At 42.6% G+C, this 72,089-nt stretch overlaps 1 protein-coding gene across 1 annotated transcript; it reads right to left on the reverse strand.

Moving 5' to 3' along the window:
• Positions 1–31,794: 31,794 nt before the first annotated feature.
• STK38L (serine/threonine kinase 38 like) lies at positions 31,795–56,349 on the reverse strand (the record flags this gene model as incomplete). Its single annotated transcript, XM_084255716.1, has 13 exons — positions 31,795–32,342; positions 32,447–32,538; positions 34,786–34,881; positions 36,609–36,732; positions 37,144–37,261; positions 39,094–39,155; positions 39,313–39,415; positions 40,045–40,199; positions 41,588–41,711; positions 45,754–45,837; positions 46,076–46,198; positions 51,003–51,054; positions 56,216–56,349. The coding sequence occupies 13 exons, from the start codon at positions 56,347–56,349 to the stop codon at positions 32,215–32,217; spliced, it is 1,395 nt and encodes a 464-aa protein (XP_084111842.1). The 3' UTR covers positions 31,795–32,214.
• Between the last annotated feature and the right edge of the window lie 15,740 nt (positions 56,350–72,089).

Raw genomic sequence — 72,089 nt, forward strand, 5'->3', positions numbered from 1 at the left:
AGAAAACCCTGAGGGGGTGGATTGTAGGGTAAGGTAAAAAAGTATCAGGCTTTTCTGCCCTCCCGCCATTAGGTTTGATGATGGATCCCTGTGGTCCCGAATGCATGTGTGATGGCGGGCACCTGGAGTAGGGTGTGGGCATACATAGGTGGGTACACCTAGGCTGAGAGACTGGGCTTATAAGGGTGATGTCACAGGGATGCAAGCAGAGTGAAGCAGAATGAAGGAGAACGCCAGAGACCCCAGAGAGAATGAAGACTCGCTGGGGGCTAGGAGGCCTATCAGCCTCCTGGCCCCCGGCACCTCTGGTTGCCGTGTACCTGGTAAATCCCAGTAAAAGCCTGCAAAAGTCACTGAGGGCTCCAGGACTCCTCCTTTACCCGTCTGCTCAGATCATAGAGAATCTGCCCTGTGCCCTTTCAGCCCCTACAATTGGTGTAAGTCGGCAAGACAATCCGAAGCAGACGGGTATGGAGCCCTCCGAATACCTCAGGAGGGACTGAGGAGTAGCTGACTGAGCCTGTGACAACGCTGGAGGCGCTGTGGCAACATAGGAGGTGGACAAGGTCCAGGAGCTGCGGGACAAGACCTCGCCTGGAGGATGAGATGGCCTGCGAGGACCAGCCTACGATTTCTGAGGCAGCAGAATCGTCAGGGAAGAAAGGACCACGATTCGGAGCTCGCCAGTGCTGATGCTGGGAGAGGCCAATGGACTGGACTGACGATCCTGCCAGAAGGCGGAGGAACCTTGACAGGTTGTTATGTTTTGGGGAACCTGGGGGTGGATGGTATCGTTTGTAAACCCCAGGAGATGAAAATTAAGGCATGGCCGGTAGGCCTTGGTGGCCAAAAGCATCCTGTGTACTGCCCGGCCCTCCCCCCAACCCTCCTCCACCCCGGCTATTGGGTAGGTGGTTCTCACTAAGACAGGAACTATGGCAGTTATACTTTCAGTAGCTAGGAAGGCTGCATATACCACAGCTAGCTGTTTTACAATTAGGAAATCCTAATCTTAGTCCCCTTCCAGAGTTGGGACCAGAACCCAATAAGCTGTTGTAGCCTCTCTGATTTCTGCCAAGGTCCCCACCCCAACCCTTCCTGAGTAACATGCACATCGAGCTAACAGGGTCAGGCTGAGTTAAAAACCTTGCAAGGCCTGAGCAGTCTTTATAGTCCATTTGGCTGTGGCAAATGCTTTGTCTGCCTCAGCTGACCAATCTCATGTGGCCCCCTTACGTATCAACACATACGGGGGTCGTAGGAGCTGGGCCATGTGCGTTATAAATGCCCTCCAGTAACCCAGCAGGCCCAGAAAGGCTTGCAGCTACTTCACTGTAGTTGGAGTGGGGTAAACTTGTACTTTATTATAGCATCAGGGATAACCTTTGTCTTACCCGACCAAACAACCCCCAAGAACTTAACAGACAGTAGAGGCTCCTGTAGTTTGCTTTTGTTGATTGCCCAGCCACATGTTTTCAGGTGTGTCAATAAGAGAGGGACTGCCCTTTCCAAATCTGCAAGAGTCACTAGTCAATAAAATGTCATCAATGTAATGATACAAACAGACTGAAGATGACCTCTCCCACCGGGCCAGATCTGCTGCCACCAGCTGGTGGCACATTTGTAGGGCTATGCAGGTATCCCTGTGGGAGCACAGTAAATATCTATTGTCGGCCTTCCCAGGTGAAAGCAAATTGGTCCTGAATCTCTGGAGCTATATCAATCAGAAAGAAAGCATCTGCCAGATCGGCTACAAAATGATACATGCCCAGCTCATGGCTTAGACAATCGGTTAAGTCTGCCACTGAAGGCACAGCAGGCATGCGAGGGGGAAACTACTTTATTTAACTCATGATAATCCACTGTCATGTGCCAAGAGCCATCAGGCTTCTTCACTGGTGAATTGTAGGGTCTGGGGGCACTGCACACGATGCCCACTGTTCTGGATTTCCATAGAGCAGAGTACATTCTGCTTCTGTGTCTACCAGAGCTAAAACACTTTGCACTTTAGTTGGGGACCAGTGTAGGGCAAGCTCCATATGTGGCCTACAGTCCCCACCCATCCCCTATGAATGAGTTCCTTGGCCCTCACCCTATTCGAAAGTGATCAGGCCATCACCCGATGACGGGGTAGGCAGCAAGTGGTCTTCCAGGTGCAGAGCGCGTGCCTGACGCCTGAAGCTTCCAGGCTTCCCTTTAGCAGCAGGCCTTCTCATGGGCATGAACCTCTGGTCTTCTTGCAGCTGCTTCCATAATTCTAACAAATGCGAATTGGGCTTCACATGTATTTTAGTGTGATCTACACCTGCTCTTACTAAATCTGTCCACATTTGGTTACGGGTAGCTTTAACAGATTCTATTAAATGCCAAGAGGCTTCCTTGCCCTCCTTGGCATTCCTTTTGACTTTTCAACAACTACCCGTATTCCTTTCTGAGTTTGAGAGTGCCGGCTCTCAACTTCGCCCAAGCTCGCTATCATTGCTGTGTATCTGACATCCCACAGAGGGTGCTAGTACTGCCATGAGAGATCCAAATGAGGATAAAGGGGCACTCTTTAATACCAAGTCTCTCATCCCTGCTATGAAACGCTCGTCGTCAGGACCACGGGTATTCACATTGAACATGGCCTGCCGCATCCCCAATTCCTGAAGTACCTGCACCAGCTCGGGGTACATCTGCCATCTGCTCACTGTCTCCGGCACGTCTCCTGCACCAGCCCATACTGTTCATATAGCAGAATTATCCATTCCAGCAGGGTGTGATCGCCCCGGCCATGCCACCAGCTGTTCTGCAGCCTCTGTCTCAAGGATGGATATAAAGTCACTGAGGCCAGTCTCTCCCTCTCTTGTGACATGCAAATAATCCCATCTGCCCCCAGGTCCCACAAGGGTTCTCTTGGTTTCTGGTGGAACTTGTTGCCCAAGTCCACCAGTTCCACCTGGGTGTATGGTCGGTACGTAGTAAATTCTGTCATTTGTGGTGGTCCAGCAGCCTCACCCCCTGGGGCCATGGGTCGCTGTGGCTTCATTTTCTGAGTCACCACCGGGAGGGCCTGGAGCATGGGACCAGCCTCCTCCTCCTCTCCAGAGGAGTCCGGCATCTCCGGGGTCGCAGGTTGGTTTGCCATCGCCGGTTGGGACTCGGGTAAAGGGCCAGCCTCCCTCTCCTCCTCTCCTGAGGCGGGGTCTGGCATCTGCAGAATGCTGGGCTGGTTTCTCTGAACTTCTTCCTCCAGAATCCTCATACGTTGTTGCAGTTCCCGTGTCTCATCCTGCACTTGCTGGATTCTGGATCGCTCTGTCTGCCTAGCCTCTCGCAGAGCTGTGAGAAACACCCATCCCACAGCCCCTGCCGCCTCGCAGGCACTCTATCTATCCAGGGTCTCTTCTATTTCGTATAGGGCCTGTTCCAACTGCACCGGGGATCCACCTACCTCTGGCCATTCCCGGGGAGGTGCCCACTGGGAGAGAAGCCCGGCCACCTCTCAATCCCTCCCCAGGTTTCAAAGGATTTAATGGTCTGTGTCGAACCGTCCTGCTTTGAACCGTCTTGCCATCTACGCCAAATGTAGCACAACCAACCCATACCGCGTAGGTTCATCGCTGGTTCAAGCAGCCCTGTTGGTGTTTTCATGCTCTCCGCTGGCACCACCACTCTCCCCCTTTCCCCTGTCTGCACAGGACCATGGAAAACCTGCTCTATGCCCATCCCTCCGCTAAATTAAAATTCTGGCATTGGGAGCCCAACTCACAGCCAGTGTCAGTGGATACAGACTCCAGCCAGGGGTCGGTCCAGCCCCTCTCATCTTTCGTGCTTCCCAGTCCTGCCCTGGGTCCCCAAGTGTTGGCAGATTCTAACAAACTTATCTGGGTGGGAAAAGCCTCAACCAGTTGATAATGTCTGTTTATGATGAGGACACAAGTGGGTCCATGAGAACTGCGCATGAGGAGAAACAGGTCATGTCAAAAGGAGCTTGTCAGAGGAGCCATCTGCCCGCAAAGGTGGGAGCAGGGTGCTATGCTGCAGACCTCGGTGCTGTCTCCTACTCTCGGGAAGGGATAAGGGGGTGGAAGCAAGGGCAGAGGGTCTATAGCCTTGAGGAGAATCTGCTTAGCTTGACCAGGTGTGACCCCAGGACAGGATAGGCTGTGGTGCAGTGGCCTCCACAGATTTCTCCCCTGAAGGGAAGAGAGCTGAGCCCTGGCTGAACGCTGTGTCACTGAAAGAGAGACGCAGAGGGAGACAGAAAAAGAGGGGAGGGAAAGGAACCTCCTTGGCCAGTAGGGGCACAGACCTGATAATGCTTTTACAGCCCCACACCACAGCCTTGTTGATGGGGGAGAACAGTGTCTTGCTGGAATCCCAGCAGCGGCTCCAGGTGGGGAGTTAGGAAGATGTAGGTGTGGGGCAACCGCTGGGTGGGGGTGAGTTAGTGACATTCGGGCAGGACTGGTCCAATGTTGCACTAAGCACCTCCTGTGTGGGGGTTGAACTGTGGCCCCCCACATTCCTGTGTGTGGGAGCCCTGTCCATCAGTGAGGGGGTGTTTCCCGTGAGGCCTTTGGGAGGCAATTAGGTTCAGGTGAGCATGTGAGGGTGGAGCCCATGATGGGATGAGTCTTTTTAGGGAGCGTGGTGGCAGCTGGCCCAGTCTCCCTCTCCCACCAGACTGGCTCCTCCAACTCCTTCCACCTTCCAGCTCCAGAACAGTTTAGAAAATCCATTTCTGTTCATGCTGCCTAGTCTCTGGCATTTAATTATGGAAGCCTGTGTAGACTAAGGTACTTCTGGAACAGTAACGAGCTTGTCTTGCTGCCCCAGGCCCTGTGGAATTACTGTTGAACTATTTCATGGGCTTTCAGCTAATACAAGTTGAGCTCAGAGAGCTGGTGTTGCCATTTATCAATTTTGCAGTAATGGCTTCTGTTTCATTTTTAGCATTGTAAGGCCACGACATGACTAACTGAAATGGAAAATCTATAGTTAAGATCGCCAGGTTGAATGAAAGATGCTCATTTAAATCTGAATTTCAGACAAATAGCAAAGAATTGTTTCAGTATAGGCATGTCTCAGTGCATGGGTTTATTTTTACTTACACACAAAAAATTATATTCATTGTTGGAAATTAGAATTTAACTAGGGGTTTTGGATTTTTCTCTGCTAAACTGACATCTTAAACCTGTAAAGAATTGCTGTAGATAGCTGTATATTTATTGAAGTAGTTGCTCCAGTGGATAGAGTGAATCATGATGAATTAAGGGCACCTGGTAGGGTTTTGCCCTGGAAACTGGGTAAATCTGGAACTTTACAGGACTACAAGGGACACTGGAGGAAAATTTGATTGGGTAGGAAGGGCAAAGGGATGAGTTACACTTTGGACATGCCAGATTAACTCTGAAACTGAGGGGTAGTATAACCAGTGGATTGCTGGGACACAGTTCTGGAATTAAGGAGAAGGATCATGTTAGAATAATAGATTAGAGCATTTGGGTGGGAGGGAAGCTCTAGGAGTGGATGAGGTCACAGACAATCAGATGTGTAGATGAAAAGAGGGCCAGGACTGAGCCTGGAGGGACTCCAGAGTTGGATGACTGAGGAGTTGAGAGAAAAGCAGGAGTGAGAAGGCATATTCCAGAGAGTGAGGAAATGGTCTCCGGTGACGAATAGTACCAAGAAGTGTGGACATACCAGGATGTCACTGTGTCCCCTGATGAGCATTTCAGGGGCAGGTGGAAGGGTGTGGGACAGCAAGTGAACTGGAGGTGAGAAGAAGACAGGGACAGTGGGAATGTGGGTGACTAACAGATGTTAATAATCCAGCTGTGGAGGAGAATGGTGGATGAAGACTAGGACTATCAATGATTGTTTTTTTCGTCAGCGTCCATAGAGTGGGTTTAAATGCTGAAGAGATGGAGGGGCTTGTTGAAGATCCAGGAGGAGATGAACTGAGGGCTCTGAGGTGTTGGAGACAAGAGGCAAGTCCCAGATGAGAGATTTGGGGCAAGAAGAGGAGCCTCCTCTGTTCAGCCTGGGAGGACGGGGCATGCGTACTGGGTAGCAGGTCAGCTTGGGGGTGGCCTCTTCCCTAAAGAACACTTTCTTCTTTGTGACAGCTCTTGCCAGTGGTACTGCTTATAGAGCATATTATAAAGTGATGAAAGTTTGATATACAGGGATGATTTCTATGAAAACAAATCTTTGGGGAAAATCTTAAAAAGGGAATTTGCTACTTTGTTTTTTGGTAAAATGATGTGAGCAACACAACTGTAAATGCTTGATTTTAAAGTAGTGTAAAAATGTCTAACCTGGGCCTCCCCAGTGGTGCAACAGTTGAGCGCTGGGCTGCGAATCTGCCCGCAGCCTCTGCAGTGCCAGTTCGATCCCCGGCCGCAAGCAAGGGTCCCACATGGCGCGCAGACCTCTCCTGCCACCCGCTGCTCCCCTCAGCAGTGTGCTTGTCAGTCTGCCTGTTCTGCTCCCTGCTCTGGCTCTGGTGAATTCTCTCACCCTCCCTCGCTTCTGACTGTACCCAGTGCTTGTACAAATAAATACATAAATCTTTAAAAAAAAAAGTCTAACCCTGTTGCATGTGTTTTAATGTAACAGCACTCAGAAAAATTTAAATGGTGTAAAAATCTAATGAGATGTTGTACTCGCGTTGATTGCTTCACTGAAAGAAAGTCAAAGGGGATACCACAAACAACTCACTGGCAGCATTCAAATATTATACTCCATTAATGGACCCACTCAAAAATGCCTTGTCCTAGCTCAGAAGATTAACAATGGGAGCACACAATGACACCTTTTTTCTATTTTTTTTCTAGTGATTGACAAAAATTGCATGTATTTAAGGCATACAATGTGATGTTTTGATGTTTACACATTATGAAGGTAGTAGTATAATTACCATAATCAAACTAATTAACAACCATAACCGCATAGTTACCATTTTTGTGTGTGGTGAGAATACTTGATCTACTATTAAGCAAAGTTCAAATACACAGTACATGATTGCTGATTACAGATCCCCAGCTGTGCTTGAGCCCCCACCCCCCCTAGTCCCTGGTAATGGCCATTCTGCCCCCTGTTATAAGTCTACTTCACAGAATCTGCACTAGGAGAGACCATGTCTTGGTGTGTCTAGCTTATTTCACTCAGTATGAAATCCTCAAGGTCATCCATGCTGTCGCAAGTGGCGGGGTTTCTCTCTGTGGCTGAAACGTATTAGATATACCACCCATTTGCTTGGTGGTGGACAGTGTTGTTCCCTTTCTTGGCATCTGTGAATAATAGTGCAGTGAAGGTGGGGGTGCAGATATAGTTTGAGATGCTGATGTCATTGCCTGTGTGTATATCCCCAGAAGTGGGATTTGCTGGTTCACGTGGACGTTGTGTTTCTCATTTCTTAAGGATCTTCCCTCCTGTTTTCCATAGAGTCTGTACCAATTCATGTCCCCACCAACACATGTCTCTTTTCTTGATGGTAGCCACCCTAGCAAATAGCGGTTGATCTCATTGTGGGTTTGTAATTTTCTGATGATATGTGATGCTGCCCATCTGTGTGTCTTTCTTGGGTGAATGTCCTTTTAAGTGTCTAGCCTATTTTATTTAATTGTATGAATTCCTTATATATTTTGGATATTAACCCCTTATCAGGTATGTAATTTGCAAATATACTCTCACATTCCGTAGGCTCACTTGGTTGATGATTTCTTTGCTTCTATTCCCTTTTTGGTATCAAATTCAAAAAATAATTGCTAAGACTATATCAACAAGCTAACACTGTCTCCTTTTAGAAGTTCTGTGGTCTCAGTTCTTTTATTAAAGTCTTTAACCCATTTAGAGCTGATTATAGTTTTGGTGAAAGATAGTGGCCCAGTTTTATTCTTTCTAATGTGTCCGGTTTTCCCAATATCTTTATTGAAGAGGCTGTCTTTTCCCCACTGGATATTCTTGGCTCCTTTGTCAAAAATGGACCATATGCATAAGATTATTTCTGGGCTCTTGATTCTGTTCTAACAACCTATGTGCTGATTTTTATGCTAGTGTCACATTGTTTCGACTACTGTAGTGTCACAGCATATATTGAAATCAGGAAGTGGGATGCCTCCAGTTGTATTCTTTCTCAAGCTCTTGGCCGGGGGGTGGCGGGGGACGGGGGAATCCTCTTATGGTTCCATGCAATTTTACAATTGTCTTCTATTTCCATGAAAAATGTCAATGCAATTTTCCCTGAAACTTCCACTCCAAGAGCATAGGATACCTTTACATTTATTTCATCAGTGTCTATAGTTTTCCATATACAGACTTTTCACTTTCTTGGTTAAATTTATACTGAAAATTGTAATATTTTCATAGTATTATAATGATTGTTATTTCTCTTTCTGATAGACTGATGGTGTGTAGAAATACTACTGGTTTTTATATATTGATTACCATAGCCTGCAAATTACTGAATTTTTTCTTTTAATCATTTCTGTGGTAGAGTCTCCAGTGTTTTCTGTAGAAGAGCATGTCATCAACAAACAGACAAGTGACTTTGGTGTTTTGAGGTCTTTTCTTTTCCTGCCTAAATTCTCTGTCTGGGATTTCCAATACTATGTTGAATATAAGTGGTAAGATTGGGCATCCTTATATATTCATTTTATATATTTTATATTTTTAAATATAAAAACATTTAATATAAATGTTGTTCACATTGATATTTCTACTGTGTTTTTAGGCCTCTTTTGTTTCTACTCTCATGTTTATTTCCTTCCTCTGACTTTAGGCTTAATTTGTTGTTCTGTTTCAATAGTTTCTTGAGGAGCTATTCTATTTATCTCAAGGTATTTTTTGATTTCTCTTTTGATGTCTTTTTTTGAACTACTGGTTGGTCAGGAGCCTTTTTGGTCTCCACATATTTGTGAATTTTTCCAGTGTTAATTGCAATTCTAACTTCATACCATTGTGAACAGAAAAGATGCTTGATAGGATTTCAGTACTTTAAAATATGGTGAGATTTATTTTGTAGCCTTGCATTTAATCTGTCCTGGAGACTGGTCCGCATGGGTTTAAGAGGAATGTGTATAAGGCTGTCGGATGGACTGTTCTGTAGATGCAGGTTAGGTCCATCTGATCTGACACGTAAAGTCTGTTGCTATATTATTTTCTGTTTGTATGATCATCCACTGCTGAAAGTGACTTTTGTTAGTCCCTTCCTATTGTATTACTGCCTTTTTCTCCTTTCAGAACTGTTCGTGTTTAGGGCCTACCTGGTGGTGATGCTGGTTGAGCTCAAGATGGTGAAGCTGTCCACAGCCTCTGCAGCACGGGTTCAATTCCCAGCGGCCAGGGAGAGTCCCACATGGCGTGGCAGACCTCTCCTGTCTCGCCTGCTGCTCCCATCAGCAGTGTTTTCGGTCGTCTGCCTGTTCAGCTCCCCACTCTGGTAAATCCTGTCACACTCCTGTGCCTCTGGCCTGTACCCCAGCTCTTGTATAAAAAAATAAATCTTAAAAAAAATAAAGTATTATCTTAAAAAAAAAGAACTGTTTATATTTATATTTTGAGTTACTCCTGCATTGGATGTAGAAACAGTAACTAATATCCTCTTGATGAGTTGATCCTTCTGGATTGTCTTTTCTTTTCATGAAAAAATGGAATTTTCACAGGGATTGCATTGAGTCTGTAGATCACTATGGGTAATAGTGATCCCTTAATCCTTATATAATCTTCTTTGTCTCTTGAGACAGACTTTGGCTTAAACTTGTCTGATACAAGCTTAGCTTTCCCTGCTTTCATATGATTGCCAGTGGCATGGACTATCTTCCTCCAGCCTTGCACTTTCAGTGTGTCTGTCCTGAAAGGCAAAATAAATCTCTTACAGGCAGCATAGAATTGAGGCTTAATATTTTTTTTCTATTCACTTTCTTTTTTTGGTGAATTTAGTCCATTTACATTAAGAGTAAATATTAATAGATATGTCCTTCAGCCATTTTATGAATTGGTTTCTGATTGTTTTGTAATTCCTTCCTTCCCCTCTCTCTCTGTCCTTGCTCTCTTCGTTTGTGATTTGTTGGCTTTCTATAGAGGTATGCTTTCGCTCCCTTCTCTTTAGCACTTGTACATCTGCTACACACATTTGCTTTGTGGCTTCCATAAAGTATAAGTCCCTTGCCCTGTAACACCTGAGAGATATGTGAGTGCAGTCCATCACCAGGAGAGGTACTGTCCTACAACCTTGCCTTTAGCTAGATCACCAGGGACATACTTAGGAGTCAGTGGATGGAGCCAAGCTTTTCTCTAGTAGATTTATGTGGCTACTCATGCAGGATGCCTACTAATAACTCATTCTCTCCCTGCCCTCTCCCCCCTACTTTTTTATTTCTTTTCCTCTCATCTTTTGGGAGATCCTTCCTGAGCGTGGCCTTATGGTCGGGGCTGGGGAAAGGACTGTTCATGGCTTCTTCTGGCTGGGTAAAGGTGCATCCATTGGGTTGGTCTCTCCTTATAGCTACATGACCCTCCCTGCCCCACCCCATGTTTTTCATTCTTCGAAGTGCAGAATTAATAAAACAAAATTAAGACAGAGGAAAATAACCTGTTCAATATTGAGCACCTTTCCAAAGTGAGGATGGAAAAGATTGGGGTGGGGGAAGAGAAACAAGAACCTCTTGTTCCCTTTTTACGACTCATTCGTGGGAGACCATGAATTTACATAAACTTAGGATTTTCTCAGTGGAAGTTCTATGCTGTAGGAGAGGGAGTGTCAGAGCTGACTTAATCCAGAGCAGCGTTTTTCTGGAGTTCAGTGAGATTGAAGGACGCTGGGGCCAGGGATTATATATGTCATATAAAGGTGAGCCTGAGAGGAACTGTGGAGGATACACCTGGCATCTGCGGGGTCTTGGCCAGGTATGCTGCTAAGCACTGTACATTGTGCAGGACACCCTCCCTCCACAAAGCATGATCCAGACCAGAATGTCAACAATGACCAGGTAGGGAAGATCTGCTCCAGAGACATACAAGAAAGTGTCCCCCCAAATGGAAGCAATACCCAGGATTTTAAACAATGCCTGACCAGGGAATCCCAGTTTTCCAGCACAGTTTATACTGTTCTACAGTTGAATGCCAAGGTCAGTGAGAGGTAGGTAGACTTCAACTACTCGCAAAGTGGTGGTGGGTCCTGATGTTTCCCTCCTGGCCAGCTGCTGGATGCCACCTATGCCCAAGCCACAGCCTCCTCCACCTCCCGGGTCACAGGATCCATCCCAACTACAAAGATGCCCTTCCATTTGCCTTGCAGGCAGCCTTCCATTCCTTAAGATGTCCTCTGTCTATTCACAGAAGTTGGAATCTTTGTCACAGCTGGGGAATGGTTACAGTATTTTCTCCTTAAGCTGCCAGTGATATTAGTCAACTTCATGGCAGTACTCTTATCCTGTTATTTTTTTCCTTTTATTTGTTATTTATAAACCAGTCATCTAAATCCAGTGACCAAAGAAAGTGGATCTTTTTTAGTTGGTTTATTTTGCTGAAAACACTAGCAAATCTTTGTGTTCTAAAAATACACGACTTCTGTCCTCATTTTTGCTGCAGAGGGAGGGTCACTTCAGATTGCTCATTAGATGTTATGTTTGGAAATGGTCTCTCTGTTCTGCTTTTCAGTCGGGGGGAGAGGGGGTAGAATTCCATTCTTATCCACATCACAGGAATGAGCCTCGACAGAGCAAGCTCTAACTAGAAGGATCATTCTCAAACCTCACTGTACCCCAGAATCACCTGGAGAGCTTGGAGGATGCAGTTTACCGAACCCTCCCCCAGTACCGCTGAATCAGTGGAGGGGGAAGGAAAGTGAGGTGCCCTGCAATTTGCATTTCCCATAAGCTTCCAGACCACCCAGGGTCATGTTAATAACCATTGTGATGGTTACATTTATTCTTGAATAAATTCTGTTTCCATGCTAGGACATGTTTAAGAAATCAGCTCTCCATGTTTCCTGTCATATAGTAAGTTACTCTCCGGAGAACAGACAGGTTACTTCTTCTAATGGGATGCCTGGGAACACACCTACAGGAGAGTGAAAAGCATTAGGTGTTAGATGTTTTCCAAAGTTGACAGCAACTGTCACTATGGTATTTAATGATTCAATTTATTTCCTATCATCCCTTGAAAAGAACAAAAAGTGTACAAAAACAAAAATACATAGTTAAATGACAGTCAGGTTGTAGGTAGTGTGACAGAGAGCCATGCTGCTCATTCATGCAAAAATACCAGGTAGGAATCCAGGGAATAATGACACCTCCCTTTTGTTGTGCATTCTTGATCATTTGTGGTTTAAAATAAACACTGGAGAGTGTTTTTAGAAATTCCTTTCTGAGACTTTGGAAATTTCATCCCCAGTTCGAAGATACAGTAATCTCCTGTTTTAAAACACATGTTCTTGTTATTTAACCATTACAATGTTTGTGGAGACCAAATCCCACAAGACACTTGAATAACATTTTTCAGACCACTGAGAGCAGTATAATAAGTGATCCTTCTATGGGACATACCAGAGACCTGTTACAACATTTCAAATACCTACGTCATCAACATCTAGCTTCATAGTTTATAATAAGAACAGTGTAATAAAAAAAAAAGTGTGGCCACATTGCTGGGGCGAGTGATGGATCAACCCGTGTGTGGGTGTCCTTCTGGGAGGGCTTCTCAGTGGGTTTAGTACCGTGTGCTCATTTGGACTTCGAACCAGGCCTGCTTCAGTGTAGTTGTGGGAGGACTTGTGCTTTGCCACCATGTGTGGGAAGTGTTTTCAAGGACAGCATGACCAGTGGGCTTTGTCTGGTGTGTTGCCTTAGTGTGATGGGTGAGCTCTGTGTTGAGAAGACTGAGAAGCCCAATTGGATTCAACATGAAAAAGGGGGCTATTTCTTTACCCACATCCCAGGCATGTTGGAGAAGGGTGGCCCAAACACCACGGGCTAGCTCTGATATAAAATACATGTGATTTAGAGAATATATATTTACAATGCTGAAATGATTCCTAAGATTTTCAAAATTCATTTCACTATGACTTTTAAAAGCTTTTCATTTCTTTTCATGCCTGAGAACACACACATTGGAGCGTGAAAAGCATTAGGTCCTAAGATGTTTAAGTTGATAGCAACTGTTGCTATGGTTTTCAATGATTTGATTTATTTCCTGTCATCTCTTGAGAAGAATCAAAACTGTATGTCCACAGGCACCAAAACCAAAAATATGCAAGTAAACAATTTTTAAAAAATGGGCAAAGGAATTGACTTTGGTCCACAGGAGATTTACAGATGACCAGGGAGCATGTCAAAGATGCTCAACATCAGCTCGAAACCACAATGTGGGACCATTTCACATGCATTTAGATGGCTGCTGTCAAAACAGAAAGTGGTTTCAGTGCTCGCTTCGGCAGCACATATACTAAAATTGGAATGATACAGAGAAGATGGCCCCTGTGCGAGGATGACACCCAAATTTGTGAAGCATTCCATATTTTTCAGTGAAATAAGCCAAAAAGAAAAAGAAAAATCCCAAATTTAGAAAACCTAAATAAGGGATCAGGAAAAAGACTAATTATGATATAGTAAAAATCAAAATCAACAAGCAACTATAAACCAGAGACACACTACAGGGGGTGGAGAAGGGAGAAGGATCCCCAAATTGTGTGGGGACTATAATCAAGATGAAAATGCATACATTGTACAAAAATGAAAATGATGCAAAAATATATAAAATAAACTTAAAAAAAGTGGTTTGATGCTAAGTATTCACAAGGATTTGGGGATATCAGACCTTGAGTGTGGTCCTTAGGAAAGCACTCAAGGTCGTGCAGACATGAACGAAACCTTGAAAACTTAACTAGAACTCTCAGATGATCCAGAAATTCCATTTCTGGGTATACTGCCAAAGAACAGAAGCAGCCCAAAGTAATCCGTCTGCCAAGAGGCATGTTTTGGGGGTGGCGTGTTCTGCAACCCTACAGAAGGAAAGGTGATCCATACCATGGGGAGATCTGTCTTGAACTCTATTATGTTGAATTAATTTTAAAAAGCATTTATTTTAATTTGGGGGTTTATAGTTTTGCTCTCCCATCTATGCACCTGTCTCCCCAAACTACCCATTCCCACACCCAGATGCCTCCCTCTCCCACCCTCCACCCTCTTCTGCCTGTTCCCTCTAGTAACCATGATATTCTTTCACAGAGTTCAAGATTTATTCCTATTATACTTTGCCAGCATATTTTTTAAATCTATTTTCTACAGATGAGTGGAAACCATCCAATATCTTTCATGTTTTGACTTGTTTCACTCAACATAATCAACTGGAGGTCCATCCATTTTGTCCCAAATGCCATCATTTCACCATTTTTCACAGTTCTGTAGTACTCCAGAGAGTACTACAACATTTCTCTATCCATTCGTCTGTTGAAGGATACTGGATTGGTTCCATGACTTGGCAATTACAAAGAGTGCTGCTATGTACAAAGCATAGATCAATCTTTTTATATTAGAGTTTTCATATTTGGATAAATACCCGATAGAGGTTTTGCTGAATTATATGGAATTACCATTTTTATTTTATTAAGAGATCTCCATACTATTTTCCAAGGGGCTGTACCAACTCGCATTCCCACCAGCAGTGAATGAGAGTTCCTTCTTACCACAATCTTACCAACATCTGTTGATTCCATTCTTTTTTTATATGGGCCCTTCTCACAGGGGTGAGGTGGTTTTTCAGTGTGGTTTTAATTAGCATTTTCCTTACAATAAGTGCTGCTGAACAATTTTTCATGTCTGTAGGTCATCTGAATGTTTTCTTTAGAAAAGTGTCTATTTAGGTCCTTTGCCCATTTTTTAATTGGGATGTTTGTTGTTGGATTGTGTAAGAACTTCGTAAATTATGTAGATTAGCCTCTTACCAGATGTGTGGTGTGCAAATATTTTAACCATTCTGTAGGTTGCCTTTTTGTTTTTGTGATGGTTTCTTTTGAGGTACAAAAGATTTTAAGTTTGATGTAGTCCCACATGTTTATTTCTGCATTTGTTTTCCTTACTGTTGGGGTTGAGTCCCCAAATCTGTCTTTGTGGTAGATGTCCTGTAGTGTGGCCCCATATTTCCTTTCAAGTACTTTATGATTTCAGTTCTTACATCCAGATTTCATCCATTTTGAATTAATTTTTGTGTATGGAGTTAAGTATGGATCTTGTTTCATTATTTTGCAAGTGGCTCCCCATGTTTCCAGGACCATTTATTAAAGAGGCTATCTTGGGGCCTCCCTGGTAGGGCAGGGGTTAAAGACACAGTGCTTTCAAGCTATCAGCAGCCATTGCAGCATGAGTTCAATCCCCAGCCAGTCAGGGAGCTAACCCACATGGCGCGGCAGACCTCTCCTGTCTCGCCCGCTGCTCCCCTCACTGAAAATACAGCAGTGGATTTCAGTAGATCTGTCTGTTCTGCTCTTTCTGGTGGATCCTCTCCCCCCTGCACCTCTGGCCTATACCCTGTGCTTATATGCATAAATAAATCTTTAAAAATAAATAAATAAATAAAGAGGCAATCTTTTCTCCATATGGCCCTAGTTCCTTTGTCAAAGACAAGCTGTCCCAATTTGTGTGGGTTTATCTACATTGAGTTAATTTCATTCAAGAGGTTAGAAGTTCCTCTGTATCACTTCCCCACCTCCTTCCCAAACAGGTCCTAGAATAGAAGAATCTCATAGACAATACAGGTAACGTTTGACTCAGTGGGAAAAGGAAAGAATAATTACTAAATGGTTATGGGCAAGTGGCTAATATTTTGAAAAGAAAAAGCAGACTTCTGTGTCTCATTATAGACAAAAATAAACTTCAGCTAGATCAAAGTCTCTGCCGTAAAATTATGAAGCCTCATGACACCTAAAACAAAATACAAGTGTGTCTGTATTTGATCTTGGGTGGAGAAGTTTTAGCATAAAAGCAAACAGAATGAAGGAGGAAAAGATTGATATAGTTGACCACATAAAAACTAACTTAGGACAGGGAACACTATATACAGCATTCTGTATGGAAATTCAGCAATTTTTAATGTGGAATTACACTTTAAAGAATTCATCCTGGGCCTCCCAGTGGCACAGCGGGTTGAGCGCCATGCTGTGAAGCTGTCCGCAGCCTCTGTAGTGCTGGTTCGATTCCCGGCTGGCCAGTGATATTCCCACATGACGAGGTAGACCTCTCCCGTCTTGCCCGCTGCTTGCTCCCCTCAGCAGTGTACTTCGGTCTTCTGCCTGTTCTGTTCCCCACTCTGTCTCTGGTGAATCCTCTCAGCCTCCCATGACTCTGGCCTGTACCCCAGCTCTTGTATAAATTAAAAAAAAATATTGAAAATGAATTCATCCTACACAAAACAATAAAAATAATTGTGGAGAAGATTAGCTCACATATGCCATTGGGTAGCAGGCCTATGTTTGCCACAGCAGGGTGGAGTGGGTGTTAAATTTATTCTTTTGTCCCACTATCACTTAATGAAGATTGTTTTCTTTTCCCATTGAATTCCCCTGACAAGCTTCTCAGAAACCAATTGAGTATCTATGTAAGGCAAATTTCTGAACTCTCAGTTCTATTCCATTAATTTATGTCTCTCTTCAATTGGTACCACGTTTTTTTTCCATTTTATTTTAAGTTGTGATTGCTGACTAGTTCAATTCAAAGGAAGAAAAATATGAGACAAATGGAAAACATAAAATAATATGAATGAAACCCAATTTTTTTACCAGTTACCTTATACAAAAAGGAATTAAATGCTTCCATTATGGCAGGGGGAAAAAAAGATTAGCTTACATATTACCTACAATAGTGAAAACTTCCCCCAAATCCTAAATGTTCCATAATAGACTAATTACACTGTCAGCTTCCCTTTGTACACCTATTCTGGGCAAGTCAAGAAGTGGCAAAGAGGCTTATTTAGAAATACAACTTTAAATACCATAATTGACTGAAAAAAAAAATGAAGTGGTTGCTCTGGAGAACAAGAATTAGCGATAATTTGAGCTGTTGTAACTTAATGCCTTCCAAATACTGACTTTTAACCAGTATTTGTTACTTTGTGCATAAAATATAGGCAAAATATAGCTATATAAGCAACAGAATTCTAACTTTAAAATAATTTCAATATGAAGACCAAGTTAAAAAATACTTAAGCATTAATTGTGTTGTTTTTAAAACTCGGTGCTAGGAAAATAAGTAACTTTTGTGGGTTTTTTTTTCTTTCTTTTTTAAAGATTTATTTATTTATTTATACAAGCACTGGGTCAGAAGAGCGGGAGGGTAAGAGAATTCACCAGAGCCAGAACGGAGAGCAGAACAGGCAGACTGATGAAGCACACTGCTGAGGGGAGCAGCGGGCGCAGCAGGAGAGGTCTGCTCACCATGTGGGACACTCACCGGTGGCCGGTGATCGAACCAGCGCTACAGAGGCTGCGGGCAGCTTCGCAACCCAGCATTCAACCGCTGCGCCACCAGGGAGGCCCACTTTCATGGGTTTTTTGGAGGCTTTAGTTCTTGAATTTCCAACAAAGAATAAAAAGTTCTTTTATAATCAGGGAGAAAAAACCCAAATCAAAAATATTCTATTTTATTATAAAAATAGAATATTATGCTTTCCACTGTGATTGGGAGTTTGATGATTTTAGAATCTGATACATAGCCAAACCTCTCCTCCCAAGAATGAATATTTTGGGCACTGTAACTTTTCTTGATATTTATTAAATCAAACAGAAAATTAAGGACCCTCGAAAATTTCACCATCAGCTAACTATGTGCTATGGGTCTAGATACCCATTCTGATAGATGGAAGGCCTTTGGGTTATTGCTCACTCAACCCAGTTTTAAAAGGCATTTTTGAGCCTCCCTGGTGGTGCAAGTGGTTAAGATGCAACCTATGAAGCTATCCGCAGCCACTGCAGCACGAGTTGGAGCCCCAGCCAGGGAGCTACCCACATGGCACGGCAGACCTCTCCTGTCTCACCCACTGCTTCCCTCAGCAGTGTATTTCCGTGAATCTGCCTATTCATTTCCCCGCCTATCTCTGGTGAATCTTCTCACCCCCACATCTCTGGCCTGTATTCCCAGTTCTTGTATGCATAAATAAATCCTTTTTAGAAAGGCATTTTCAAGATGTCTAATAGGTACAATTCTACAGAATCCAGGTATCCCATTTTAGTAGCTTTTTAAAAAAAATACATTCTGGCAGCCACTTTGGTATTTCCCACGAAGGTAAAATGCAACAGGTTTCCTCCTGGTCAGGAGTAAATGTGGGAAGCAGTGCCCAATGGTCAGCCAAGTAGGATGACGATGACCTCGGAAATAAAAAAATCCAGGGCCAGGAACACAGCGGGACCAGGGATTGACAAGCACTCATTACTGACTCTCAACACACCTTAAGCAAGGAGCAAACTTTATTTTTTCTCAAGTTCATTTGCTAATCGTTGATATAATTTGGAGAGTACAGCTGCACACCTTGGCTTGTGCCCAAACCTGCCTCACCTTGCACCCCAAAGTTCTGCTCACATCCCCTCCCCCATTTTGCTGTTCCCCCACCCCTGTTAACTGGTATATATTTTTAGCATCTATGAATATTATCGTTATGTCTCCTTCGTCATTCATTTTTTTTAAAGATTTATTTATTTATGCATACAAGAGCTGGGGTATAGGCCAGAGGTGCGGGGGGTGAGAGGATTCACCAGAGACAGAGTGGGGAACAGATCAGGCAGATTGACTGAAATACACTGCTGAGGGGAGCAGCGGGCAAGTCAGGAAAGGTCTGCTGAGCCATGTGGGTTGCTCCCTGACTGGCCAGGGATTGAACTCGTGCTGCAGAGGCTGGGACAGCTTCATAGGTTGAGTCTTAACCTCTTGCGCCACCAGGGAGGCCCTCCTTGGTCATTTATATTCCATGTCTTTTACTCGCCAGCTTATTTCATTTGGTGTCATCACCACTAGCTCCCTTCATCTTGGACAGTCTCCCCAAGTACTAGTAGCTGAGAATTAAACTACACAGAGTGCACAGGTTAAAATCATGAAGCAATGGCTTCTCCTCACCTCCTCTCAAAAATCACCAAAACAAACCACAGTCTTAGGAGATGGCCTACTATGGTGAGTTTCCTGGTTTCCATGGTCTACAGGCAGGAGTCCCCGCACCCCTTTCAAGGAGGCCTTTAAGCCCAGGTATGGGGGAGTGGTGTGCAAAGCTGGACCCCTTTGTAGGTACACCCTGCTGACCCCAGGAAAGTCCCCATGAACCAAATGGATCAGTTGCTCAATCAGTGCACATTTTTTTGGTGTGAATTAGCAGGAAACAGAAGTGCTCTCTGTTGAGGTTGCAGGTGTGACAGCAACATGCGCTTGGAGTTCTGAGTGTCATTATGGGGAACAGCGGCCTTCAGAGGGTGAAGGCAGCTTAGAGGAAAGAAAGCAAAGGTGGGGGATGGGGGCGGGGAGAGGCAGCCAGTGCTAGCGACTTGGGATCGCAGTGTGAGCAGAAGGAAACCTGCACAGGCTTTAGCCACCGAGCCTTTGATATTGTTAGAGCAGTTAGTTACCCTACGCCGGTGAGCACACCACGTCCATTGTCACGTGGCTCAGTGCCCCTCTGTCCAGTGGCTGAGGATGGCATGTTTCACCTGGTCTGTGCACACTTCAGAAAGTACTTAAAGACATGCTTTTGGGGGGAGGAAGTTTAAGATATTAAACCTTCCAAACTAGTAATTGTTGTAAAATATAGTTCAATTTCACTATTTACTACCACAAAGTTTTTTTTTTTTTTAAATACGACTATGTGCGCAAGAGCAAGTAAACTGGAAGAAAGTTAAAAATTATATAAGACAACCAAAACTCAGAAAGGCATGGTGTCTCTCTGCCTCTCTCCCTCTCTTTCTTTCTCTCTCATATCAAATGAGTTCAGAAAGCAATGTTCTTTTTTTTCTAAGGTCAACTTTTCTAGAACCACATCTGGAAACTTCCCTAAACCAAATTTCTATTATGTGGGAACTCTCTTGCCAGACTTGTCTTTAAAAGCATTTCTCAGGAAACAACCCACACAGAGAAGCAGATTTATTCCAGGCACAGACTCATAAAAGCCTCTCCTAGACCCCAGGGGCCTTGAACAATTTTATCTACTGGGAGCAAAGCACTAAAGAAGCAGGAGGGTGACCCCTGGCGGCCACTTGGCGGTCCTGCACGGCTCCTGATGTCCTGGATGGCAACCCTCGCGGTCCCACGAACCACGAGAGGCCACACTGTCTCCAGCCATGATCGGCCTGTGCGGGAGCAACCTCTTCCCCGCTGGAGCCTAGAGAGCACCCCTGCACGGGGTCCCATCAGCACATGCCTGCCGCTTCATGCACCTGTGCCCTGGACGTCACCCAGATGCCTCAACCTCAAACACAAGGGCCAATAAGCACAGACTTTCCTCTGCGGTGCTGAAATGAGATACATCCCTTGATCCCATTTATTTCCCAAAAACCCATTCTGTGTTTTCCTGTGTCTGGTTGGTCAGTGGATTTTCCAAATTTAGTGACCTCTAGGGCACCCACATAACTGCAAATATTACTTATTTTCAGGCTATGGAATAGAAGACCTAATGCTTGCGAGTTTAATGTATTTAAAGAAAGTTTTAAATTTGTCACATGGGCAAAGGCTCACAAGTATTTGATTTGCTCCAACAAGTAATTCAGTTGCAGAATCCAGAGGTAAATATCAGACTTCCCATATGACCTTTGTTCTACATTAGTAATAGCCACTTAACAAACCTCCCAGGGTGGCCCTGTCTGATAGACTTAGAATTCGTACCATGTGTGTATCTAAATTTTTCCAGTAACCACATTAGCAAAGTTTAAAAAGAAAAGTAACAGAGCATTACGTGGACATATCATCAATGTGAGATTGGTACGTGATGTTTTATATAGTGCCAAGACTTTGACATCTGGTATATGTTGCACATGCAGGGAGCATCTCAAGGCCAACAGCCACGCATGGTCAGTGGCCCTCACTCTACACCTCAGAGCTTAGTGTCCCATCTAAGACTTGAGTTCTGTGCGTTAGAACCACAAGATTAGAACGGGAGTAAGCTTGGAACTAAACCTCTTTTTACAAAAGGGAAACGAGGTACAGAGAGTTTAATTTGATTTGCTTGAGGCCACACAGCTAAATGCAGGCGACATGACCCTAGGCCTCCTCCCAGGCCTCCACCCCATTCTTTTAGGTGATTCTCAGCTTGGCAAGAAATTCATTGGTAGAAGAAACTAATCTAGGGCAAGCCCTAAAAATACCTGTCACTCCTAATAACCACAAAATGTAAACATCATGCATTTTGCAGAAAATGCTACAGCATCCTGTGTGCATGTTGAAGTTGCATGCAAGCAAGTTGAAGTCTGCATGCAAGCAAGAGGATTTACATGAGAATGGCAGAGTGAGTTATTAAAAGATCAAATCATTCAGTGGGTGATCTGCCCACAGTTCCTTGGAAGGCCCCCCTCTCCCGCTTGCAAGCAAATAACCTACGATGCAAGACAGCACGGGCTTCTGGAACTGCCTCTCAGATTCCAGCTTACCCACTGGTGTCTGCGGCCATCTGCCCACAAGGCCTCTCCTACCGCTGGCTTAGGTCAACCCTGGAGGTCAAGCCTATCCTGTAGTGGTGTAGACCCCTAAGGGGAGCTATCTGTAGGCGCCAAAGTTCATCTGCCTTCCTAGCAGGGACCCCCCCCCCCCCCATCTCTGCAGGTAGATCAAACAGACAGACTTCAGGGCAGGGGAGGAGGAAGGACATGCCGGGGCAGCCACCCCTGGGGCAACGGTGTGGAATTGGGAAAGTAAACCTGGCAGGAAAGGTGGGTTCTTTACAAAGGGCAGCAAAGTGGAGGCAGTTTGGAGCAGAACCAGTGGAAGATTCTCAGCTCTCCCTGTGAGGTGCCTCGAAGGTAAGGGAAAGTGTATTTCCCAGCTGTTTTGAAAAACGAATGAAAGTGAAGTGTTTTGATTGTCTTGGAGGTAACTGTTATGGCAGCCGCTTTGAACCTCAGTGACCAACATCTAGGAACGGAAGTCAAGTTGCTGATTTCTCCACATTTCCTTCCCCCTCACCCACCTCAGTCCCTTGTGCTCCTCCCTCCCTTGTTTTGGCCCCTCGTCACCCTCCCCCACCACTTGCCTGCCCTCCCGCCCACCCCGGGAGCCTCAGATCCGTGGCCAGCTTGCAGCTTGCCAGCATTGTCTTCCCCTGAGCCTTTGTCCGGTTGCTCTCTATTCCACATAGAAATGAAGCCATCCAGTATTTACCTTTTTCCTTCTGACTTATTTCACTGAGCATAAACCCTTCCAGCTCCATCCATGTTGCTGCAAATGGCATGAGTTTATCTTTTTTGATCTCTGAGTAGTTTCATTGTGTATTTATAACTCATCTCCTTGATCCACTGATCTATTCGGGGGCATTTCCACATCTTGTAACCTGTTATAAACAGTGCTGCAATAAACATAGGAGTGCAGGTCTCCTTTCGAATTAGTGTTTTTGTGTCCTTTGGGTCGATTCCTAGGAGTGGAATCACTGGATCATATGGTAGATCCATTTTTGTGTTTTGAAGAACCTCCGAACAGCTTTCCGTAGTGGCTGGACCAGTTTACATTCCCACCAGTACTCCAAGAGGTTCCTTTTTCTCTACATCCTCACCAGCATTTGTTGTTTCTAGTTTTGTTTTTTTAAAAAATATGGGCTATTCTCATATCACCTCAGTGTGAGGTGGTATGTCATTGTGGTTTTAATTTGCATTTCCCTGATAATTGATGTTGAACATTTCTTCATATGCCTGTTGGCCATTTGCATTTCTTCTTTGGAGAAGTATCTTTGCAGCTCTTCTGCCCATTTTTTGACTGGGTTGTTGGCTTTGTTTTTGTTGAGTCATATGAGCTCTTGCATATCAGCCCCTTATCTGTTGGATGGTATGCAAATACCTTCTCCCATGTAGTGGATGTCTCTTCCTTTTGGTTGCTATTTCTTTTGCTGTACAGAAGCTTTTTAGTTTGATATAGTCCCAGCTGTTTATATTCTACTTTGTTTTCCTTGCTTCTGGAAGATTCCTCAAAGATGTTTTTGAGGTTAATGTCATGGAGTGTTTTGCCTGTTTTTGTCTATGTATTTTAGGGTTTCAGGTCTTCCATCCAAGTCTCTTACTCGTTTTGAGTTGATTTTTGTGTATATGGTGTGAGGTGTTTGACTTTTAACATTTTGAAGACTAGATTTTTTTTTTGCTGGAGTCAAACCTGCATGAGGTGGCTATCCCTCCTTCCCCCACCCTCTCATTTCTGTCTTCTCCTACATCTCCATTCACCCACTCTGTTCCCAAGCATACTTTTTTAAAAAAGATTTTTATTTATTTATGCATATAAGAACTGGGGTACAGGTCAGAGGTGGGGGGCGGTAAGAGGACTCACCAGGGACAGAGTGGGGAACAGAACAGGCAGACTGACTGAAATACACTGCTGAGGGAGCAATGGGTGAGACAGGAAAATCTGCTACGCCATGTGGCTTAGCTCCCTGGCCAAGGATCGAACTCACGCTGCAGTGGCTGGCGATAGCTTGACAGTGCTGAGACTTTAACCCCTGTGCCACCAGGGAGGCATCTGCCCCAGCATACTGTTCTCCCACCTTTCACAGTCCTTCTACTTCCCACCTCCATCTTCTGCCTCACCCCCCAACCTCCTCGACTCCTCCCCATCCTCCCTCCTTTCCTAGCTCCTCCACGCTCCCTCCTCCCCCTGCAACATGTGAAAATAAGTCTAGCCTGTCTTGAATAATAAATTTCAGGCTGCGACTTTTCCTGGGGACCCAGGCCAAGGACGGCAGCTTATGCCAAGCTGGTTGGAACATCACTTGATCTTTGAATCACAAAGATGCATGGAGAATGCACTTTTTAATATCATTGCAGAATGTACCTCAAAAGAGTTGAGTCTGTTAACATCCAGGTGGAAGGGTGGTAAGAAAAGAATAAGTGAGCAGATGTCCAAGGAGGTCAAGACCCCAGACCACCTGTGAAGTCAGTCTTGGAACAGTGCTGCCCCCCCTCTTGCCCCCCACAGCTCCCTCTCCCTAATGCCAGGGATTTGGGAATCCTCTGCCAGGAGCACGTCCTGTCACCAGGCAGCTGGCTTCATCTGGGCGTTTACCATCAGCCAGGCCGAAAAAGCAAACTGAGCAGGCAATTATGGCGGTGCTTCCTTTGGGCGACCATCTGCCAAAGCAGCCCTGGAGTTTCCTCAGCCAGGCCGCCAGACTATGGAGGAGGTGGTTCTCCCACCACCAATGTGTGTTCATCACGAGGGCCTTCCTGTCAAACTGCCTGGGAAAAAGGAATCTGCAGCGATTTACTGTACGGAAACACATCCCAGATTCTGTCATATAGAGACCTGTGTGGTTTTGCCTCCCTCCAGGGAGGGGAGAATGTCTAACAATATTGTTCACACCTTTAGATAAAGAGGTGTCTGGCAGTGAGCACCACCCCGTGAGATGGGAAGGAAAGGGGAGCAGCTTGGGTGGTCCCCAGGGATGAACTCCACTTCTTTTGCTTTCTGGCCGTGAAACTGTGTCAGGGAAGAAGGCCTCAGTTTTCGGACCTCTGCAATGGAGATAACACGGCTTACCCCAGTGTTGCTATGAGCCGAAGGGAGGGTGGTATAATTGCCTGGCACATATTCTGATGCCAGTTAATGCTGGTCCTCGCAGCCTCCCCTGGACTTTGGCCGCTCTTGCCTAAGAAAGTCTCATCTTAATCCTTCCCAACTTCAATCTATGTATTCAGCAATAAAGTATCCAAACACTTGTCCAAGTCAGTGTGCTCAGCTCAGGATAAATATCCTCATTTTGCCCCATTTACTTTAGGCTGTTCATCCATGGGTTTTCCATACGTGTAGAATTAAATGTGTTCTCTTCTCCTACCGTCCGCGTTCATTTGATTGCCCCGGCAGTTTGAGAAGAACCCAGAGAGGGTGGGGGGGAATTTCCCCTTTTGCCTCACAACTAACACTGTCATGTCCCCACTTCACAGATGAAGAAACGAAAGCCAAAGGATTTTATTGTTTTATTCATATATATTTTACATCATTGTTGATTTTTAAGCAATGTCTGCTTCCCCCCTCGGATGCAGTGCCTGCAGGATCGCCACCACCAGGGCACCGGGCACCATCCCCTCAGCCCCTGTGCTCCGCCCTCCCTCCCTCCGACCCTCTCCCGCCTCCTCCCCTGCAGCTTGTCTCTGCTCTGTAATTGTTTTTGTTGTGTTGTATTGTGTTTTGTATTATTCCCCCCACCCCGATGTCTTATTTGGCTCCCCTATAAATCAGAAGGAAAAAGAAAAGTATCGGATGGTTTCACTTACAGGAGGAATAGAGGGGAACCAAATAAAGCTAAAGGATTTTAAATCACTGAACAGGTGACCTGGTCAGGAAAGGACAGAAGCCATCACAGCTGAGCGCACAGGCCGAGCCTCACTGCCCCTCTCGAGCACCGCTTCACTCACCTCTGCCTCCTCCAGAGACTTCACATTTCCAAGTGGCAGGATTTTCCCTGCCCTATTTCAGAAGAGACTAAACTCTGAATTCCAAAAGGAAAGAGATTGAATCAACTGCTTGCCAGGACTCTGCCAGTCTTATTTCTGTGTTTTCCTGCCTCCCATCTGTCTCAGAAAACAAATATTTCACCATCATCCCACTGTTGTCAGTAGGCCCATGGAACAGACCACATGTTGCCAGAGAGGGGAAGAGCACCACTTCTGACTGGACTCAGAAAAATGCCACGAAAATAAAAGTGAATTCCATGGAAGGCTTTCTTGGAGCTCTGATGAGGAGACACGAGCTGCCTCTCTCTGGGCAAGGGATGTCACGGGCCCTGCATTAGTTTCTAGTCATCGATGTGGCCCTGTCCACCCCACGTAACCCCCCAGCTGCCTCCCCACTGGTAACAATGCCCTCTGGCTGGTGCTGTTACAGGGCAGGGAGCAGGGCACCCTAGAACCCCCAAACCTGCCTGCTCTAAATAGGTTCTTGCCATCTGCCACATCCAGACAAAACATGTAAGACCTTTAATGGAAAGGAACTTTAATACTATTACTGTGCAACAAAGAAAAGACAAAAAATATTGTTTCCAAATCCAGCACCCAAAGTTCCCCATCCCCTTGTGGGAAAGTAAATGCCCGGCCAAACAAGGTTGGCCCAAGGCAGAGCCACTGAGGCCTGAAAGCCTGCCGCGAGTCTAAAGCACCTTCAGGCGGGGCCCCACAGAATAATGTCAGAAATAGCCAGACAAGTCTGGAAAGAAAAGAGCAAAATCGAATTCAAGATAAAAGCTGCCATTGCTAACCCCCCCCACGGGGCTCTCCCCACATCTGTTTCAGCCAGTCCAGGGCCAAGAATCAAGCGCAGCTGCTTCACGTCTCTCTGCTCCGTGGGCCTCCTCCAGGTCTCCTTCTGGCTCCCCATCCTGCTTCCTTCCTTCCCCAGGCTCCTCTCCAGCTTCTTCTCCTCCCTGCTCAGCTCCCCCCCTCCCTTGGCCGGGGCAGGGAACCCGGAAACTCCTGTTTTCTTGAGGACAACCCTGTTAATTACAGTGCAGGCTGTAGACTACAAGGGAGCCCCAGAGACTGGCTGAGGAAGGCTGCTCCCCACCCCAGGGTGAAGGGTCCCTTTGCCATATGTGCAGCCAGGGCACGTGGCTCCCCACGCAGGAGTCGGGGAGGACGCCCTGGGGCCTGACACCATTGGAGGCGAGACCACTGAGCAGCGCCGGGCACGCACCTCCTGAGTCTCAGCCCCTGGGAGGTCAGCACATGACCCCTTGGAGGCTTGCAGCCCTGCCGCAGGGTGAGCTGGCTCTGGAGGAGGGAACTTGGGGAGCCAGGAAATGGGGTGCTTCCCTGGAGACCTGCCCATTTCAAGCACGTTTCCACCTCACCTTAAGTATCGAGGTTCTGGAGGTGTGGCATGATCGCAAGCGGGACCTGTGTGTAGAGGCGCCGGAAGGGTGCTAGAGGAGGGCTCTCCTTGCTTAGGGAAGGATGTGGCTGCAGAGATGGGGTGCAGTGGCAGAGAGGGATCACTAAGGATGCAGCCTGGGGTCCGGCTGTGGTTGGGTGATTCCAGAAGCAAGATTCTTGGGGATGGCAGGCATCCTAAGCAGGATCCACTGTTGCCTCCCCACCATCACCTCCCACCATCATTCTATTAGTCAGAACTCATCTCTCATGCAGTTGAGTCGACAGTAGGCGGGCCATGACCCCTGGCGGGATCTCAGATGTTGATGAGGGTCCTGGCTGGATCTCAGACGTTGATGAGGGTCCCTGCTCCTCACCTAATAGCCTTGGGAGAGATGGGCCAATGAGGGGGTGACTAGGAGCTGGGAGGGCTGGTAAAAGCACTAAAAAAGACCAAGCCCTGGTCTCCGTACAGCCTATCCTGTTAGTGTGGTAGCCAGAGGTCAGGAAAGATGAATAAACCTCCTGTTTATACACAGGCAAAGGCAGGACCAGGGCCACCCCTGGGTGCAGGGGCTCCAGCTGCAACACCTGCTGGGAGCTTAAAGGTAGTTAAGGAAAAAAAAGGCAATGTGGCTCTGGTACCAGTGGTCCGTGGGTTTTAGGTGCGCCCCATCCCATCCCAGCGGTGAAAATTGACTCAGTCACCAAACCAGACAGCAAGCCTTGTAGAAACGGATGGATGACATACTCATGGCCAGAAAAAATGTGGGTGTTACTTTGCTGAGAATATTCTGGCAAAGTTTTTTCTTGGTCTTAGAAATGAAGGGTGCACAAGAAATGGTCTTTTTGAAGGCCTCCCCTGTTGCCATGTCCCTGCAGCCCTCTAGCTCCTGGGAAAAGCAGGCCGAGGACAAAGTTAACACTGAGGACCACAAAGAGAAAAATGAAAAGACCTTGTGTGCTTGCCCATGCGCCGGACATGCTGAAGCGACTGCCCTGGCAGCGCTGGGTCTCGTGCCTCAGTGTCGTAAGAGCCCACTTTGCTTGTAGTCAGTTTTACTTGTCTTCTGACGCTCACATTAAAGAGCACCCTGTGGTCCTGTGAGCACACAGGTAACCGCGAGCACACAGGTAACCTGAGCAGGTGCTGTGGTGTGGGGGTGGTAAAGACTGGCCTTGGGCTCAAGAGCATCTCCTGACCTGAGTGTGGGTAAAGTCACACCGACCTCTGGTCATCACTGGTGAAATGATGCGGTCACTGAACAGCAGGAAAAACCAAAATGAACACTGCAGGTGAAAATGTTTTGTAGAAACTCTAAGTTCTTTTGCTCACAAGAAGTTTTTGCAAGTTGAATTCAGAGCCTCTAAGTTTGCTCCACTGTCCACATTTTGACAGTTTGACTGAAACGAGGCCTGCCAGCCAACAGCTCGGAGTTGACCTGGGATGCTCGCGTCCTGACTGGCTCTCTGAGTGCAGCAGCCAGGCTACCGGGACAGGTGGCAGCCTCTTCCTGGGGCAGGACAGTGGGGCCTGGGCATCTGTACGCCCAGTTGCCCTGCTATTTTGAGGAATTGTTCACTTCCCTCCTGGCTAGTTAGCTTTGGCCTAGTGGGTCAGAAACCGTTGTATATGAACTTGTACAACTATCTTGATTATTTACACGACACAATTGAAAGTGTAACCACTTGCTTTGGTCTTACGTATTTTTAAGTGTAAAAGTTGGATACATTTACAAGTGTCTTGAGTTTTGGATAATGCCTATCTCAAAACTTGACAGTAAACCCAAAAAGCCTCACCAATAGAAATATTACAGTTTTTATTCTCATCTTACCTTCGATGAAAAAGGCCTCAGGCCAGCAAAACATTTTTGAAACTCAGTAACTAAACACAGTACTTGATAGCCTGACCATTCTTTTTCTAGACAACTGTTGAATCATTTATATTTTTAAAAAAAATAACTAAAATCTATTTTTATCACTTTATTCCTTTTTAAAGCAGTAATGCCCCTCACATTTTTTTTTCATAAAAATCTAAATTATCTCTGGTAGTCCCCCGTGTCTTGTATTGATATTTGTGCTAAGTGTTTGTGTCACTAAAAATTTTCAGAAATAAGTGCACTTCTAAAGAGGAAATAAATTCAAACAAAGACAAGAGGAAATAATCATGGTTATAGCAAAACAGTTTTTCTGAAGGTTCTGATTCTTTGCAATTCAAAGAGAATGTGTGTAGTAGCCAAGGACCACCCTACTGAGCAAAATCTCAATTCCTGTATTTGTACACCAAGTGGTGTGGTGAGCTGTTTCTCTGACTGACAGAGACTGGCGGATGCATTGTCTTTCTATGGTAAAACACCCAACATAAATTAAAATGTTTTTAAATTTACAGATCAACATGAAGAGATACAAGTGTTTAAACAACAGAAAAGCCATGCTATCATAAATAAATAAAACCTTAGCAACCACGAAAAGTTTTGAATAGTCCGCATTTGTTGTTTTCCATTCAACTACTTGCTTATTAAATCAGTGAAAGATTCCATTCAGAAAACTGACTTATAACAAATTCCTCATTCTCAAACAGCACCATGCTTCAATAAATTTAAAGGTTTAAAGCTGTGCTAATGGAAGTGTAAAAGAAAAATAACATAACTTGTTTTAATACAAAGGTTTTTTAATAAAAAAGTCAGTCTACATTAAATCAGGAAAATTCAATAAATCTGAATTATACAAGCTTTCTATATACTTAGAAAAACCAAAAACACACAGTTTATAATAAAACTCTTTAATTCAAAATAGAGTCTAATTTAAAGAAAATGCCATTATGCCCAGTTGGTTAGTAGGGTTTTTGTCACTGAAATCAAATGGTTGACCTGAAATGTGGGAAATGTGTACGAGGGAAGATTCCATCTCAAGGGTACTTTGCAGATGATCTAGTTAATTTGTATCATGAATCAAATTCTTAGCTTCCAAAGGGCAGACACAGTCTGTACTTGCTTTTAGATAGGCACTTAAGAAATGCTTTTGATGAGGAGAAAACCCCAAAGGTTATGAATCACTCTGTTAAGTCCAGGGGAAAATGAAACTCTAAACCAAGTAAACTTTCCAGACCGGCCCGTCCACTGTCAGGATATCGTAACTATTTCCAAGTCCTTCCTGTTCACAAGATCGGAGGAGACAGAAATTAACACATTCTACTCTTATTCAATTAAAAAATAAACTTAGGTAATTCAGCTCCTTTTTCTCCCATTCCAATTTGAATTAATATTTTCTGTGCTAGAAAAGCTACCATAGCAGAGCTAGAAAATGTTTCAGTTTCCAAATATCTTACCCATTCACTAACACACTAGGAAAACAGTCCTTTAAAAAAACAAAGTGTGAGGTGGAGTGAGAAAATCTCACAAATCTGAGCAGAAGTTAAAGACTTGTTTTAATAAGAGGCAGTTATAATTAGAAAAGTTAGAGTTAACTGAATGGTGATAACCCTAGAATTTAAAAACTTCTCTTTCCAAAATACTCAGCCACACGATCCACACAACAGATGAACTATTAGATAAACACATAATAAATACCAAACACAGAGGGGAGGAGGGAGAGAGACAGGGAGGGAGGGGATGGGGATGTGGGGGGGACACCAATCCAGGGGTCTACTGACACACTGCAGAGCCACTAGCAGCAACAGTGAAAAAGCTTTTGTTGATTTGCATAATGGTCCTTTGCCATTCTTCCCCATTAAGAACATCCCCACAACTATGTGGCCATTTTAGATTCTGATCACATGTCATTTGTAATGGTTATAGTTGTATCTTAAAAAGTTCTATTAGTTAAAGGTAAAGACATAAGCTAGGCCATTCCTGGATCAAGTATTATTGACTTATGAAACCAAAACCTCAGAGTAGTTTTAGAATTAAAATGCTGAGCTAGAAAAGACTTGAGTTCTTAGGGAAGTGAACATCATCTCCCCAACCCTCTCATCACTGCACCCTGGGCCTGCACTTACCGCCATTCACAGGAACCACAGCGAGGGAGCTAAACACGAACAATCCTGCCCCGCATAAGCTGACCTCTAGTGGACACCCATCAGGAGAGAACACAGCACTCCTGCAGGGAAGTACGAGCCACTGAGTTCATCCACTCTGTTCAGGATCTTTGGTACATTTGGAGTATGAGAGAATAATGGCACAATAACACAAGGGCAGTCAAAGGGAGTAAAAGTTAACCAGCCATGATATGTTAACAACTTTCTCGAAAACCAAAGGAAATAGCTCTTTGTTTTCTGCAAGTCCATTTTTACATGATCAGAAGTTTGACTTTTAAAAAAATAGTCTAATAAAAATACACGAGTTCTACAAGCAGCCTTCGTGGTCATTTCTAAAATTCAACTCAGCATAATCAAATTAAAATAATGCCATGTCCTCTTGTTAAAAAAGAAGTCCTCCTGTCACAAGAAAAGCAACTTGACACTCTATAATACAGTGCATCTCCCTATGAGTACACAGACTGGTGTACGAAGGTCATCAGTGTTTCTGAAGGCAAAGTAAATGTATCGTGGGCTGTGCGAGTGGCAGCGTCACCTTCCTCTTCTTTGTGAGGAACGTGTCACTCCTTACTGTGGAGTTTGTAAGTAACATGATGATAAATTCTATTATTTTTAAATAACCAGTGTATTTCCTTACTAAAATTTCTTAGAACCATTACCGAAATTGCCTTCGGATGTATCCTGTGATGTCCAAACCAACAGGGCAAGTGTTCTAACGTCCTCTGCAGGAGATGGCTTTGTGGGTCACCTAGACCCGTAAGATTGGCGGTGAGACAGCAAGGCTGCGGCGCTACCTACAGGTGGCCTACACTGCTGAAGTGACGGGTGTTTCTCCTGACTTGACTAGAGGGGTTACAGTACAAAGCCACGGCACAGGCAGGGTGGACCTTAATACGCATGTAGGCAGTGCAGTTAGGAAGGGATACACGTTTCTTTTATTCCAGTACCTTCGAATAATAAAGTTAACAAAAATAATAAAATATAAAAAAAAAAGCCAGCTGGCACGGCCAACCAATTCCTGTAGTAGTCTTAGAAATCCTAATCCTGTAGAATTTCCTCCTGTAGTCCCGAGCACCGCCATCGTCCGAGTATTCAGGGGGCTGTTACCTACGCCGCGCGAGCCTGCCGATGCAGCTACCTGAGTTCTCTTGTCGTGGGGGGAGGTGGTCTTCGTTCATAACTTCCCAGCTTTCATGTAGGTGGGGATGGAGCCACGCTGAGTCAACCCTTCAAACCTTTTATAGGTATAATTGAGAAAAACCCAGTCTTTGGATTTGTAGTCTGGTTCTGTGGTGTTTGGCACTAGGGAGTTAGAAAAAGTAACCAAGAGCAAAGGAATGTCATGAATGAGAATGTCATCATCTTCAGACTTTTCAAACTGTTAGTGGTGCTGCAGATGGTCTTACCTGGTTGTAAAATGTCAGATTCAGGAAAGTCGTCAAAATTAGACGTGTCATCGATGCTTTTGATTTCTATTGGGATTGCTGCTGGCCTTTCCCTACAAAAAGGTATGGAGCACTCTTAGTCAATTTTTGGGAATTCTTAATATTCCAGAAAATGATTCTATTTGAAAATCCTGCATGCTGTTCCATAGATAATAGAAGATCCCAAAAAGTTATTATGGATTTGAAAATAGTTTAATGTATTACACAGTTGAACATAATTTTTATGATATTATCACTTTTCATTTTAATTTCTTTACACCAAGATTTTCTCAAGCTTTTTTTTTTAAATGGAAAAATGAGACTTAATGAAAGCGAGAAAGAACAGAAGAGATTTTATTTGAATGATTTTATAATTATATGAAGTATGTTGTATTGTGGGACTGGATCCTACCTAATTCAAGAATAGAGTTCTTCTAGTAGAAGATCTATAAATCAAAGGTCATTTGGCAATATAAGGGGTACAAAGGGTAATGGGACCAAACATTTGTGATAACATCTGGACGTGTAAGTTTTAAGGTCTAAAGAATTAGTCATGCAAATGCCTTCTTATTCTGCTGAAAAGATTTAAGTATAGAAGTAGTTAAAAAAAGGTATCATTTTTTTATATTTCTGTTTTTCCAACAAATACTCACTGGATCTATAAGGTGATAAATTGAAAAAATTATGTAAAAGCATACATATCTTCTTCCCCAAATTATTCCAACTTATGTCTACTTAATGTATGAACTTAATATAATTTACTAGTTTGGTGGAAAGAACTAGAACCTGCTTATCCTGAGATCCAGTCACTTGCTGTGAGCAGCAGAGTGGCAGCTTGATGTTAGGCAGGCAAATCCTGCTCTGTGACTGTCTCTTCACCTCAAAACCAAGGGACTAGCCCGGGATCCAGCTTTACAGGGCCTGCAGCTCTGCACAGTGAGATGAACTGTGGATGGCCCAGTTGGCACAGCAGCTGCGAGTCGGGACTCAGAGCCAGTGCCTGGCCCAGTTGCAGCCAGGGTTCTAGCTAGCTCCTCACTGGCTGTGGGCAGCTAGCCAATCAGATCAGAAGTAGGCCCTGGTATCTCGTTTGTGAAGCAGACTTAAGGACTGATTTTTTGAAGTCGATTAAGAGGATAAAAAAGGTACAGAACAGTGCTGGACATACACTAAGTGACCCAAGGGCAGCAGCAACTTGATAGAGTGCCTCGTGCACAGCAGGGTGGAGGAGGCAGCCACACAAGCTATCAAAGTGGGAGGCAGCAGGGTAGGGGAGAAGTCATTTCAGTCACAAGGACCAGCAGGGACAAAGCCCTGAGGTGGGAAGCAGTGGGCAAGATGAAATATGTGAGCTGCAGGGACCAGGGCAGACAACTCTTAATTTTATCCTTAGTGCAAAGGGGAGAAAGATGATGGCATGATCAGATTCGTGTCTCCCAGACTTCTGTGATGTGGAGAACAGACCAGAATTGTTGAAGGCAGTTTGGCCATACACTGAACAAAGGTCCCTGGTTGCTCACAATGAACAACCATTAGCAAATTCTAAAAGTTAGTGCATCATTTAACTTTTCCAATAATGTTTTCAAAAGGGACTCTACCCACTCTGCTCTTTGGGCACTAAGAGGGTGGGTCCAAGCACAGTGGATCAGACCCCATCTGTTCTAGCCCCCCAATGGCTTAGTGGGGCCAGGGTCCCCTGGGACATCCTGGGTGGGTGAGGGTTGGGGAGCTGCTGAAGACCTAAGTGAGGAGAGGGCCAGCCTTGGGTGCCCTGAACTTGGCTGTGGGAACCTGGGGAGCTGACTCCTAGCCTCTCTCCTGTCATGTTGTTATTTATTGCTAAGCTGCTGTCCAGGAGAGGCGGCACTGGGCTAGGCTCTGAGTATTTATTGCTGTACATAGTGTGTGTTTTGATCTATAAGGTTTTCTTTCTTTTGTTTATGATCAATAAACAAAAATCAATCAATGGAGGGAATATTTGTTCCTATAAATTAACAGAAGAGACACAGTGTAGGATATTAGAAAGGACTAATGTGAGAAACGTAGACACATCTGCATCATGCTCGTGACCTTCCTCTGGCAGTTCTGAATCTGAAATCTAAGCAGGACACAAGGTGGGTGCCCTGAGCGGATGCAGCTATGAGGAGCCATTCAACAACGGCTGCTGTCATCTCACTGATGTAATCCATAAAATACTGGTTCAATAACAATGTTGTGCTGGTGACTCTTGCATTTAATCTAGCAGAGGCAGAGGCAGATAAATCACAACCTCCAGAAATCTGCTCCACCCAGACCTCTCCCATCAAAGCCTGTGAACATACCTGATGTGACCCCAGTCTACTCCTTCAAAAAAGGGATGACCTTTTATTTCTTCTACTCCACTATTGCCAATTCTATTTTCAGAATCGATGCAAAATCTGGAAAAGGGAAGCAGAAATCATCATATGTAAATCACATCAGACGTACTCTATTTGTATCATTTCAACTATGTGAGAATGTGGGAGAAAAAAATCATGTGTAACTATACTATTCAGAGATAATAACTAAATAGTTCAAAGCCCTTTCTGTCTCATCTTCATGTAATAAAAAAATTATTTTTGTGTTCCTATAGTTCCTATTATAGGACCTTTTTTCCATTTACTATACTGAGAAAATTTCCCAAAGCACTACACATACTTCTGTAACTTCATTTTCTAAAATTTGCATGTGGAAATACAGTTTATTTTGCCAGTCCACTACTTACTATTGAACAATTAGACAGTTTTGTATTTTTCATTACTAAAAATAATATGATACACATATTAAGCCTGGAGTTCACAGACATCTGGTTATCTGCACCAGCACAACTCTTGGAAGCAGATTTACCAGGTCAAAGTTTAAACCCCCGACTGCTGCCATGGGCAGCCCCGACTCCACCTCCTTCAAGTCACTCACAGCAGCACCATGACGCTGCATCTCAGTTGAGCAGAGCGGGATAGCGTGGGATGTGGAGCTGAGAGGAGGTTTCGCCTGCAGACTGTGAAGCACCACTACCTACCGCACTCTATTTCCTGAACGCTTCCTTTTACAAGTTTGCATTTCTTAAAAAACACCTTTTCCTCATGGATCTCTCTGGCTGTATAGATCAGTGGTAGTTTACTTTCCAAAAAAAGTGACATGGGCAGAACATTTTTGCACACAACACTAATGATAAAGGACTGATCACAAAAATCTGCAAAGAGCTGATGAGACTCAACAACAAAAAAAATAATCCAGTCAAAAAATGGGCAGAAGAGCTAAAAAGAAACTTCTCTGAAGAGGAAATGCAAATGGCCAACAGGCATATGAAAAAGTGTTCAACATCACTTGTAATCAGGGAAATGCAAATCAAAACTACCATGAGATACCATCTTACACCAGTGAGAATGGCACATATTAAAAAAACTAGCAACAACAAATGTTGGCGAGGGTGTGGAGAAAAAGGAACTCTCCTGCACTGCTGGTGGGAGTGCAAACTGGTCCAACCACTATGGAGAGCTGTGTGGAGATTTCTGGACCTACTAAACATAGAGCTTCCATATGATCCAGCAATTCCATTCCTAGGTATTTACCCAAAGGACACAGAAACATCAATTCCAAAGAACACCTGCACCCCTATGTTTATAGCAGCACTATTTACAATAGCTAAGCTTTGGAAACAGCCCAAATGCCCAAAAATAGATGACTGGATCAAGAAGATGTGTTACATATATACCATGGAATATTACTCAGCATCCAAAAAAGATAAACACATGCAATTTGCAGCAACATGGATGGCGCTGGAAGGGATCATGCTCAGCGAAATAAGCCAGAAAGAAAAAGAAAAATACCGGATGGTCTCACTCATAGCAGGAATCTAGAAAACTTAAATAAGGGACCAGGAAAATGAATAACTATAAGAAAGTGAAAATCAAAATCAACAAAAAACTATGAACCAGAGACACTTTTTGGGGGGTGGGGGGCGGGAGGGGAGGGATTGGGGTCAGAATGGGGGGGTTGCAATTGTATGGGGAATATAAAAATAAAATTTATTATTTAAAAAAAAAAGTGACATGGGCAATTTAATCTTTTAGGTAACAGTAATGTTTTAAATACCACACACTCCTCTGGGGATTTAACCACTAACCTAAGAATTAAATCCTTGGCTTTTTCAGATATAGGCACCTCTGGAGGAAATACCAGAGTTTCCTTCCAGCTCATCACTTTTCTGTATGTTTCTTGAGGTGTTTCAGAGCAGAAAGGTGGATATCCTATGTATCAGAGAAACAAAAGTTTTATCAGCTTTTATGATCCAATATGTGACTCCTAATATATATTTGTCACAAGAAACAAAATAGTGCTCTATTTAACAATTGGAATCGGCAATTTAATACCATAGCTATTGGCAGTACTCAATAAAGGATTTAAAGCACTTGCCCCCCACCCCCCACCCCAAAGGACATACAGATACAATTTTGACATAAGCCTTCTGGTTAAATACCTCCCTTCCCAAAAGAGGATCCCAGAACACTCACTGGTATCTATCATGGTGTATTTAACATTGGGGTTGTCAGGAGTCAGTTTAAAAGACTTGAGACAGCTGAGCCGATGATATCTGCAATCACTCACTGGTGCTCAAGGAAATTTACATATTAAGCTCACAAATGAACGGTAAGACCTACCTATGAGCATTTCATACATAATCACTCCCAGAGACCACCAGTCACACAACTTGTTGTAGCCAGTCTGCATGAACACTTCTGGAGCAATATAATCCGGCGTCCCAACTGTGGAATATGCCTGCAAGGGAGCAGCTTGTCAAGGCAGCATTCTTAACATCTTTATTTTTGAAAGACCTGAGGAAGGCTCACTACTGGAAAAAGCAGTATACACACAAGTTTATTTCTCATTTAGGCTTCTTCATGTTTGTAATGTGTAAAGCAGTGGTAGGCACTGAGAGAATATATTATTTAACACATGATTTCTACCCTCTAAGAAGTTCAACTAAATATATTTGCATATTTTAGCCCTAAATTCATTTCCAAAAGAATGACAAGGTTGAGCCCAATGGCCTGGCTGGGCTCAAACACTCAAACACTACTAATGTGTCCTTAGGGATGTTACTCAACCCTCTGAGCCTCAGCTTCTACTTCCACAAAGCTGGAGTAGCAGCACCTGCCCTGACAGCTGAAATGAGGCACAGAGAAGAGCAGGAATACACTTGGTGAACTCCATCCTATTGTAGAGACATCACTATTTTCTTTATAAACCTAATTCCAGGGCACTGCTTATTCACTAAGAAGCAGTACAGCTTTTCATTTTTAATTCATATAAAACCTTACAGAAACTATTTAACACAATAGTTCTCCACTAAGGGTATTATTTCAGGAGCCACTTGAAAATGCGTGGCTGTAGATTTTGTCATCTCAATAATCTTAGGGAGACATGACTGGCATTTAGTGAGCAGGGGAAACATGTTCTGAAGAAATTTCCAAAAGAGCCTCATTTCCCCTCTCCTGGGAAACATTGACAGAAGCAGTCCAGGTGGCCACAGAACAGCGCAGCATGCACAGGAGTCATGGCCGGGGAGGATTCTATAAACAGCGGCACAGAATTCCCACCATGATTTAAAACACTATCAACTTTTCCCTTTAAAAGGAGGGAATGTCCCAGTTCTTTTCCTCAGTTGTAAAACCTGATCTAAAAGTGACAGATTTAAAAGTACAATGAAATTTCTGTCCTTACTACAGAACTCAAATACATTACAGTTTTTTTTTTTTAAAACACAAATATTTTATAAGCACAGGAAACTCACAATTACTTGGGCTAAGAAGAGAATAAGCCTAATAATATAAAGATCACTTTATTTGGTTTGAGAAGGCATTAAAATATTATCTTTCAGTCTATTTTCCTTCCTGGGAGAATGCTGAGTTAGTTTCTCTTCATCACTTGAATGCCACAAATATTTACAGAATATTTACCTGTGCCAGGAGTTGTAAAAGAATTAAGAAAAGGCACATGCCTAAACTTGAGAGTGCACATGGATCTAATTAACAGGATAAAGGGCAAGAGGAAGAGGCAAGGGATTCCCATGTTTGCTGAGCAATAGAGGAGAAACAGCATGGGTTAACAACAGGCACACATTGTGGAATTACAACAGGTAATACCACACCACAGGAGTAATTCGCTGTGGTAAAGTCTGCTTTCCACTATCGTCTCCTATAACGCTGTTAACAAGCAAACTTCCTGTTACTCTATCTAGAAAGAAGTCCTTAGACCTGCAATGGAATGCTCATGCTGCTTCACACATGTTATATTGGGAGTGGAAGACAGGAAAGGAAATCACAAGTCATCCTCACCTCAGTGCCTGCCACGTGCAGAGCTAGTGACCAATAAGCAGATGACTCAACTATAAGCATTCTCTATCAAATAATCTAACTGAAAATCATAAAAATCAGCATTACATACTACAGGCAGATGTTAGACTATGAAGACTCTGTGATCCAGAGCAAGCTCTGTCATTGCTATAAAGTAAATACTAATTGTTGTGAAGATACAAAAATATCAAGTGAAAACCAAATGAGACTTTAGGACCAGGGAGAAGTTCTTTCTTAAAAATCTGGCTAACTCACCAGTTGTCTCCTGTTCTTCTTCCATGTTTCTGCTTTCCTCTTTGAGTTCATGTTCTGAAATGCTAATTTCAACAAGACAGAACTGTAATCAGGAGGGAAAACCTCTCACCAAAAAATAAAATCACACACAGACATTTAAAACACATTGGGAGAGAGCTTTCCATTCTTGACAGTTCTGACTTAAGTTAGTTACCCTTTAACCCAAAAATGTAAACTCACAGAAGTCCCTTGGTGGGTTGTGTGTGAGGTTTCTGTAGAATTCAGTCCTGTGGGCTTTCTTTAATCCCGTGCACAAACCAAAATCAGATAATTTCACGTGCCCCTAAAGTTAAAATTAAAATCTAGTAAAATCAAGAGTATATATTAACTTTGAAAACAAAAGCCTATTATAAACTCCATTTTAAATGCACTTATAAAAATACTTAGCTTAAAAATCATACAGGTGAGGGCCTCCCCTGGTGGCACAGCGGTTGAGTGCTGGGCTGTGAAGCTGCCCACAGCCTCTGCAGCGCCAGTTCAATCCCCGGCCACAGGGCGAGGGTCCCACATGGTGCACAGACCTCTCCTGCTGCCTGTTGCTCCCCTCAGCAGTGTATTTCATCAGTCTGCCTGTTCTGCTCCTGCTCTGACTCTGGTGAATTCTCTCACTCTCCCACACTTCTGACTGTACTCAGTGCTTGTATAAATAAATAAATAAATAAATATTAAAAAAAAAAATCATACAGGTGAAATGTAAAATTAATATTTGACAATTCTAAAAAAAAGAAAATGCAAGAAAACAATAGCTATCTTCCCCTGCTGGCATCTCAATTCCGAAGTCCTCCCTGTCACATTGTTCTATAAAATAATGTGAAAGTAACACACTGCGGTTGCCCATTCCAGTCACGGAATCAGCTCTGTTCCTTCATAAAATAACCAGCAACCTCATAGTCCATCAGTTTGCTCACGTGCCTTGGCATCCAATAAAAGGTTGTCTGGTTTAATATCCCGATGGATGAACCCCAATTGGTGGATTGCATCTATTGCCAGAACAGTCTCTGAAATGTAGAACTGCGTTTCCTCCTCGGTCAGGGTATCTTTCTTCATTAGCAACGTCATCATGTCACCTAAATGAAGGGATACATGTCAGGAACTGGATACGCCTCCAAAGGGGCACACCTGAAGAAAGCCATCTTTGATTTCTACCAGGTGTGCCTGATGTTTTGCCTGTTAATATCCACCATCCTCCCATTTCTAAGACCAAATGAAAAAGTGTCACTGCAGAAATAGAAGTTTCCCAATATTTAATGGTTTTAAGCTAGGAAATATATGAAATCAAACCAGAGTCATGCTGATGAGGAAGTAATGTCCACCACTCAACACTGGGAATAAGTGACTCTGGACACAGGTCAGACCAAACCGCATGAGTGAATCCGTAAGCGCAGTGGAACAAGCGCGTTCAATCCAGTTACAGCTTCAAAAAGACCGGAGCTCTTTCACCCCCTAAAAGGACATTATCCCATGAGAAAACTTACCTGCACACATTCTTTGATTTTTAAGGATTTTCTTACTAGGGGGCAAGGAATAAACTTTGCAGTCGGTAGCTGTGGCTTTTGCTCATGCATGCTGCGGGTCTTTTCAAAGAATTAACATGCAGTGTTTTCTGCCCTGCTCTGTCCCCCGGCCCTTCCTGCTGGGCAGCACTGTTATGGTTTGTTCTGCTGGGTATCCTTCCAGTCTATTTTTGAGTACTTTCGACACACACGTATTCATCCATCGATAGTCTAACTGCACGTATACTTGCACAGTTCTCTCTTCATCACTACAATCTATTTCTGAGCTCACAGTTACCCCTCCTTTTAGATTTCCGCGAACCTCTTCATCATACCACATTTATTATCTATTCTATTGATGCACATGCACTTTGTGTCCAGGTTTTCACTGTTGCAACCCCTCAGGCACACATGGGGAGAACCTCTGGGGAGCATGGTGGGATGGAATGGACAGGGGGCCACCAGGGTCCACGAATCGCTCTCCATGCAAAAGAGGCCAGTCCTCCTGCCTCATCAGACTAAGTGTTTCTACTAATTAGGAGTAAGAAATGGCATCTCATTCTTGCTTCACCAGGCATTTCCCTAACCATGGGTGAAGTGAGCACCTGCACATGCTTATAGATGTGAAGAGTTTCTCCTCTTCTACATGTGACCACTGGGTTGTGTGTCTTTTTCTTTAGTAATTTATTTAATTTAGTGATTTAGTTCTTATGGCTAGACCTCTAATAATCTAATTATACAGAGAAACCCAGAATGGGTAGCTCTGAAAATGTGCTGACTTTATTATTCCCTCAAAATAATCTGATGTGTTGTCAGAAAGAGCATTACCATGGGAGGAAATATTGAAAAACCATCACTGACCATGTAAAACCTCAAGCAAGGAACATCAAAGCAAACCTTATCAGCAAATGTAATTACATAGGAAGATGTGTGCTTGTATCAGTCTCCACTGTTGCTTTTACCTCCGGGGAGGAACTCCATGATCAGATAAAGGTTCCTCTTATCTTGGAAACTGTAAAACATCTTCACCACCCAGGCGCCATCTGCTTCTACCAAGATATCTCTTTCTGCTCGGATATGGGCCACCTAGGTGAATGTTTTGAGAAAAATAATTGTAACACAGTACACATTTTCAAGCTCACAGTTACCCTTCCAGTTCCTTTACAACCAGGAAGGAAAGGCAGTTTTAGAAAAGATCTGAAACATATAGGCACGTTTCAAGGTCTTAAATCTGGGAAGTCTCAGAAGAAAGTTTGTTTTAGCATAGACTTTTTAGGGCTGATAAAGTGGGGCCCAAAGGCCTATGAGGCAGAAACTTGATTAGCCTTAAAACAGTCCAACTAGAATTTCTACCCAGCAAAGGGTCAAGTTTAAGGCAGTGGTCTGACTGCTACAAGCAGTTAACAATGTCCTATAGACTGACATGACAAACTCGAGCTCCTTAGCAAACTATTTTTAATCTTCGTTATTAAACAAAGGGCTCAACTTGGTATTTTACCATTTGGTGGTGGTGGTTTTTTATTTTAAGAATTAGAAACATTTATAATAACTTTACAGAATACTAATTATTTTTTTAAAAGATTTATTTATTTATTTATACAAGAACCAGGATACAGGCCAGATACGCAGGAGAGTAAGAGGATTCACCAGAGAGAGGGCGGGGAACAGAACAGGCAGACTGACGAAATACACTGCTGAGGGGAGCAGTGGGCGAGACAGGAGAGGTCTGCTGCGCCATGTGGGACCCTCGCCGGACGGCTGGGGTTAAACCTGTGCTGCAAAGGCTGCGGCCAGCTTCACAGCGCGGCACTCGACCGCCTGCGCCACCAGGGGAGGCCCAGAATACCAATTATTGCCATAATAGAAACATTCTGTGATATCTATGAACACATCTACAGGAAATTAGTGTAGATGGGGGTTTTGCTACTGACTTTGGTCAGACACATAATTACTATAGACACTATTTGACCAAAATTTGTATAGACTGGAAAATTTTACAAACTGCTTAATTTTGAGATTGGCATAATCAATTTTCAGATGCTTTTCTTAATTACGCATTCTTCTTCAAAGATTAAATTAACAGTAAGATTTAATTTCAGGCTTTCCCTATTTTCACTGTACCCCATACAAACTCTGAATCAAAGCACAAGAGAACACAGATTTTGTAAGCCTTTTCATGAAAATGAAATGATTGCTTAAAATGTCATATTTAGGATTAATGTACAAATACACCTGGTGCAGTGAATGCTCTGAAATCAAAGCACAGGAATAAAAGCTGAAAACAAAATTTGTTTTCTGGCATCAAAAAACTTTGTAGTCTCTCTGGATCTGTTTCATAAAACAGATGCTGGCACCAGATTCTTTCTTACTGATGCTACAAAGCATTATTAGGTGGTATAGGTAAGAGCTGAAAGGCCTGGAGTTGCGTCTGGTGCTGCCAGGAAGATAACTACATCATAAACTTGGCCTAACTATTTGAAAGTACCTTAGCTAGATTCCAGGATCAGTTTTCCCAAATGGATCTATGTTTCCAAAGCGTAGGAGGGTCACCACAGAATTTGGGTACACAATGGCAGGGAGACTCATTGCTATTCACTGTTGTGGGCATGATTAGCAGTAAAGTAAGTGTGAGAAATACCTAGCACATTGACATTTGAATTGAGGGGGGGAACATTTTCCACAAAGAAATGTAATGGTGACACATGCAGATTAATTTATGGGGGACAAAAAACCCCAAAGTGCAAAATAGCCTTGATAGTGTGTGTCCCCCTACCTTAACCCCCTAGCCTGAGACTACCTAGCTGGGAAAGAATAATGATCCAGGAGCTCTTCAACTTTTGGGACAACATCCTAGACCACGGCCTCTAACAGAACATAATGAAGGCCACATGTGTGTTTAGAATTTTCTAGTCATCACATCAAAAAGTAAAAAGAAATAGGTGAAATTATTTTTTATTATATATAGTTTATCTAACCCAAATTTTCAAAGCATTATCAGTTCAGTACTTAATATAAAAATCAGTGAGAATTTTACTTTTATTTTGTACTGAGTCTTCAAAATGTGATGTGTATTTTCTTTCTTTCTTTTTTTTAAGATTAATTAGTTTATTTATATAAGAAACGGGGTGCAGGCCAGAATCGCGGGAGGGTGAGAGGATTCACCAGAGACAAAGCGGGGAACAGAACAGGCAGACTGACAAAATACAGTGCTGAGGGGAGCAGCGGGTGCAACAGGAGAGGTCTGCCTCACAATATGAGACCCTCGCCAGCCAGCCGGGATCAAATCGGTGCTGCAGAGGCTGCGGACAGCTTCACAGTTCAGCACTCAAACGCCTACGCCACCAGGGGAGGCCCGTGATGTGTATTTTCTACTTTCAGGATATCTCAATTCATACTAGATGGATTTAGATGTCCAGTAGCATGAGGCTACTTACTGAAGGATGTGCTGGAACTGTCTTTTGTCCTGCCTCCCTATCCCACTATGGCCTGGTTACCTACTTGTCTCAGGTTCTATGTCTTCATCCAGACTCCTGAATTCCCATTTACCTACTTGTCTCAGGTTCTATGTCTTCATCCAGACTCCTGAATTCCCATGACTGTCTGTACTTCTCAAATACAACTCAACATCTACACTTTCCTGCCTTCCAAAACTACCCCTGCTGGAAACTGCCTCCCCACAACAAAGACCTAGTCACCTCATGTCTGGTGGTTCCCACCACCTCTCATCTGACTGAACCAGGCTGTACACTGAGGGCTTATCTGTCTGCCTGCAGCACTCTCTAGAATGGCCGCTTTCCCTCAAGTGTTGATGGGGAAGGGTGGGTTTCCAATTCATCCTCAGGGCTGCTTTGAACCACCATGACACTTTCCTTCTCTCCATTGTCTGTGCAGCACACACTGAGAGACAATCCGCTGTCGTCTTTCTTTACTGTTATCCTTTGTAGAATTCTGGTCAATTCTCACTCACGCCCAAGGCTCATGGGTTATCAGTGCCATTCCATCCTCTCTCCACTCAGGGACGGGTTTCATCTCCACCACTTAGATAGCTCCTTGACTATTCTTTACTCCCAAGTCTCTTCCTCCAGTACGCCCCGACCACCCATGGTAATCCTTTTGTTCTTATCATCAATAATGGCATCCCTTCTAAAAAACCTCAACTTTAACAGAGGAGCCTTCTTTGTAATCTCCATCTTGTGTCCCTCCAGGTCTCTTACTCTTGTCCTTGCACCTTCATTCCATGGACCCTAAGAGCCTGAAAAATACTAGTTCAAGGAATGCAAAGAGTACAGAAAGAAGGCTGTGAAAATTCAAGTGAGCCATATTTCAATAAAACTAAGCGAGTATGACAGTGCTTCAGTAACAGGCTAAGCTTCAGGTAGGGGCGAGGAGACTGAAACATGAGGTGCTGAGAGGCACTACGTCAGCCCCAATTCTCAACTTCTTCACTAGAACACATACTTAGTTTAGGGTTCCACACAGTGTCCACCCAGACTGGAAACACAGTGCTACACAAAAAATGCTACTGATGATTTGGATTTATGGCCATCCCATGAGCTGCATGAAGTCACAGGAAACTTGGAGAGGGCCCAAGAGGATGAGATTGGAGAGGTGTGAAATGAGCAAATTCTCAGGACACTGGTCTTGCCTGCTTGAGATATAGAAGGGATCAAGAGTGTTGAAAACTGCATTTTCACTAAAGCCAGAAAAGAAGGTACTTTGTTTTGGACTGAATATCTGTGTCCCCCTCCACCCCTCCCCAAAGTCCTATGGTGAAACCTAAATCCCCAGTGTGGCTAGATTCGGAGAGAAGGCCTCTAAGATTAAGTAAGGTGAAGGGGGGAAATTAGTGTCCACATAATAAGAGACATATGAAAGCCAGTGTGTGTTCCCTACCCCAGCCCCATGTGGGGCTTAGAGAAGTCACCCAGTCTGTGACATTTTGTTATGGAAATCTGAACAGAGAAATGTATATTTAGATTATAAATTTGGAAGGGATTTTAACTCTAACAATTGAGAAATGATTAAATAGGCTATAAAAATATTGATAATTATATGGTGAGAGGAACAATTAACTTGCTCTGCCTGCAGTCAGGGCACGGCCTCGGCCACGAGGCTAAAGGAAACATACCTGCTCCTTTTCTAGCATGTCGGCTTTTCTCAGGATCTTCATTGCATAGATGTGGCCTGTGTCTTTCTTCTGAACCAGTCGCACCTGGGGTGGAAACAGCAGATCATATTATACATGTTAAACAGTCACTATCATTTATATTTAGGAGCAAAAGGTAGGCTCCTTTAAAAAAAGCACGATTTTGTCACAGCTGGTATTTTAGGAATTCTATTAAAATTAAACTATCTTAATACATATTTTATACAGTTAAACAGTTTTAAAACAGATCTTAAAGGATCTTAAGATAGAGATTTTCAGCAGCAGTGACTGCAGAGAATCATACCTCTCCAAATGCTCCTCTTCCTATGACCTTCAGAGACTCAAAGTCGTCCAGGCCGAGTCTGGTCCTCTTGAGCCGTAAGAACTCTGTCTCCTTACGAGCATGTTGTGATCGACGTAACTTTTTCTATTAAAAAAGAGAGTTTCAAAGGATGACTTTAAAATCAGGTTGTTTCAGAGGAAACCTATAATATCAGAAGATGAGGCATATAAAAATAGGGGTAAATTCCCTTAAATGTTAACTACTAGTGCTATAACTTATGTATCAAAGCCAGGGATTTATTTATTTATTTATAATTTTTTAAAAGATTTTTTTATTTATGCATACAAGTTTATTTAAGTTTTTTATTTATTTATGCACACCTCTGGGGTGTAGGCCAGAGATGCAGGGGGTGAGACAGAACAAGCAGATCTACTTAAATACACTGCTGAGGGGAGCAGCAGGTGAGACAGGAGAGGTGTGCTGTGCCATGTGGGTTAACGCCCTGGCCAGGGATCTAACTCAGGCTACAATGGCTGGCGATAGCTTGACAGCACTGAGACTATAACCCTGTGCCACCAGGGAGCCCACAAAGTCAGGGATTTATGAAGCATGGAAAGAATAAAGCTATTTGAAGGACACATTTAAACAAATGATAAATCTTTATTCCTGAGGTGGACCCCTTGAAATATTTCATCTTGAGTCTGTCAAATTGCTCCATCTATATTAACTTAAATCATAGATAAACACTAAACTTTAGGAAATGCTACTATTCTGGTTATGATTTTCACTTGGATTCATGGAAAATCTACTCGGCTCCCACCCCTAACATTCACATGGGCTCTGTCACCACCCAGTCTCTGAGACTCGACAGCCAGTGACACAGTTTCCATAGAGACTGAATCATGGGAGAATTTATTCTTGGACACATTTTAATAAACTGCTGGAGACTTGGCATTCGATTTCCTGAAAATATGAAATGGAAAAAAAATACATGAAGAACTGACAAAAATATTCAAAGTCAGGAATTTCAGAATTCATTCTCCAAAGATCACAAAAAATAAGTACCACACACACAAAGTGGGAAACAGACTCAGTGGGAAAACCACACTTCCCTTCATCTTCACCTGAACCCTGTCAAGCTTGGAGTGGTTCAGTTCTGAGGGAAACAAGTAAAGTATTTCAGGACAATTTGGAAATGCTGCTCCTGGATGCAGCACCAGGTATAACCTGGTGTCCTGCCCACTAGACACCTGATTTCCAAAGGTTGAAGGAACTATTAATTACCAGTGTGTCAATGTCCCATCCATGTACTGGAATCCTAACTTCTAACAAAGTCATTTCAAGAGATTGAAATCAAGACACTATCTTTAAACAGCTAAATGAAGTGACAGGCACTTCAGTGGTGGAAATAGCGATGACTTTATTTATTTATTTATTTATTTATTTGGTGTTCAAAATGCCTTTTGAATAATTTTTTAAAAGGAACCACTAGAAAAACAAGACAGTCCCCAAAGTAGCTTGTTTGAAACTTTAAGGCTGTAATTAAAAGGGCCTCATGGTGGCGCTGCAGGACTGAGTCTACAGAGCATGAAGCAATTTCTGTTGTCAACTACATAAATACATTTTGATGTTCTAGATTTTTGACTTTTTGGATAAAAAAAAGTACAGTTGGGTATGGTTTCAGAAACTTGTATAATCTGAATGGAAAACAGGACATCACAGTTTCATAAATTGGGCTTAAAATTCACAGACAAGAGAAGCAGCTGAAGATGAAGATGCCGGCTAGCACCGACAGGCCGAGGGCCTGCTCTGGGCGCTGCTCTCTAATGGCAAAAGAAGAAATCGCCAGTGTGTAGAACACCTAATTCTACCAAAATGGGATCACCTGTAACATTTTTATATTACTTAAAAAACAAAAATCCGTGCTGCAGTCTGAGGTAGCTGAAGCAAGAGTGTATTTACAAAATTGCATGAAAAAAGCATGCTGTTTATCTGCTTACAACTTGTACAGATTGAATAGCCTTGAAAAAAATAATAACATTTTTTTCCTGTACAAAAATCTGTGAACAGGCTTAATGTTCTCATGGCTTTTTTGCAGCTTAAATTTGCCTACTTTAATTTTCCATTAGAACAAGTAATTTTCTGTATTTGACAGAACTTCATCTCAAGAAGAACTAAGAAGAAATCATTCTCTTTCTCTGCTCCTTGCAGATGAGTGTTCCTCAAAGGTTCCCTCTGTGTGGCCCAGGGTTTGGTATAAGACCGAGAGTGAGGGCAGGAGGGGAGAGGGAGTGGAGGGTATGCTTTTCATGTCTACACTACGTAGCTTAGTTTTCATGAGTAATTTCTAGATAAATTAATATTTTATACTAAGGTTTAGAGGGTAATTTCCATTTTACAGAATTCAACAATCTAGGAGCTAGCATGAGGCCTGGTAATAGACATTTGTGGAATTAAATTATTTTTACTGAAAAATTTTACAAGTTTTATAGTTATAATAAGCAACTGACTATTTGAGGGGTGAAATCACATCACATTTTCTGAATGTAGTCAGTACTTCCTGGTACAGATGAGACACTGCAAGCCCTGAAACTACAAACTGTATTTGTGTACAGATGCACTAGATTTGGTCTGCACAACGTTCTTAAAACATTTGAATTCCTTGCCAATATTGAAAAAAGCAGGTATTCTCATTGATGTCTACTCTTCCACATGTTGTGGAACAGCAGGCCCAGGGCCGCCTAGGGCCCAGCAGCAGCCCCTGCTGAGGACAGCACTGTCACATTTGTCACAGTTGCCCAGCAACGCTGGTCACAGGTGACCTGTGCACAGGGCCAGTGCAGCCGTCTTCTCGCAGTAAGGGATAGCAAAGGTGAACTGTGAGCATCAAATCACTTAGGAAGGAGGAATAAAGAAAAGTCTATTTCTTTTTGGAAGTGAGAAGTAATATCCTTATGAGCTGAATATGCAGACTATATTGGCTCAACAGAACACAACCTAAGATGCCACAGGAAGCCGAGCTGGCTGCTGCGCCCAGTCAGGTCTGTTCAGCCCTCAGGCAGCTGCTCTGTCACTTCTCTAGATTTCACAGTAAGATCTTATGTGAGATCAAAATATCAATATGATATGTCATCTGAATTAATAAGCTAGTAATGACAAGAAGATGATTAATATTAATGAATAAAAATGACAAAAGATATCCTGTCTTCTCTACAGATTGTGATGCAGATTTAAATCATTATCCTTCTCACTTAATATTTAAAGAATATAAATGAAATGAGTTTTGGAAAAAAATATTATATTAACTTTGTGTAAATAATTTGAATTTTTAAGACTGAGTCAACTAATAAAGTAACCAGCTCTGATATCATCATAAAATATTTTATTTCACTTAAACATTACAAATATAAAACCATAGGTAACTCTCCAATGAGAGATGCAAGGAAGCCTGCATATTGTTTAGATTTCAAGCCATCTGCAAAATTACTCTTTAAATACAGAAATTCTTTTCCAAACACTGAAAACTTTCAAGCTAATTGCCCGGGTCGAGTCTCCCTACCACCTAGTAGATAAACTCTAGACTTCTCACCTTTCATTTCCTTACTGCACCTTTGGAATCACTACTGTACACACATACCCAGTACTTCATATACCTCCTGTCTGTACTGTAAACACCGCCCATTTTTTAAGATTGAAATCACTTGTTACCTCTTCCATGAAATCTTTTCTGATTTTCAGAATTAGAGGGAAAAAAAAAAATCTGTGTATTTTCCAAGTTGCCACATCCCACCATGTGTACATACACACACACACAATCTTTCCTTCTCATCTATAAACTCAAGGCAAAGAGCCATTGTTCATTTATTCACCAAATATTTACTCTAGCCCTCTGCCAAGTCTGGAAATGTAGAGTTGAATGAAATGAGATGGAGTTTGTACTTGGGGTATTTTCAGGCCACCGTAGGGACAGAAACAGTGTTATGCTATAGAATTTAGGAGGAGGAGCTCGAGAGAGTAGAAGAATTTCCCAGGAAAAGCAATGCCTAAAGGGAGGGCTTATGCTGTTAAAAGAATGATGGGAGTTGGGCAGGAGTGAAGAAGAGTGCCAAAGGGCAGAAACAACATGTGCAAAAGTCCACGGGTAAGAATGTAGAAATGAAAGTAAGTCAACCTTGCTGGTTATCATGGGGGGGGGGGTGAGAAGAGGGGGTGGCAGTAAGAGGGGAAACCGGAGAGGGGGCTGGTTCATCAATGGTGATGGGTTAGCCCTTATCCTTAGAGTCCTCAGAAGTCAAGGAAAGGTACTGAACAAAGGAGGCACATGATTACATCTGTTTCTGGACAGATGCCTCTGCTAGTGTGCCGAACTGGGGTTGAGGGTAGGCTGAGGGAAGAGGAAGAGAGACCTTAGATGACACACATGGTAGTTAAACTAGGGCAGTGGCAGTGAACTAGAGAAATGGATGGTTTTAAAAAATGTTTAGGAAAAAAATGTGAAAAGGTTTGGCAACTGATTCTCCTTAAAGCTCTCCTGCTCCATGCACTACAGATATTGTTCATCAAATATACACTCTTAAGATTTTTTTAAAAAGCTACCACTTTTTAAAGATGTCCACCACACAGCAACAAAGTCCATATTCAAATGAAGAAATCAACATAATCTAAGTTATAAAATCATCTGATACCAAGAAATTAAAAAGTCACTGGGGTTGTTTTTGTACAGTAATTACACCCCCAGCCTCCCTGAGAGATAACTGTCGTAACCATATACACTGCAAAATGGTTATCACAGTAAGGTTGGCTAAGGCCTCCAACATTGCACACACTGCTATTTTGTGTGTGTGTGTGTGTGTGTGTGTGTGTGGTAAGAACATGTAAGATCTACTCTCTGATCAGGTGCATGATGCCGTCATGTTACCCAAAGTCATAGTCATTACAGCTTAGGTACCTCTTCATCTGCTAATCCTTCTTCTTCCATGGCCACTTCTAATTTCTTCTGCCTTTTCAAAATAAAAAAATGAACATTTTAAGTACGTTCCTAACTGTTTCCACTTTAAAAAGGCACATTTACTTACTTAACTCTAACATTTCAGTTTGTTTGCTATGCTGAAAAAAAATCTTTCAGGTTCAATTAAAATAATCACCATGGATATTTTCTTTCTCCAACTATTTACCCAAACCAGTTTTTACTTTCTCATACCAGCCAAATACAGTTTACTTCTAAACCTGCCTAAGGAACTGTTAGAAATATGAACAATGATTATCTAATGTCCAAGCATCAAAGTCATTAACATGGATCAGTGTTTACACCAGAAATGCTGAAGGTGTGAGATTGGAGGCGGCCCTTCCTAGGTCTGTGGGTGGTGCTTCTGACATGCAGCAGCCAAGAGAGCTCATTTGACCCTCACTTGACCCCAAATCTGACTGATCCCTCTTCTATAAGGGAAGGTGTTCACTGTACCTGGGTGTATTCTATTCTAAGTCCTTGAAAACTGGAAAGCCATGCATGTATATTAAAAATTATAATGCCTTACAAGATATCTGCTTTTTAGGGATGACCAAGTTCAGTTATTTTTATTTTTTTTTAAGTGTTTTTGTTGCTGTTACTTTTTTTTTTTTTTTAAGATTTATTTATTTATTTATTTATTTATACAAGCACTGGGTACAGTCAGAAGTGCGGGAGGGTGAGAGAATTCACCAGAGCCAGAGCGGAGAGCAGAACAGGCTGAGTGATGAAGTACACTGCTGAGGGGAGCAGAGGGTGGCAGGAGGGGTCTGCGCACCATGTGGAACCCTCGCCTGGCGGCCGGGAATCAAACTGGCACTGCAGAGGCTGCGGGCAGCTTGCAACCCAGTGCTCAACCACTGCGCCACCGGGGAGGCCCTCAGTTATTTTTAAACAGCACCCCTGAAGTGACTCAAGCTAAGTCCTGGGGTGGCAAGGGGTGGGGATGAAGCAATAGTAACTAGGGAGCTGGTCAGGGCATACATTTTGCAACTCACTTCCAAGTGAATGTTAGTATTTTATTTCTGTTGTATTAGGTTTTCTTAAAAATCAGCACAGGAAGGCTCCTCCTAATTTGTCCTGCAGGAGGCCAGAATAATTCTGACTTGCCATGATCAAGCCAAATGGGTCATAAGGGCCAAGGACTGAAACCATCAGACATATTTTTTGACATTTGTTATTTAAATGTCCAAAAGCTCTCCCCTAAAATATCATTTGTCTTTCTTATGGAAAATTCATTAAACAATATCTAAAGCCTGCTGATAAATGAGCTCCCACTGGAGGAGGTGAGACTGGGCAACATATTCTCTGCTCTCTTCTGAGCATGGGTGATAGGACCCTCCCTCAGAGCTCACCACAGTGACTTGGGTCTTGTTAGCACCTTCCTCCCACTGCTAACATGGAGTCTGTGTCTAGTATGGCTTCTGTGCCTGCCATCAGGCCCCGCAAGGCACAGCAGCTGCTGGTGCATGAGCTGGAGTTTTCTCCTTGGCAGAAGGAATCTGGAGAGCAAGACCACCACTGCTCGGGAAGAAAACACTCTCCCGGCAAACCATCCTGTCAAATCTCTACTGTCCCCTCCTTCATGCTGGGGAGAAATGGAGTCATGCGCACCTGTTTCCACAGTATTGAAACAGGAAGGCCCCTGGCCCCTGACTGCACTTGTACTTTCTCAAAGAGTAGTTTCCCTAATATGTGTTCATATTTTGTCCTTGAATGGAGTATTCAGGTATCTAATGAGTTAAATCTTAAAAATTCATCAGGCTCGCTTAGAGTATAAACTTGTAGGAAATATGAGATGCTCAACTGGACTCCATGGCACCAGTTTTTGTTTTTTTTTTGTTTTTTTTTTTAAATAACAGGAGATAGTTTCATTCTTATTTTCTTTTGGTTGGGAAAAGAGGCCAAAACTTAATTGCTTTATAGCTTCAGCAAGAAAAGACAATGAACCTTTAAATTCGGATGCAGAACTTAACTGCCTGACTTGAAAAACACAGGTCTTGGTTTCTCCTTGGTTCTCTCCTGAGGATCTCCTGAGGATCTTTCCTTGGTTCTCTCCTGAGGATCTGATTACTTCCAGAGGCTTTAGATGCACTCACAGTAAGTGTACATGCTCAGATACTTGGGTTTGTTTATAACTCATTTGTGTGTTCTTTTGGTGCTTACTTTTTGGTCAGTCTTTCTCCCTCACCTTCTCTTGATCTGACTTTTTGTCATTGTTTTCTTTTTTTTCCTTTTACTAGACTGAAAGTTACAAACTCTATATTCTTTTAGTGACTAGTCTAGATATACAACATATACACTTAGTCTGAAATTACCCAATTTTTACCCCCCTTTGAAGAACATTTTAACTCCCATGATGCCCCTCCTGACTTAGAATATATTGTTGAAAAATATTTTAATTCTGTGTTTTAGAATGCAGAAGACATCAGCATCACCACCTTTGCTGCTTTCACAGTCCATTTTGGGGAAGGGGCCTCTACTCTTGTTTTAATAGCACACACCTGGGATTCCATCACTACCTCTAAGGAAATGTACATATTCATGATCCCAATATTTTCTTCCCCACCCCCTGGAGGAAGGGTGGGAGGGCATGGGTTTGCCTTTTTAAAGGTATTTGACCCCTGCTGTTCTGAACACCTAGGCTGTCCCTAGAAGGGCACATGGAACCCAGTGCAGCCTTTGTTCTCCCTACTTTCTGGTACTCTGAGTCCCTTCCAGGCCTTCCTCAGAGTACTTCCCAGGTTCAGGCAGTGGGACCAGGGTTCAGCCACATGAGGAGTTTCCACGTGGCGTCATCTCACAGGATGCGCCTGTCCCCAGAATGCCCCGGCTCAGAGCTGGCTCTGTCCCCACAGAGCTATGATACAGAGGAGGGCGCCTTTCCCTCACATTCACCCTGAAGAGTCTCAGGAAACTGTCTCTCCCCACCGCCCTGGCCTAGTAGCTCCTCAAAGGTGCCTGGAGATCCGCCACCTGCATTGCCTTGCACTCCGCTGTCTCTTATTTCCTGTTTGTTCTTTTTTTCTCTTTTTCTGGGGTTCATTTTGTCATCATCCTACCCATGACCCCAGTAGGACACTAATGCCGTTCACATGCAGGCCTCAGTATACCCACAGCCATCCTAATTCAGAAGAGATTCTAAAACCCAGAGGGACCGTGCTAAACATCACCAGTCCCTGGCAGGGTTCCCCAAAACGCAAGACCCAGGGGCAGGTCCCGTATCAATTCCTTCAGGGCAGCTCACAATCCAAGTCTGTGTGTGTGGATGAAAGAATACAAGAGGGACCAGAGAGGTAATGTACTATCCACCTTTCTGTTTCTATATCCACAGGGTAAATGGCGTGGTCCTCTTGCATCCACGCGACAGCCTGGATGGATTGCGCATAGGACTGATCTGTGTGGACATGGTTGGGCAGGTAGTGTGCGCCTGATTCCTCCTCCACCGGCAGCCACCTGGGGAAGCTGCCTTCTCTGAACCTTCCAGGTGTGTAGAAATGCTGCTGTGAGAGCAGGCCCAAGGCAGGGCCAGGAAGCAACTGGGCACCTGGAACACATGATACTTTGTGATACTGTTAGTCTGAAGACCACAGTGACTGCCAGACATCCACGCAGATGCTACCATTGCAGTTGATGTTGGCAGGATACATTCTGGACATGGAAACAACTTCTGGGGACTTGCAAGAGGAATCTGTGGGAAAGTGCTGGCCAAGAAAATGCCTCCTGGGTAAGGACTGTCATCAGCCCAGGATGGCAGCCTGCCAGGAACACTTCTGGATCTGCCTCTGCATCCCACTGCTGGGGCCGGGCAGCCTGGGACTCATCATAGACTGGGCTATAAGAACAACTTTGTTGAGACTTATCCATATCTTTGCATATAGATTTTTCTCTGTAATCATTTTCCTTCTTATTGAACCCTCTGGAATTTCTTTGATGAGGAAGTCTCAGTTGTAATTTGCCTCTGCTCCCTCCTCTCTCCTCACTTCCTTTAGGAACTGTGATTACAGAAATGTCAGCACGACTCTCCAAACTCCTGAACTCTCACACTCTTAATCTAACTTTACTTCTGAATAGTTACTTATGCTTCATTTTCTAGTTCTAATTCTCTCTACAGTTACATCTAAGCTGCACTTAAGCCAAAATTAAACTCAAAAACATGACTCTTCTTCTCTAGTCTTACTAAGTGTCCAGACGTGATGTCACAGTTAGCATCACTCATTCCTCTCACATTTCTCTTAGGTGGGTTGACCCTGTTGGTCCTTCTCTACGGCTGCTGAGGCTCTAAGTCTGCTTCGGCCTCCTCTACAGCTCCCTGGCGACGCCACCAGCTTTCCCTGTTTCTGGTCCACTCCCACAGTCCATTCTGCGCGTCACCACTTGCTCCTTCTTCCAGGGACACCACTGAAGGACGCGCATATGCTCAGGACACTTAAGCTCTGCCATCCCGAGAGCAGTAGCGTGACCAGGCACCCAGGAAATGCTGAAACTCACTGCAGCCAAGCCTGACGCTGCCTGAGCAGCAGGAGCATCCATCCCCTCTCTGACCTTCCTCCTCCTCTGATGCGTGCAGAAAGCGTATTCTTCCTGCTTAAATGTCACCACCATCTGTGAATTGCCTTCCTCAAACCCTGGTTAAAAGCCATTTCTTTCCTTTCTTCCCCTTCTCTAGGTGATTTCTCTCAGTGATACTGTTCACTGTTTCAAAAGACATGCTTTATCTTTCTTACTACAGGTTTCCAGAAAGCAAAATAACATGCCATTCTTTTTTTTTTTTAATTTTTCTGTTCCTACCGACACACACACTATATTATAAATGTGGTGGGATTAAAATCAGTCATTCAAGGAGCATCCCTCTAGAAGAAACTATAAAAATACCACAATTTCACGGCTGGAAACATTTTATTTAAAAGAACAACTAACATGTGATGTTAGCATGCAGTGCATGGGATTGTGGGGATCTCCAGAAAACATTCTTTGGAAACACAAGGTACACAAGGCATACTGTTGCTGCAAGAAACTCAAATGGCATGTAGGGTGGGCTTCACCATCAAAACAAAGGACGTGGCATTTATTAGGGGCTACACACCTACCCTCCCCCAACAGCTTCCTCCAGGAAACACCCAGTGGGTTTTGTGTACCTGTCAGCAAGCCCCTACCTGGTCTCCCTCTCCTCGTGCTGCAGAATCAGGTTGCTGTAGAAGTTCTCCAGAGTGAGCTTGGCCACTGTCACTCTCTCCCGGGTGTGGTTGCTCATAGGGAAGGTTGCTGCTGGCCCTGCCGCCATTGCCATCTCACAGAACTGTAAGAACACAGGACCAGCTGTCAAGAGAAAGTCACTTTCTATTCCTTATGATAAATTCTGAGAATGGATTAATTTCTCCTAAGTAAAGTCCTGTTCTAACAGTTAACACCTGAGTCTTTCACATTAAAAACAATACCATGCTAGCAAAGAAAGAGAAAGATGCACTGTTTCCAAAGCTATAGAAATTACTTTTGACAAATTAATTAGCAAAACCCTGGGTGAATACATTAAAGAACCACCAGAAACTGTCCACACACTATACAGGCACATTTATACAAAGCAAGCATTCAAAACAAAACTCAATCTATTTTGTTCTGTTTTAGGATTACTAAATAAAATACATAATATTTTGCCAATATTTATATCCCCAATAAGTGTTGCCCTCCTAAGACTTAATGCAGTTTAGTAAAGTAGTAACAAGTGTCTTCTGCCACATAAATTCTATGAAACTTGAAGTGTTATATCAAATATGCCCACAAGATCAGTTTAAAGCAATTCTTATAGGTACACGTTTTAGGGGAAAACTTCTTTTAAGAACAAGCTCCTCTGGGTGGAGCTCTTGGCTGTCATATTTCATTCTGAATTCTGTTTTTTTCAATGCCACGAGGTCTACACCATAAGGTCTGATTCAATGACACTGAAATGCCTGTAGGAACCAGACTGGAAACATAAATGTATGAATTAAGTTAGGGGACAACGGCAAATTCTGTGGCCTTAACTGTACATTCAAGTCAGCATTTAAAAGCCAACAGGCCAGCCAAACAGAGCTCTGGCTGGAAGAAGATGATCTGGACAACTAGACAAGATAAGAAATGCAGCAAAAGGACTGCTTTGAAGGGTGAGAGAATGAACCCAGGTGGCTAGTATAGGTGGGCACTGACCAAGAGACATGCCCACCACCGTCCACATCTCCCCAGGAGAGTACACTAGATCCAAACAGTGAAGAAGTTTCTTGCTTCTGTGCAGGGGGTCACCACATTCCATCCTTGAGAAGACCCAGACTGCCAACTGACCATGCAACACTGCACTCTTAGTTGAAAGGATGCCCCTAAACTTGCCACCTACTCCCCAACAACCACATCTCCTCAACTCCATGAAGACACGGACCCCTGCACATCAACATGAACTGGCCTAGACAGACTCCAGGGATAAGGGAATGAACAGAAGAGCTTTCTTGTTCTTCCATGTCAAGCAATTCAACACAGGTTGAAAGCAAATGATTTAATTAATGGAAACTCCCAGCTGCACTGTCATCTTGTAGGGTTTATACCTCAATGGACTCCATGAGCCTCACAAGTATCCTGCTTAAAACCATGTCTACCATTCTGGTTGTTCTAAACTTGTCCTTCTATTGACTGCTCTAAATTCCTTACAAGAAGTTGTAAAGTACAGTAAGGAAGTAACACTTGGAAAGGTCCCAGCCAGTGAGCAGTAAAGCCAGGGGGCCACCTGCCTCCCTCACCACTCATCTTCCCCAAGGATTGGGATCCTTTGTGCCTTCCTTTCCTCACAGGACCCACCCTCTAATCAGTGGTTATTCTTGAAGGCCCAGAGTATCTCAAGTCCTACTGCGATGGCATACCCCACCAGGACAGATGGAGCTGCTGGCACTCTTTCCAGTGTGTTCACTTGCTCTTGGACCATTGTGTTGCAGATACTGGGTGGTGGCCTCCATTTCTCTATCCACTGTAAAACGAGCAACTCTGGGCAAGAACTTTTCCTGATTCTTTCTGAGAGTTCATGATGATATAGCACAGTCTTTGACTCATGACAACATTAATGAATGAATCAACCTAGCAAATAGGGGTGGAGGAAGAATGGAAAGAATCTGTAAATATACAGGACAGCACTCTATAAAGGTTGGCTATTAAGCAGCTGTGGAAAAAGAAATTACTGAACACAGTGAGATGTCTAGAGATCTAACTGGTCATATTCAAATCCCCAGAACATTCTGAATTCTAGTCACCCTTCCCCAGAGGAATTCCAGTATTTTTTCTGTCTAGTTCATAAGCATAGTCTAAGGCTATCTGAGAAAATAGTCAGCAAAGCCACATGGTGTACAAAAATGTAAGAAACTATTTTGGCACCTAGTTTGACCTTTTTAAATGTGTTAAATGCTTTGATAATAATGAGTGCTATTTTTAAAAACAATAAATAATGAAAATAAATGAAACTCAGGAATTTTCATGGCCAAATGACTTTTCAGCACCAAGCTGTTCTTCTTGGAATGCTATCTAAAGCAATGCTACCAAACCATTTTTGGAAATCCCAGGATCAGAAAGCTCATGCTTTGTGTTCAGGGTCAGATGCAGAAAAGTCAGAGAAGAAAAAAATAGAAGAGGTATGGCAAACAGTAAATATTCCAAATATGTTTGTTAATTGGGATTTGGGAACCTGGTGGTGGAGCTAGGGAGCAGATGGACTGAAAATCAAGGAATTCAAACAAATTAAAAAAAAATCAAGATTATACAAAGTTAAGCAAATGTCTTATTGCAAGACTTCTCAGCATCTTTAATAAGTAAATCTGCACCCTAAATCCTCAAAAAGGGGTTAGGTATACAATTTGCAATAGTATTCCAGGGAGCCTCCTTCAGGCATATATAAAATTTAAGTTCATAGATAACTCTTTAAACACTAGTGGAAAAGTGCCTGTTATTTTTTCTACTAACATTAAGGAAAAAAAAAAAAGAACCATTAGATGTTCTATCAGAGAGAATGCCTAGGGATTTCAAAGTGCTTTCTGATTTGTCCCAGAAATCTGGAGATGACAAGATGATTTCCAAATTGTTTTGCCAGTTCCTAACAGGATAAAAGGTCAAGACCTTACTATACTGGTCCAAAGTCTATAATTTTCCTTTCAAAAAGTGAATGGTGAAAAAGCAAATAAAACTTTGTATAATGTCTGTTGAGAAAAGCACAAAGAAATCACGCCTGAGTAATGGTAACAGAAGTCAAAAAACTGTAGGATGAACTCAGGCTTGGCCTTGGAAGGCAGTGGACTGGCCACTAGGTGCCTGGAGGAAACAGCCTGCCCTGTTCAGTCAGCCAAGGTGCAAGGTCTGGCCCTTGGTGTCCCAGGGCAATCAAATTCTGGAAGTTGTTCTATCTTAAGGAGGTTCATAAGAGACTGACACACAAAACATAATGGCATTTACTGAATTACACATGAGAAAATGAGCAGCAAGGAACAAAGAGATGCTTGATCTCCTAGCAAATGCAAGTCAGATGTAAAGCTCAGAAGACAGGCGATGCGAGGGCACAAAAACAAGAACCGTGATTCCACTGAAATGCTTAAGGATTGGCAGCACGGTCAGGTGGGCTCTCATCCACAAGCACATGCTTCTGACCCCTGCCCTGGGCACATCTGCCCATGTCCAGTAGTTGGAGAGATGGCCAGAAAGAAGCAAGATTACTGGGTGGAGGTAGCAGAAATATTACTAAGCAAAATCTTGGGGGGGATTTTTGTGAAAAAATGTTAGGGAGTTCAAAACAATTCCAAATAAGAGGAAGTGTATACATTCACAGTACAGAAATAAATAAGAAGTTGTTTTGGTTATAATTAGTTTAAAATCCAGAAGAGGACATGAAGTAATGAAAAACAACCTCTAGATACCATGAAATGTTATCATGAGGGCTAAGTTCTCTCCATCCACTTATACATAGGTGCAAGTAGATGTGTCTTCTGAGCAAAACCTATGCCTATTCATCTTTGTAATGAAAGCAGTATAGTCCTTGAGAAGGTGCTGAGCATGGAGTAGTTATTCTGTAAAGAAGAGTGAGCAAGTGAACTCCAATTAAATGGATTTTAAATTATTTTTCATATATAATTTCCTATGGCATCATTCAGTGCTATGTAAACCTTCAGAAACAAATCCTACTTGAGAGACACAACTGCAGAAAAGCCAAATCCCACCCTACGACTCGATTAACTATCTTCAGAGAGTAGCTTAAAAAAACAAGAAAAAAATTTCCCTCTAATCAGACACAAACAGGTTTTAAATATTTCAGATTAAACAAAACCAGAAACAGAACTGATCAAATTATTACAAAGATTGATCCAGATGACTGGCACTTATTATGCTGCATATTTATTCTTCTAATTGATTTAACACTGTTCTTTGTCTTTTATTAAAGCCCTTTCTTTGTCCAGAAAAAGAACAGGATACAATTTGCAAGTCTAGAATTCCTGGACTGATAAAAACAACACTAGGTGCCCTTGAATTTCCTGTCCACATGCTTTCTCCAGACTCCCCTATTCATTACTGGAGACACTACCAAGAGTTAAGTCCAACATTCTTTCATTTATCAAGCCTGGGGACAGCAGATAACAAATCTGGCAGTCAGGTCGTCTATAAATAGTTGTGGTGTCTCCAACCATTCACCATCAAACTGCTGTAATAGGAAAACAGAACTGTTTTACCTGACTGGTAAAACACTATTTAACAGGTGATCTCACTTTAGTTTTCACATATTACATTTCAAGGAAAGCGCAATCTTAATGCCGCTATACTGCCATGGAATATAAAATCATTCCTAAATTCACCACTAGTTGTAACCATAATGTTCTGGGCTGCAACAGGCTAGATACCCTATTTAGGTCCCTAATAACAGAACCGCCATGGCCTCTTTCCTCTAAGGGATAATCATAAGCACAAACATTCAGTCAGAAGAGCATTCATGTCCCATCACTAACTTTCACTAATATTACTTAGTATTTATTAGTAGTGTTTTCCACCAGCAGTGCTGCAGATCTATACCATGTGCTGGCACTGCACTAAGAACTGAGAATGTGAAGACTGATAAAATATGGTCCTTGGGTAGTTCACAATTTCATGGGGATAGCAAGACGGGAAAAATCAAAAGTTTACTAAAGGGGAAGATGCTTGAATTGAGTGGAGGAGGGGTAGGGGTGGGGGGTAAGAGTTCACAAGTCAAAGAGACAGGACGGAAGAGGGGACATACAGAGAATGACATAAGGATATCGGGGTCAAGACGTGTGGTGGGAGTCATTCAAGACTTAATTAAGTCCAGCACTAACAGCCAACATACCTCTGAGTGCTCACCCACTGAGAACTCTTCTAGAATCTCACATGCTTAACTGTATCGATGTCTACCTGATTGGCACTTACCTAGCACAGGGAAGATGGCAGAAAGGCTAGGAGGAAGTTAAACTGGAAGAATGCAAATCAGTTTAGGGGGACTTGATAAAAAATAAATAGGAATTATAAACTGGTAGCCTGTAATTATATTTTGTTTGGCTCATACCATGATTTACAAACTGCAGGTTTTCACATTAAAAATTCAGATTTCTGGTTCCCTTTAAAGAACTGAGTGTCAAATATGAACCCACATTTCTATCTGGAATAGAAGAGGGAAACAGCATCCCAGTGGGCTCCACCAAATTTCTACTCCCGTAGGTCCTGCCTGCTTCATGTAAGCACCAAGATGTTATAATTAAAGATAGTAGCAGAAGAGACTAAAAGTGGGGCTCAGATACATAGCTGGCAAGAACAAAACCTACAATGACCACTGGTTTTCAGATTTGGATGACTGGGTGCATGGTGAAATTGTTAGTAAGGACAGTAAATACTACAAAAGCTCACTTGTTCGGAAGTGAAAATAAATCCAAGGCTGATCCTGAGTTACCTAACCAGACTCAGAGTCTACACTGCCAGGGTGGAGACAAAACATGCAAATCATGTTAGGTTGATGGGCTGCTTAAATGGTGACAGAGCAGTGATAAAGGGTCCAACTGCCTGGATCTGAATTTTGGCCTAGACATATTAGCTGTGTGACTTTAGATAATTATATAAACTTTCTGTGCTTCTGTTCATTAAAATAAAGATAACAATGGTCAACTTCTATACATGCTTAAGTCAATACAAGACTTGAAAGAATAGTGATTTAATTTTCTTTGGCTAGATTCCTGGAAATGGAATTACTGGATAGTATGATAATTCTATTTTTATTTTCTTGAGGAACCTCCACACTGTTATCCATAATAGTTACACCAATTTAGTTCTCTTACCAACAGTACACAAGAGTTCCCATTTCTCTACATCCTCACCAACAGTGTCATTTCTTTTTTTTTTGATACAACCCATTCTAACAGGTAAGAAGTGATACTACTTGTGGTTTTGATTTGCATTTCCTGGGATGATTAGTGAACTTGAGCAACTCTTCATGTAACTGTTGGCCATCTGAATAGCTTCTTTGGAAAAATGTTTATTCAGGTCCCTTGCCCGTTTTTTTGTTAGATTATTTGTTTGGTTTTGCCACTGACCTGTATGAGTCCCTTCTACATTTTGGAAAATTAACCCCTTACCTTGTGTTTTTCTTTGTGGGAGCATTTTAATTACAGATTCCGTGTCCTTGTTAACAGACTGTTCAGATCATCTGTTTCTTCAGAATTCAATCTTGGCAGCTTATTTGCTAGTAGGAATGTATCAATTTCTTCTAGGCTGGTCAATGTATTGGTGTATAATCCCTCACAGCAGTCTCTTATGACCCTTTGTATTTCTGTGGTATTAGTTGTAACATTGCCTCTTTCATAAATAATTGTTATTTGGGCACTCTTATTTCTTGATTAGTATCGGTAAAGATTTTGCAATTTTGTCTATCTTGTCAATGAACCAACTCAATTTTATTATTTTTTGGATTATTTTTCTATTCATTTATTTCTGTTCTGATCTTTGTTATTTCCTTCCTTCTGCAAACTTCAGCTTAGTATGTGCTTCTTTTTCCAGGTCCTTGAGGTGTAAAGTTAGGATATTTTGAGATTTTTCTTTTGTGTATATTTCTCACTATTAACTTTCCTCCTAGAATTGTTTCTGATGCATCCTATAAGTTCAGGTACACTGTGTTTTCATTTTCATTTACTTCTGTTTATTATTGTTTTTTATCTTTAGATTTCTTCCTTGACACAATGGTCAGGAACATGTTGTTTAATTAGCATGTATTTGTGAATTTTCCTCCTGTCACTAATTTCTAGTTTCATGCTATTAAAGTCAGAAAAGATACTTGATAGAATTACCATTTTCTTGTATTTGTTGAGATTTGTCTTGTGGTCTAATACAGGTTCTCTCCCAGAAAATGCCCTGTGTGTGTATAAGAACGTACATTGTGCTGCTACTGGATAAAATGTTCCGGGTTTTGTCTGTCATGTTCATTTGGTCTACAGTGTTATTCAAATCTGCTATTTCCTTATTCTGTCTAATCTATTCGTTATTGAGACAAGGTATTAAGGCCCTCCCCCAACTATTATTATAAGACTGTTTTCACTTTTAGTTCTGTTGGTATTTGCTTTATATATTTAGGTTTTCTGATATTAGGTGCATAGTTATTTATAACTGTTATAACTTCTTGATGGATTGACCTCCTGTATCATTATATAATGACTGTCTTTGCCTCTTATGACCATTTTGGCTCTTTTGCTTGATCTACCCTAGCTATCCTTTTCTTTTGGTTACCATTTGTTGAAACAACTTTTCCATTCCCTCCCTCTCAGTTATGTGTGTCCTTAAAGTTACAGTAAGTCTCTTATAGGTATCACATCACTGAATCTTGGTTTTATCTCAGCAGTCATTCAGTATCTTTTGATTAGAGAATTTAATCCATTAACATTTAAGTTATTACTGATAGGTAAAGACAATTTTCACTTTGTTAACTGTTTTCTGTGGCACTGTGCCAGCCTAGGGAAGGGGCAGTACAGTCCAAAGGAAGCACGGCCCTCCCCTCTCCAATGCCATCCTTCTCAGTGCCCTTGGTCCAGGGGTTGCTCCTGCCTCACCCTTGGGTTCTGTGATTTTCACAATGGTGTCCTGTCTATAGACACTTGCTAGTTGGTCTTTTTGTGAGGAAGACTGAAGCCAGGAATGCCCTATGTCACCATCTTGATACTACCACTCCCAGGGCTCATGTGAATGGTAACATTCATTGTAATATTTCCAGTAGGTACTATGCCAATCTGTATCAAGAACTTTAAAGACTATTTTTAAAAATCTTTTAGCACCATAATTCCACCTTTAGGAGCCTATTCCAAGAAAATAATCAAAATTGCAGCAAATTATACTTTTTTAAATCAATGCATTATCTGAAATTGAAAAACTAACAATTGGCTTAAAATTAGGTAAAATGACTGATGGCATGGTGATAGCATAAAAATTATGGAAATAACAATCAAGAAAATTTCCCAAAAAATTTAACATCAAAAATAACGTTAAGGAAACCAAATACAAAGTTCTATCTTGATGGCAAATATGAGCTCAACTAGATGAAAAAGAGTGGATAAATTATGTATGGAAGTCATGGGTAATTTAAATGTGCCTTATCATCTTCTGAATTTTCCAATTTTTTCCATAATGGGAAAACAACCAATTTTATAACAAGCAAAAAATAAGAATAATTGTGTGAGGGTGGGAAGAATGAGAGCAGTAAATGGGATCAACTTATATTTCTGGCCCACAGAGGAGGTTTTCCAGGCACTACTATACTTAAGAGTTTTCTTGTGAACCAAACTCTTAGTTTTGGTTTAGTGGTTTAGTTCTGGGTTAGTGATGGCAAAGACTCTGAAGTTGTGGAATCAAACTTAACAAACTATATGATTTACTTTTCATTCCACATTAAACTCATGACAATCCAGAAGACTAGTAGGGATTCGGAAACATTTTTCACTCATCCCTTATTCTTCTCCTCGAGGAAACAGTTTTTAAATGACTTAATGCCTGCGCATATTTTCAAGGGCTCACACTGATACTCTTTCCAAGCAGTCTGTCCACTGGTAAATCAAAGGTCCATATCAAAATAGAAAAGCACACATCCCAGCCAAGTTGACATGCAGTCTCATTTAGGTAAGGGGACTTACTCCCTCCAAATCAAAAGGGACATGAAAGATGCTCTAGCTTTAAAGTTATCCTCACCCCCTTTACACTGTCTTTGCCTGTTTTAAAGGAGCTAATGCCTCATTCAAAACACCAGTTAACCAAAAATGCTAATTTTGCATAAAAGGTGACGGTCTGGTATGGTCAGAGAGCACTGCATACATAGGCCAGAATAGCAGGAGAGGTGAGTGAGAAGTGGTGTGACCTGCTGTGGTGGGAGGGAACAGACTGATGATAATCATACACAATATGAGGCTTGAAAACAGACTTGAGTTTAAGTGAGGATGTAAAATATGAAATTTCAAAACACAACTTTAACTGGAAATATGAATGCATTTTCATTATTCAAAAGACTCAACCCTTCTATAACTTCAGGAGGGACTTAATGTGGGAATTCTTCCATTCTACCAATTTCTTTTGTATTTTTAAATTTTAATGTAAAAATGACTGTGTTAAGTTGTTTGCGGCTTCTTCCAAATGAAAACTGCTCACTGACAGAAATCTGACTAATTTAACAACCTTAAACCCAGAAGCTGTAGTCCTTTTAGATGGCAAAAATTAGATTCGACTAAAATTAAAACATGATATCACCAAGTTTACAATTTTAATACAGAAGTAGCAATGAGTTAGTTTTAGCTATTTTGAATCATTTAAACTCTCCCCAGAGACTCTCTGACCATCACAAGTGACCACCGAAAATGCTCCCAGCTAAAAGCAGACACACCATGTGACTCCTCAGACTCAGAGGACAGGCTAACTCGCCCTTCTGCTCCCATGAGAAAGTCCAGGTGGTGCCTGCCTTATTAAACACCAAAGAACAAAAAGCTTTAAGGCATAAAAGAATTTTTTTTCAGTGCTGGTAACATTTATAATTAATACCTGAACAGCTTATTATGTAAGTGTCAAACAGGGTCACACCATTTTATTGAATTGTGATCTCTACAACAGAATTCTGGTTTGTGTGGGAAACAAATATAGAAGAGAATAAAAATGCCTAAATGGAATAAAAAATAAATTGTATAGTTTGTTGTCATCAAGGATATCCTGTAATTCAAGTAAGTATACTAGCAAACCCTCCCATAAATCACCTTATGGGTTCAATTCTGCTCAGCATTTTTCTAGATAGCGTAAAGATCTAAGATCACAAACTTAGTTCACCAATACAAGATTATCAGAATCACAGAACTTGAAAAGAGAAGTTACATTATCTGCTAAGTCAGTGTCACGGCCATCTGTCTGTCAGGTAGGCCTGGGTGAGAACCGGTCACTTAGCCTTCAGGTAGGGCTCCTGCTCTGGGCCACTTGCTGCCCTGGGTGGGAGGTGGCAGGGAAATAGCCTCATAACCCTAGGCCACGTGGTCCTGCTGAGTTCTAACACAAACTTCCATTCCGACACCACATCACTACTTCCCTCTGACCTGGAGGAGCTATGGATGAAGTAACTGGTTTCTGCCTGCTTTATTCATCCCAAACTCTCTGGAAAACACAACAGAACACCTGAGCTTGAGGCAAACCTAAGTGTACCTATATCTAGATCTCTGAAATCTGCCACAGGTATTGTGTAACAGATGAAATGAAGTCTCTAAAATAGAATGCTTTTTTCTTTATAAGTTTTTCCCCCTTTTTAAAAAATTTATGAAAATAAAAGGTTTTATATGACAATCTCTATTAGCATGTAAATTGCACTGTGAAAATGACCTCTCAGTCCTACCTTCCACAATACCCAGTTGGGACTTTGGAGTGAAAAAGCCTGGATTTATACTCTGGGTCTGCCACTTAAGACCTGTGAAACCCCTGAGGGCACCAGTGTCCTGCACAGAGACTAGGACAGCAGGTAAGCAGCAACGACTAGGATTTATTAAGTTACTTCACAAGTGGAAGTTTGTTCCAAGCACTTAAACATATTAACGAATTATGAATAAAGAGGCTGACCGATGTGTGTGAAAGTACTTAGTGCCTGAGATTCACTGATGTCCACTGAACGCTAACTGTTATGTACCCCATATAAACACACACGCAGATAAGGCATTAACATAAATGGGCTCACAGATGTAACAGGTCTGTAGCCTGCTTTCCCCATCACTATCTTGCAGATGTCCCGTGATATTAATACATATAGATCCACTTTATCCTTCATAAGGAGCACACAGTAATAATATTCTCTAATACATAATGAATGGTTTTGTGCTGAGCACACTGCCTTGTGTTTATCACCTCACTTAATCCCCACGCCAACCCTAAACAGTGTGTGCCATTACTGCTCCCATTTAGGGGTGAGAGGAAAGAGAATTAGCTGCCTGAAGAGCTTGCCCTAGACCACACAGCGAGCTGTGATGGCAGAACAGGTTTTCCAGATTCCTTTGACACTAAGTGACCACAGCACCCTGCATCTTCCAGGGCGTCATAGTTTGAAACCAAAGTTCATGAGCAGATGTTTACATGACTCCATGGTGGGGGGGGGGGGGGGTTTAGCAATGCTACAGCGAGCACAAACACATTAGATCATACACCGCATGGACTTTCTTTTACTTCCTTATACACTTCCAGAGGGGCAATTGCTGACTCTAAGAATATTCACATTTGAAACTGTGATTGACAGGGCCATGATGTCTTCCAGAGTGACAGTACAAACCGACCATCTGCAGCAATGTGAGGAGTCAACACTGGGTACTGGGCAACTTTTCAGTCTCTGCCAGCCAGACAGGTTCAAAGAAATGCATAAGCATTTTTTTTTTAATAAGATGAGTTCAGCATTTCTCATATTTTATTTTATCTTTTTTTATAAGATTGATTATTTATTTATTTATTTATTTATTTATTTATTTATTTATTTATGCATACATACATACAAGCACTGGGTACAGTCAGAAGTGCGGGAGGGTGAGAGAATTCACCAGAGCCAGAGCAGGGAATAGAACAGACAAACTGATGAAATACACTGCTGAGGGGAGCAGCGGGCGAGACAGAAGAGGTCCACCGTGCCACCACGGGAGGCCCAAGCATTTCTCATATTTTAAATAATTATTTTTTATAAACTGACTTATTTATGCCTTTTGTCCACTTTTGTTTCAAAAATTCATTCCTTAAGAGGTTCAGGCTATCTTTGAATAACATAATTATGACAGTCCATTTTTTAAAAAGATTGATTTATGCCTACAAGAAGTGTGGTAAAGGCCAGAGGTGTGTGTGTGTGTGTATGTGGGTGGGGGGGGTATGTGTGTGAGAAGATTCACCAGAGACAGAGTGGGGAGCAGAACAGGCAAATTGTGAAATACACTGCTGAGGGGAACAGTGGGCGAGTCAGGGGAGGTCTGCTGAGCCATGTGGGTAGCTCCCTGGCAGAGGATTGAACTCGTGCTGCAGCAGCTGTGGGCTTCAGAGGTTGCATCTTAACCCCTTGTACCATGGGTGAGGCCCAGGACAGTCCATGTTTAGCTATTATAAACAGTTAAAACCATAGCATAATGACAGTGTTTAAATAATTTCAATTTATACCACTTTTAAAAATCAGAGCATGCTTTAGTTCACACAGGAACTATCATTATTACATTAAAAGTAGGGCAATTTCCTACAAATCAAAACTATTGCTATGTGATTCAAAGGTTGCAAGAAGTGTACATAGGAACATAGTTTTCCAATCTATTTAAGATTCTCTGTTACTTAGATGTGACATTTAGACCCTGGTCTAAATGTTTATTTGACCAGGGTGTTTGTTTATTTGAACCAGAATATATTAATTTCTCTTTTTAAATGATGCCAGTATACTTCTCAGCGGAATATTTCCCAGCTTAGATAACAATTCTCCGGAAAACAGCTAATCAATGTGCTTCCCACTGTCACCACATCACTGTCACCGAGGCTTCGGTTATCAAGCACCTCCCCTGTGCCACAGCACCCGGGCATTATCGCCTTTAACCCATTTACAAACAAGAAACTGAGGCTCAGAGAGAGGAAACTGTGTGCCGGGGGCCTCTCAATGAGAAAGTGGTAGTGCTGGGATTTAAACCCTGCCTGACTCCAGGACTATTGTTCTATTGTTTTAACATCATCCCTAGTCTTTATGACTAGACTCAATTACTTAAACAAAGCTAAAACCAAAAATAAAGCCGTAACTTCTTAAGGCAACTTAAGAGAATCACAGATCTTTTCTTACATGATCACCTTTTTTACTCCTGATAAATCTTAAATCCTCGCATAATTCCTGATCTAAAAGAAACTTAAAAGGATCACCTCACCCATCTTTCCACTAGAAACAAGATTGTGTTAACCTTCCTCCCACTCAACCTGCCCTCTTGCCCAAACTGCTCAACAAATTGCTCAAAGAGTTTTATAATCTGTGTTTGGGAACCTTTACAATATTTCATAGGTTATTTGCCATAGAGTTTTTATTCTATTTACTTGTTTAATAGGAACAAAAGGATCAGCATGCTTTACTGTGTGAGGGGGATCATCACCCAGCACAGAGTAGTGGCCCTATTCGAGGGATTGAAATGAACATAGATGGGGTTCTAGGGACCTTAAAATAGCCTGGAAAGGCCAGAAAGGTCTCCTGCAGGAGACAAAGCCTCCCTCCTATCTGCTGGGCCACTACACACTGAGAAAGTTCCACTTATTCTAACCTTAATCTCTCCCACTGAAATCTAAACTTACTCTTCATCAAGTTCTCCATAAAAATGAAGAAATTTTTTGCAGCGATTAACTTGCTCAAATTCTCACAGCAAATAAGAAAAAGGTAGCTGAAATCAGTACCAGTTTCTTTTGGCTCTCTCTTCATTGCATATTTAAAAGTTCTTACATTTTTAGTCATCTTGCTTAGGGAAGAATGGCTTGTCTCCCTCAAGACAACTGTGAAACTAATTTGAAAATTAAGTTGCCTTTATGAAATATTCAAGCCTAGTACCTATCTCCACTGTGCTTTTGAAGGCCATTACTGATAAAAATAAAGTCACAGGTAACTTCCATCAAATACTTCTGTGTCGAGGGCAATGCTGAAGTTTCACAAGCGTGAGTGACACTGTTGTGTGCACAGTGATTCTGTGAAGTGGTTGTTTCCCACACTTACCAATGAGGAAGCTGAGGCTCAGTTAAGCTGCATCCCGAAGATAAACTAGTCAACAGAATCCACTTCAGCCCTGTACCCACATTCACAGCCTGCTCTGCTCTCCTGTCCCTCCTCTGAACTTTACTTTTAATGGGGAAGCCTCCCTTTAGAGAGTGCTTTGTTCCTGAAAGCACCAAGTTCTTTTCAATAATTCTTTATTTTCCTCATCACTTTCTATTGTAAAATTTGTGGGGGGAAAATCCCAATGTCTCACAAAACCAGAAACAGAAGTATGTGCACTAAGACCCAGGAGCATGACTATAAGCAACTACGGAACTTTTGCATGAGATAGCCATTTGTAAGGATCCAGTGAGACTCTACTCTGCTCCATTAACCTATCAGTCTATCTTATCTATTCTCATGTCCATCCATCCATCCAGTCACTTAGAAACCAAATTATTTTATTTTCAGAGTTGTCAAATATATTTTGGATTATATATTTGGTTGGGCAAGTTTCTTTTTGCTAACCCCCCAGATTATCACATAGTCTTTCATAAGAATTTTAGAATCTGCTAATAAAGTTCAACTACAAATGCTGTTGGAGTTGTCTGACTGAAATCATCTCTTCAGAAAAGAGGAAATCACAAAGTTTAAACTAACCAAGAAGCTTCAGTCTTGGGATTATAATTACCACTTTGATTTTGGTTCCTTTGTCACCTTAGAGACAAATTCCAAAGTGAAGGCTGAGGTTTCTAAAGTCTCTTTTAAAAGAGGTGCATGCAGGGCCTCCCCGGTGGCGCAGCGGTTGAGCGCTGGGTTGCGAACCTGCCCGCAGCCTCTACGGCGCTGGTTCGATCCCTGGCTGCTCCCCGGCCACCAGAGGAGGGTCCCACATGGCGCGCAGACCTCTCCTGCCGCCCGCTGCTGCCCTCAGCAGTGTACTTCGCTCCTTCTGCCTGCTCTGCTCCCCACTCTGGCTCTGGTGAATTCTCTCACCCTCCCGTGCTTCTGGCTGTACCCAGTGCATGTGTAAACAAAACAAACAAACAAAATTAATAAATAAAAAAAAAACATGCCTCTATAAAAAAAAAAAAAAAAAAAAAAAAAGAGGTGCATGCAAATTCAGAGCGTCTGTTATTGACCACAGAAAACAACAAAAGGAGATATTCAATAAGCCTATTCAATAAACCTGCAGGGCAGTTAGGGCTTCAGGAGGACCAAAGACAGAAAAATTGAAGGAAGTAGCTAAGCTAGCAGTAACACTGGGTTTGGGTCAGGCTGGTGAAATAATTGGCATCATTAGTTCCTGTCATACACTAGAATCTCTGCTAGTAAGAAGGGCCCCAAGTAGGATGATAGTAGGAACACTCCAGATCCTATAATATTGTCGAAAATAGCCTGTGACAAATGAGCCTGAGTGGGCCTTTCTGACATAACCAGGATGGCAGTGCCCAATAAAAGCTAATCAATTTGAATAGCCCGGCTCCAGCTTACTGAGTGCTTGGTGATAACCAAAATATAATGACAACTATATAGAAGTCCTTGCAAAGAAAAGTGGCAATGATCTCAACTTAGTCTATAAATCAAGACTGAGTCAAGCTTATAGCACCTAACAAAAGCCTAGAGATCACAGCAGGTGTCTGATTGTTCTACCATCAGCTACTCCTGCTGATATGCAGACACTGGGCAGTGCTGGGTGACCCCAGTAGGAAATCCCCCAAAGCTGTGTGGCTTCAGGGCCTATTCAGCACCAGAAGTTGGGCCTACTGCCTCTATATTCCGACCTGGAAAGTCCCTATGCCATGGCC

The sequence above is a fragment of the Talpa europaea genome (assembly GCF_964194135.1).
Source record: "Talpa europaea genome assembly, chromosome: 15".
Taxonomy (NCBI): Eukaryota; Metazoa; Chordata; class Mammalia; order Eulipotyphla; family Talpidae; genus Talpa; species Talpa europaea.